The 72,089-nt window shown below is 37.7% G+C and overlaps 1 protein-coding gene across 1 annotated transcript; it reads right to left on the reverse strand.

The window, feature by feature from the left end:
• Positions 1 to 910: 910 nt before the first annotated feature.
• On the reverse strand, positions 911 to 43,960 carry slc9a1a (solute carrier family 9 member A1a). The gene is made up of 12 exons (XM_056233956.1): positions 42,967 to 43,960; positions 28,717 to 29,177; positions 18,217 to 18,467; positions 12,434 to 12,651; positions 11,096 to 11,298; positions 7,825 to 7,914; positions 6,478 to 6,548; positions 5,702 to 5,878; positions 3,201 to 3,315; positions 3,018 to 3,116; positions 2,664 to 2,742; positions 911 to 1,336 (listed from the first exon to the last, which is right to left on the reverse strand). Exons 1-12 carry the CDS (start codon positions 43,229 to 43,231, stop codon positions 1,032 to 1,034), a joined length of 2,334 nt encoding a protein of 777 aa, XP_056089931.1. The 5' UTR covers positions 43,232 to 43,960; the 3' UTR covers positions 911 to 1,031.
• Positions 43,961 to 72,089: the final 28,129 nt, after the last annotated feature.

Here is a 72,089-nt window from a genome sequence, read left to right on the forward strand (position 1 = left end):
AGCCCGAGCCAGACGAGCGTAAAACTCCACATTGAAGGGGTTTAACTCGCCTGTTGCCCAGTAACTTTATGAGTTTTGACAATGCATGGTTGTGAGGATGTTATATGGCTTAGTGCGATCATCAAATCGCTACAGTTGTGGATATATAAATATACAGTATAGTCTGATGCGCTGCATGTTTCAGAGCAAAACTCAGTTTCGACTCAGTGTAAATGCTACTCTGCATGAGCTCTTGTTGAGTTTGAGACGCTTATGATTTGCATTTGAGAACGCAACGTGCGCCAACCATAGTTTATAAATCTGTTGTTGTCAACAAAGAGTTTTCCACCTAAATTCGATTTAAAAGCAAAGAAATTAAGGCAACCATAAATGTTAGTACTTTACTGTTCTGTAAAATAAAATAATAATTAATATTGTTGTTAATAACAACAACAACAATTCTATATTTTATATAACATGTTCTATTATAATGCAATATATTATTATTATTATTAAATACTCTCTTTACATTTTACGTATTAATAGTATGTAATAATTCAATAAAATAGATTTTTTCTTTTTTATTATAATAACAATTGCGCGTGGGAGGTGGGGGTGTTCCTTCTTTTTTGTCTTTAGCTGATCACATGCCTGACTATATTATCATCCACACCAATGCACAATAACGTTCTGTCGTTTATAGTCTGCAACTATAATTATTTGAGCTCTTTAAAGTCTGGTGGATTCTGATTGGCTAATCGTTCATTAAAATCATTCTGAAAGTGATTCCAACTATAGCGTTCCTCTGTCGTTATTGTTATCTCTGTTTTTTAGAATGATTTTTAAAACGATATCTTTAATGTTTTCGTAATATCGTGCTTGGTGTGAAATAATAAAAAGAACAATGACAAGCGCAAAAAAAATAAATGGCTATTTTTGATCGCTCCCTTTCATTTTCTTTATTTTGGTTCATCAACAGTTTGGTTTTCCTGACGTTTCTCTCGTTTCGGCTTCCTATAGAATATAAATCTGTCCTCCATGTCTAAGAGCTCTCAGGGGAGGAAGGGTTCGTCCTCGTCTTCCTCATCGCCAGCGGGCCCCGGGTCGCTCAGACAGCGCATGAGGCGCTGAGGCTCCTTATCATCATCCTCGTACGCCATTTTGTCCTTTCTCTCCTTCGCAGGAGAGGGTGGCTTCATCATCAGGCCGCCCTCCTCCTGGCTCTCCTTCGGCTGGCTTGCTTGGCTGCCGAACTCGTCCCGCATGTTGACGGGCTCCGGGCTCTGAGGCGAGGCCAGGTCCACTTTAATGGTGGGGATGCTTTCTGTGACAGCCTTGATGCCCCACGCTTGAGGGTCTGTTTCAGAGAAGAGGGAAACTCCATCACACAAAACATTCTCCTTCATCAGTATTTTACTGACAAACTGAAATAAAAAAGCTAAATAAAACTATATTTAAAAATACACAAAAAAGAATGCAAATTACAAAACATAACAAGAGTACTCAAATTCAAACGAACATTTTAATATATTAACAACATTAAAATACAACCTAAATCAAAATATATTTATAAAATACAATATTATAGTATATAAATAGCACTGTTTTACTTAAAGATAAATGACAAAACTTAAAAAGCATAAGTATAATTAATTACAGAATTGGCTATGGATTATAATTTTTTTTTAGTTTTTTTTTTTTTGTGTGTGTTGGAAGCAAAAATCCAAAAAAAATTTATAAAGTTTGTTTAAAACAAGAAAAAACTTTTTTTTTCCAATATTTATCAATTAACTTTCTAAAAAAAAAAAGTGCTTATTTATTTGCATTAAAGTATTTTTACTGGAAAATAAAACAAAAATGTGTTACAGTGCAAACAGTTAATTTATGCAATTAACTAATACAAATAAACAATTTACTGTATTGAATCTGAATTTAATTGAATCAATTCAGTTAAAAAATCCTGATATATTTTGCAAATATGAAGGGGAGATTTTGTGCTGGATGTTTGAAAATTATGTTTTTGCTTTGGCAAAATTTATAGAAAAGGCCTGGTATCTGCGACAAAGAACTTTGTATCCCATATGAAAAGCCATCTCTATTTGTATGTGTACTTATTTTTAGTGGTTTAGTTATGTTATGTTGGGTTCTGTGCTATGTCACGTGGCTATTTGGAGATATTTGTGAAATTATTACTGTAGTGTCTAATAAGGGTGGGCACCATGGTGTTTGACACTTAAATAAACAAATCAATCAATCAATACTGTAATAAGGGATTCAAGATGGTTCTCTGATTATTGCAATATGATGCATTTCTTAATTCTATCCATTGCTACTATAGTTTATGCCAAAGTACTAGTTATTTTTTTTTACTACTGTAAACCATAGTAATTCACTATAGTGTCTGCTATATTAACTATATATATATCTCTAATATCCATTTAGCACAATTTTATTGTAATAATAACTTGGTAGATGTTTGTAAGGAATATGGCTTGATTGTAAAGAGTTCTGCATATGATTAAATCAGCTGAATCAATAGAGGGCGCTGTGCAACAACTGAAACCTGAATGATTAACCGCACATTCACTGAGAGGAAAGACTTGGGGCGGAAGAGAAAGATTTCAGTGACACGACAGGATCCTAAAGTCATATATCTGTGATCCAGCAGAGAAGACGTCGCTCACCTGAAGACAGTCGAGCTCGAGCAATGTTCGGGGAATCAGGAGGCGGAGCTGGAACGGTCAGGTGATTGTTCATCAGTATCTGAAAGAAGCGAGACAGAACCTTCAATGCTTACATCTATTATGATTAATAAAGCACATTCCAGCTATCAGTGGCTTTTATGTGTAACTGAGATGAGTTCTGGTGGCCAGTAACTTATATACTGCCAATATACATAGTATATAATAGAGTATAACAATTAATTGAGATGCAGAAAATTGCTGAAATTAAATGAATTAAAAAGGCAATCGATAGATTTTGGAAACGACACAATTTTTCATATCCAATGATGAATCAATCAATCGTTAACGTCAAACCTTCTTTTCCATATCTATCAGTTTCTTGCGTTTGATGAGGTCGTTCCAGCCGTCCTCAAACGGATCAGCCACCAGTGTGTGCCTGTTGTACGAGCGCAGCTGAAAAAACAGAAGACAATCCAGTTTGATCTGAATGAAACAGAAAGAAGCTTGGTTTGAGAGTGAAGTGAAGTGCTGACTCACTCTCTGGCGGGTCCTCTGCAGGTTTGTGCGCAGGATCTTCCGGATCTCTTCCTCACGGGACTTGGAGAGCTGTGGCAGAGCTCTGTCCTGAGGAGTCTTCTTGGGCTGGATGTTCCTGGAAAACAAAGTCAAAAACTCATTATAATAGAATAAAAATCAGTCCCATACATTCTAGAAACATTCCATGAACTCCTTATGTTCAACAGTATATATACAGTAGTGGACAAAAGTGAGGTCTGGCCTAGGAAAAATGACATCACCCTTTTTTTTTTTATATATATTATTAAAGGGGTCATATAATGGTACATGCACTTTTACAAGTTGATTGTACTGAAATGTGTGTTGGCAGTGCCTGTACACAACCATCATAAAATGATAAAAATCCATCCAGTGTTTTTGTTTTAATCTCCTTATATGTTTTCCCCTGCCTCAAATCTAGCCGTTCGATTTTGTGACGTCACACGCTCGGAAGCCCCTCCCACGATTGTTGATTGACAGCAGCGTTTCAACACAGACCCGCCCTCGCTCGTGAGAGCTGTCAATCATAGTCTGTGCGGACCGGCGCGGTCATTGTTGATATGCTGGAGCACTGTCTATGAGCAGAATGGCGTCTAAGGGATTGTGGTGTTCTGTTCTTGGGTGTAATAACGAACACAGTCATTTTAATGTTCCTAAATCCGAACCGCTGAAGACGCAGTGGCTGAGTTTGTTTTCGAAGGGAATATTCCACACGAGCAACGTCAATGCTTTCATGTTTGCACGAATCATTTCTCACCAGACTGCTTTATAAACGAGGGTCAGTATAAAGCTGGTTTTGCTAAGAAGCTGCTCATGAAAAAAGGATCGGTACCAGCTATTCGTGTTCCTGCTGAACCTCTAGAAGAACGGAAGTGAGTGTAACGTTTTATTAAACTTTATATTAATTTTTATATTAATCTTTGCAAATCGCTAGCTGCACGCTTCACAATGAATGCGTCTAAGGTTTACACTCAGGGTACATTACGGCATGTTTTCTATGTATGACGTTCTCAATATAATTCATAATCCCACGTTTATACTGAACAACGCGTTATGGTTATTGTGTTATTGTGTTACAAACAGTGTACACAGAACAGAGGGGCGGAGTCAGCAAAGCTCATTATCATTTAAAGTCATATGCACTGAAACGGCGTGCTGAAAACAGAGCTGTTTTTGACCAGGTAAAATAAGTGTTTTCTTACAATACTAATGAGGATTTTTAATTAAAGTATATTACAAACTTTTAATTTAGACCCTAAAGAATCATACTAGCTTGTACAAAAATGGCATTATATGACGCCTTTAAAGATTTTGTAAGCATATTGCAGAGTATTGCTTGGAGTCGATTGTTTTATTTGTGATCACGCAATTATAATTTATTTATCATTTTTGGCCAGGCTGTCATACAAAATAAAAAGATGAACACATGCAAAAAAAGTAGTAAATGATTATGTTGTAGTCAATATATGCTTTTTTCAGTGAGCTTTTAGTTTTTGCATAGTAGAATAAAACCTGTAGTTTGCCTTTTTTTGCCAAATAATTTTGTCAGCTAAAAACATCAACCAAGTTTAGTGTTTTGTTCTTCCCTCATATTTAAAATAATATAATTTTCCTCATATATTGATGGTTTAATTAAACTTGTAGGGACATTAAAAACAAATATCCACGTTTGCCCACTCCTGAATATTTTAGAAATTCCACACATTCTCCATTCATTATATCAATTCCTTTCAGATTCCATTACATTCTATGTTCTACATGCATTCTAAAAATTCCCGTGCAATGCTTTATATACATTTTCACAATCCATTAAACACATTCTCTTAATATTTATTATTATGTTCTACTACAATATTCCATGCATTCAATACACATTTCATTCTGAAATCTGAAACATGCTATAATCATTCTTTAAATTCAATGCAGATTCCACACTTTCTATAGCCTGGCTAACGTCAGACCACGTCTCATTGACATTGAGACGTGGTCTGAGAACCACGTTCATTTTCTCGTATTTGAGACGTGGTTTACGAATGCCCAGAGCCGTTTATTGGGTGCTACGAATGTCTATCAAATGCGCCTGTACGTAGCTCATAGCCAATCGTTTCAATTATACCAGATGACGCATGTAGAGCGACAGAAATTAGACGATGGGTCAGAGATTTATGTGTACACGATGGCGTATGTATCTAAGTCTGCATGGAAAGGTAACTTCGCGTCTGCTGCCATGTTGGATCCATAGGTATAAACAAACTGCTTCGGTGTGTCGCATAGACACCGTCATCGTCTTGCTGCTCCCTCCCCGTTCTGTGATTGGTTCCCAAGATGAGGTGAAAATTTGGTCCATGGTATCCAGACTACCAGCAGCGTGAAGAAAATCGCGCTGCGCAAAGGCAGTATGGGGAAACCCAGGCTACACTTTCTAAATGCATTCTACACAATTGCATAAATGGTGAGTCCTGATGAGGTGAGGAGTTACTCACTGCATGGAGATGGTGGAGGGCATGGCAGAAGGCAGCTTGGATCCTCCTCCGCTCTCCACCAGCTCGATGGCCTGCTTCATCTCCATCTTGTGGTAGAAGGCGATCAGCTGAGGTTCTTTGGAGCGCTCACCCGCTATCAGGCACTTCTTTATGTACTTCTTATTGAACCGGTTCAGTCTGGAAATGAGAAGGAAAAGGTGATGCTTGTGATATGATAGCTGAAGTCCAGATAACAAACCCCTGCCTCCAGCATCATTAGTGGCAGAGGAAACACTGAAACTGTGTCTGAAATCAACGTGGTACTGTTGAGACGGGCACACACACCTTCAAATACTTATAAAAAATAATATATATTTTTTGAGATATATTTTTCAGAGAAGGAGAAGCACAAATAGTTTGATCCATTTCATTCACACACACACACATATATATATATATATATGTGTGTGTGTGTGTGTGTGTGTGTGTGTGAATGAAATGGATCAAACTATTTGTGCTTCTTCTCTGATCCCAAATATGAACCGAAAACTCACTTTCTCTTCAACAGCAACAGCACAGTATATAAGTATGAAAAGACTGAACTCGGCCAAATATACTAAAAACACGTCTGATTTTAATGGCTAAACATCACTGACGTTAGTCATTCAAAAACATGTCATATCTAAATTCTTCATCAAACACCAGATGTAGGAGTCATTTTGATTTCCTTTAGAATTCAAATAATCACAAAATCACTTAAAAATCACCAAATTTGACTTTTTGAGTTTTATACGTACTTGTCTTTCCAGTGATGATGTCCATAATGTCCGCAGATATCCTCAATGCCAGTTAGCAGATGGTCCAAAAACTAAACACAAATGTACACGCTAATTAAGTAAACATAAACGACAATATCTAGCAATAACGCTCAGATTATCAGTTAAATATCAAACAGAAGCTACAGCTGAATATGATGTTGACAATGAGCAATAAAGTGGACAGCAGAGAGATTTCTGTCAATCACTAAAAGCATTAAAGATGATGAGACGCCCATGCAAATGGGTGTTTCCATAGCAACAATCAGTTTTATGAGTGGTGAATAAATGCCAATTTGTGGGCAAAATGTTCTGTACTGAGTTTTGTGGAGTGGATCCAAGCTCATGTCTGGCGTACAAACAGCAACTTGCTTTTTCTGCAGAACATTCACATTATACTCGTGAGGATGGAGACTTCGTAAACATAACATAACAGACCTTGTGTGTGTGTGTGTATATATGTGCATTTATTTGATCAAAAATATATAAAATATTATTACAATTTAAATTAACTGGTTTCTGTTGTAATATATTGTAAAATGTAATTTATTCCTGTGATCAAAGCTGAATTTTCAGCATCATTCCTGCAGTCTTCAGTGTCACATGACCCTTCAGAAATCATTCAAATATGCTCATTTGCTGCTAAAGAAAGATTTCTGATTATTATCAAGTTGAGAATATAATTATTAACTATGTATATAATTCTTAATGTCGTTTCTCTTTAGATTCTCATGAATACATTTACCATTACTGTTTTACAGTCGATTTTCACTTCATTTACTTTTTGAACCAGCATAAATAATAATGAGAATGCATTTGTTGCATTTGCATTAATATTTTTTTTTTTACTTCTGCATAATGGTAAAAATAATGTGCTTAATTCTCATTAACATAATGTCACAATGCAAAAAAAAAACATAAAGAAGGGCTTAATTTTCTTTATGCAAAATATAATGTGTGTATGTAAATATATGTATTTTTTATTTTTTAATATGACCCGGAAATATTCTGGACCGATTTCTTTAGATTCATTGGGTCCCTTGGTCTTAAAATCTTCTGATTCCTGTCATTCTAAAAATACCAAGCTGCATGTCTGTATGAAACTGTGACTTTATCAGCACACAACCAGCAGGTGGCGCTCAAACACCTTCAGTAGCAGAACTGGATGTTCCACAAACCCAAGTCAACAAAATAAGTCAATTATTATAATTAACTAAACAAGCTGAGCTTGTTTTATTAAGAACAGAATTGTGTGAGTACGTTTGGGACTGGCAGAATATTGAGACGGCATAAAATATTAGTGAATCCCAGATGGGAGTAAACTCGAACCTGTGTGTGAATCTCCTCATTGATAGATCGCTTTGTTTCCTGTTTCTTCTTCACGGCCAGGAGGTCCACCAGAGGTCGAATGGTCATACCCTGAAAACACAAAGAGAGAGGAGGGGAAATTGATGCATGCTTACAGACGGTCCTATTTAAATGCAATCGATACAGCTCCATTCATCAATCTTTGCAGTGTAACGCGTGTGTGTGTGTGTATATATATATATAAATATATAAAGGGATTTAAAAATTTGTGTTCCAATTCTGATGGGAAAAATGTGAACCCTCCTGACTACTGAAGGAACTGCAAGTCATGACTAGGAAACAGTTGCGTTTACACACAGTGGGCGGGATCTCCTGTCCTTCAGCACTGAGCTGAAACTCATAGCGTGTCCTCACTTGTCCATAGCATGATTTTTCAAACTATGCTGAGCAATAACGGAGGACAGAGGGCTGGGGCTGTGACTCTGCATTGCAGTTGAGGGGTTTTCCTCAAGGTCAGATGCTGCAGAGATCAGGCTACACCGCATGCAGTGATAGCAAACGCACCGTCACATCGGACACTGCAAACGCTCTCCACCTTCCCCTTCCTGTGAACAGCACAAACTCTGTGCAGACAGAGAGAGAAACAACAGATCGACAGCCATGTGCCATGGCACTAAATATTCCACCTACAATTGTATGAAAGTCACTGCATAAAATAAAATATTAAAATTAGCACAACCGTCAAGCAAAACAGAAACACAGATCTGTGCCCAACAGGCAGTGGCTGCAAATGCTGCACCTAAAGTTGCATGAAAGTTACTGCAATAGACATCTGCATTGCATTGCAAAAATAAAATATTTAATTAATAAAATAAATAAAGTAATGGATGGCAGTATTGTCAGGTCTACACCTAAAGGCAGTGGCCCCAAATAGGCAAACCTAAAAGTGTATTTAATTCACTGCATTGCATTAAAATAAAACATTTAATAAAACACTTAAAAAACTGTATAACAGTTAAAAAATTATACAAAATAAAAAATAATACTGCATTAACTTTCTTAAGTTATTTTACTAAGAAAGTTTGTCTTTAATTTTAAAAAAGGCCTCAATTTTATATTTGGATTATTTATATAAAATACTTGTTGGGGTCAATGTATATCTGACATCCGACTACAAAAAGAGCACACATCACAACACAGATTTTCACAAACATAAAACACAAACACAGCCAGGGCAACACAAACCTTGCAAATTGATACCGTCCCTTATGTCCTCGTTTAAATGTGTGAACAGAGACACACCTTCTAAACCTGATACCACTTGATTTCAACACCAGAACAAAGACTAGAAGAGAAACATTCTTCCAGAGAAACTTCCTGAAACCTTCCACTGTAATGAATTCTCCAAAGTAAATCACCATTGGTACAGAGAAACCGAACACCCGGCTGTGTCTCTTGGTGACGCATTAAAACGTAAGGGATTTACTGTATCACACAAACACTCAAGAGAACACTAGAGTTTGCATCTTTAACCTGAGGGGCGTGATGATGCATTGACACTAAAACACTCAAGATACACTCAAACAACTCATATATTATCAGCCCCCATCAGCAAATCTACCACACACACGTGTGTGCTGTACACAGAGTATACGCCGGTCCTGCTCTTTCACAGCACTGCTTCCACTCAAGCAAAGAGACTCGTGTTACGATATGAATCATTCAAAACATAAATGAAGAGGGTTACTTTCACCACTGCCATTTCCAGCAGCTCATGCATATCTCAGGCCACCAGGGCTCCTGCAGAGCCATAAGAGCCGTCAGCTGAGGACGAGAATGGTGAAACAGCAAAAGCAAATAAAGATACGGGACCGTTCGATAATCCACCACCCAATAAAACCCAATGGAGCGAAAGGCTGTTCAATAAACAAGTCTGAGGCAATTACGTCTGTGCATTACCCAACGGACAGGTCTGCATGAAGAAGATCTTAAATTATATAAAATTCCACATATTCAATTTATAATGTTTTTTTTTTTTACTAATTCCAATAGAATTTCAACATTCGTAATTTTGCTACCAAAAAACATAGTATAGTACACTCATTTACGTTAAATATTTACCATTAAGATAATCATTCTATCATATTTGAATCCATTTCACAGAATTTCATTGATTGACATTTTCAAATTCATTCCGCAGAATTCCAATTTTTTTGCCTAACTAGTCAAATTTAGGATTCTGTAGATGTAATTATTCATCTTCTCACAATATTACATTACATTTTTTCGCGATTAATCACATTAATGTCATAGTTAACTCACGATTAAATCGCAATTAATCGCACATTTTTATCTATTCTAAATGTCTCTTGATTTCTTTTTGTCCCATTATTTTTCTCATTTTAATGCTCTTATCAACATGGAAAAGTGGATCGGCTTGCTTTGTACAAATGTTTTTTATTGAAAACAACATTGGCATATACTGTGTTCAATTTCACACTAACATTCTCACTTGGAGCAAATAATCTCTCACACAATGTAACACTGTCCATCAATAAAAGGGTGAAAGAAATACTGACGAGGTCCTGATATTGACGAGGGGGCGGAGAATTCGCATCAGCTGTGTGTGTGTGTGTGTGTGCTTGGCCATCATCAAGTGGTATTTCAGACTGGACGTGCTGCGATGATGATCGCTCAGTTCACAACGACAAAACACACAGATCACTTTGGTCTTGTCAATGGAACCATTTGGCAACTTTTTAAAAGTAAACTTTTCATTCAGAATCTTATTGGCATCCATTTCGGCGTCTCGCGCTCGTCATCCACTCAAAACGTAACGTTAACCAACTATTTGGCCGGCTCGCAAGCCCAACAAGTGTGTGCGGCGTGCCTGTTGTTTTGTTTCCGGTCTAGCTAGATCCGCTTGCGCTTTGGTCGACGAAGCAACAAAACGTCCTCGCGCGGCGCAAGCCATTGAAATGAATGGGTTTCATAGCGCATGTCGCGTCCTGGTGCAAAAGCATGTGAAAAAAAACCTATAAAGTTTGCTAAGCCAAAAAGACCGTTATTCGCACGATAAAAAAATTGACGCCGTTAAAATGGGTTTGCGTTAACGCCGTTAATAACGCGTTTAACTGACAGCCCTAATATATATATACACACTTATAATGTGTCTCATATCGAAAATAGAAAAGTATGCTGATGCTATGTGAGCCGCATATCCCATATAAAAAAATACCAATATGCTTTATGTACTGGAAGAAGAGAAGAGTTCGTACTGCTGGACACTGACCTGCACAAATACAGTGAAGAAGATGACCGTGATGATGGCGGTGAGGAACATGTTCCTCATGGGGAAGTGCACAGGGTTGAGCAGATAGACCAGGGAGAAGGCGATCGCTCCTCTCAGTCCACCGTAAGCTACAATAAACTGGTCCTTAGTGGTGAGTTTCACAATACGGAACTTGTTGATCACGAAGGTCAAGCCAATTACACCTATGAAAGAAGCAAAACGTTTAATTAAACAAGCACTAAAAAGTGTGCCAACATTCACATTCTTAGGGCATAAATCAAATACAGACCTGTTTCTTTAATTAGGCAAACAGTAATAATTAGGAAAGTGGTAATAACATTAATTAAAATCAAAGTAGTTTATTAAAATTAGTTCAGAACTACTTAAAGACGATGGACCTTCACTGAACCCATGACGCAAACACACAATCACACCCTAGATACTGGTGTGAGATACACTACATATGAGCTGTGAGTTATACTTGTGGTGAAATCTAGTGAATAATTGCTGTTACGCTAACCAGGGCTTGACATTAACACACACCAACTGCACCCGATTTCAGCAGTGATGTGTAACGCAGACACTCCTACTAGCCACTTTAGCGGGTTGAATTTTATATAGAATATAGCTTATACATTTTTCAAATGTAGTCTTTTAAAAAGGCATCTGAAATTATAAACTAAGTGCTATGTATAGTTGTCAAAAATATAGATTTTTTGATACTGAAATATCTTAAACACTTCCAATACTGATTTTCCGCAGAATAGATACAGGATACCAGCTGTTCTTACTCTCTCTAACCTCTCCGACAGCGAGTGACACAAAAACCCGCCTCTCCTCACTCACTCGTTTCATTTGCTCCGCAAGAGTATTGTTGCTGTTAGAGGGCTTGAATTTCACGCAGGGATTGTGCGTATTGCGCATAATTTTACTCATTCCCGCAAATTTTATTGCTCACACCCAAAGTGTACGCACATAAAGCCGCCTCTCAGAACTAAATTGATTTCTTATTGCCCTTAAACAGTCAAATAGACACAAAATAATGTCAAAATGCCATTCTTGGCTAGTATTCACGTAAACAGTCAGTTATGTTTTAAGTAAACATAAACAGTTGAGAAAGAAAACGCATGTGTAACAGAATAATGGATCCGTGCGTCAGGTCTTAAAGTGACAGCAGCCTAATATTCCTGCTATATGGCAGTGTCCCCCTGTGGTATCAATGTCAAAATTGTGACTAGAGAAAATGCTGAGTGTCTAGTAACTTTGGAAAACCTCTAGACATAGTGGTTGGTGAGCAAAAAAGTCAATGTCAAGCCCTGACGCTAACCCTTTACTCACCCAGAACACGAGCCACCAGTGAGAGAATGACAGTCATGATGACGAAGGTCCAGTTCCAGCGGTGCGGCCCGGCCACTGTCGACACTCCCAAGAAGATAAAGATGAGCGTGTCGCTCACGCTGCTCCACATCTTCAGGAAGTACTTGATGGTGGTGTGGGATTTATGGGATATGTTGGCCTCCACGTAGGGACGCGTGACGGCACCACATGCGATTAGCCTGGAAACAGAAGATTCACCAAAGTTACTGATCGGATCGGTTAAACCAGCACAGCTTGAAAGGCATTTTGGACAGCCAGTTTGGGCTGGGCGATATGGCCGAAAAAGATATGCCACACCTGTGAGGTGGATGGATTATCTCGGCAAAGGAGAAGTGCTCACTAACACAGATTAAGACAGATTTGTGAACAATATTTGAGAGAAATAGGCCTTTTGTGTACATAGAAAAAGTCTTAGATCTTTGAGTTCAGCTCATGAAAAATTGAGGCAAAAACAAGTGTTAGGTTTATAAGTTTGTTCAGTGTAATTAACAATTTAACCAATCTTTTAAAACGTCATCAAATGGAAATAACAAGAATAAGAATTAATTTACAACAAAACATTGCATTTTACATTGTCAAATAAAGTGTTGCACAACTTACTGTATAAATTAAAACATGGAGAAAATATTTTGCTTGTATGATACTCCTTAAAATAATAATGATAATACAATATAATGTTTTAATATATTGTATTAATAATAATATAAATAATATTAACAATAAAATGTTTTAATAAATTGTATTAATATTATTATTACTACTACACAATTTATTTAATTTTATTATTATTATTATTATTACTTTGTGAAGTACATTTTACTGTATAATAGTCACATATTTCTGTCATAATTCCAGTTTATTGCCCAGTCCTACAGGTAGTTGAACTCTGAGGACCAAGGCTGGATGAATTTTGACAGGACCTTGAAATTCTCTTCCAACCAGCAATTTGCATAATTTTCAATAATTCATCAAAAATACATTAGCATACATCCTTGAAAGTGAACATCTCAAATACCCTCATTTAGCTTGACATGTGATAATCTAATTCCGGCAACCGACGGGTCATGACAACTAACAATTAGCTGAACTGACTCGGTTTTATATGAAAGTGTACATGGAAATTACATTATTATGGAGGTGTGATTCAATGGCTAACTAATCGCCACCTGTTAAATGTATGACCTGCTATGATACGCAGTTAAAGTGCACCGGGTCATGTGACCTGACCTCTGATTGGGATCACATTATCAGGGTTGATCATTTTAAGTCCTGTGCTGGTGAGACGGCTCCTCCTCCTCTGCCGTTTGTTCCTCTTTTAAAAAGGGAAACTCTGTGACAACACTTCCTGTGACCGCACTGAGGCGTGTATTTAGGAGTAATGTTTTGCATAATAGGATATTTCACAGCTCAAAAACAAAAGAAATGTGCTTTTTAAAGGCACACTGTGGAACTTTTCAACCTTTATAATATATTACCAAAACCCATTGAGATGGTACATCGACTTACAATAGGTTGAATGACACGTCTGCCGTAGCCTGAAGGTGTCTGTATCGCTTTTTCTTAGCACTATGTAACTTCGGGTTTCGGGTAGGAACTCGAGCACAAAAACAACTACAAAATTCAACCGCTTTACGGCATACGTCACTTCCCCCACCACCCCAACTTCCTCAGATTCTGACGTGAGTGCTCAACTCGCGTTTGATTGCCGTCATGGCCGAACCATCAGCTACAAGGAAGAAGGCAAAGGTTTTGTCAGAGGACACAAAAAAAAAAGAAAAAGCATAGTGACAAATGAAAAGCCAGGACGAGGATCACCATTGGTCCAGCGTTCGCTCGCTGGCGTGAGCTACAGGAGGAGGAGGGGTGCCCGACCGATGCTGACGCTTGCCTGCACGCAAATGCCGTTTCCAAGGTGACCCAGATAAATCATATACGTAGTGTAGTATTTTCTGGTATTCCGGCCACAGCCGATGGTGTTATGAGTGTAATAAAATGCCCACAGCCCATTGTTCATTTCTACACACAAACACAGCCCGCCACAGTGCAGGGCTCGCACAAATAAAGTCGACTCATGTCAAATGTACATTAAATGTAGTGAACGTGCCCACGACTCAGTGCCCACAAACACTACACACAACATGTCCCACGGTTTCTATAAAACGAAACCAACACACAAGTTACAGTCAGCTCAGGCCGACGGTGTTTTTAGTGCAGTAAATGTGCCCGCCGTCCCGCGCCCACATTCACTCACAGACATGTTAGCACTAACCCCCACGGGGCTCGCCCCGCTCGCTCTCTCTCAGCAGACTGCTATAAGGGAATCGAGCGCGTCAAGGCTGCCCGCCTCAAACACTGCAAGCACACACAATCTAAAGACACATGAGGCTGACCGATTGTCTATGGGCTGACCGGTTGACTGTTTGTTGACTTTTGCGACAGTGCTGCGGAGCTTGTGGCCTCTAGGGACGCTAGACGTGAAAGTTACAGGTCGAGCGCCACTAGTGGCCAAAAGTTCTGCGGTGTGCCTTTAATAAGAGCAATATGTCATTCAAGGCTGTGTGGTGTCCTCATGTCTAATGCCTCATTTTAATGACATTAATTTTTTATTTAGATTTTTAAACAAGGGGTGAAAAGTACCCTTTTTAGTCATGTCAAAGCAAACGCATAATAATAAACTTTATTTTACAAAGCGCCTTTAAAAACAGCTTCTCAAAGCGCTGTACACAAAATAAGAAATACATAGCTCAAGTAATAAAAGTAACAACAACAAACGAATGCTAGTTAAAAAAATGTGTTAAGTCTACCTTTAAAAATTTCATAGGTCTGGGCTTCCCGAAGTTCATAAGGCAGAGTCTGAAGAGAAAGCCCTGTCACCCATAGATCTTAAGCATGTATGAGGAACAACCAACAAGTTAGATTGTGAAGATCGCAATCTACAATTTGGGGTATAGGAATTTAACAATTCAGATAAATAATGTGGAGACAAGCCATGCAAGGCTTTATATGTCAGCATCATAATTTTAAAATCAACTGGGAATCTCAATGGGAGCCAGTTTAAGGACTCCAAAACTGGATAGATGATATGATTGCACACCCAGTCAATATCCTGGCGGCCATGTTCTTTACATATTGCAGTTTGTTTAGTGTGGATTTAGAAACTCCAGCTAAAAATAATCAAAAAAAAAAAAAACTCCAAGGTTCCTCGCTTTACTTTGACTATTGATGGCTCTGTCTTGGAGACTCAGAACCAGCTTTGGAAATTTGATGACGGGAACCATTGAGCATAACTTCTGTTCAAACACAAGAAATGATTACTCATTCATGTTTTTATCTTAGAAATAGAGCCGTAGAGAAAACCAACATCAGGGTGTTCACCAGATGTTGAGTGTAATCGGCGTATCATCATTAGCATAAAAGTGATAATGGAGGCCAAGCGATCGCAACAAATGACCAAGTAGTGACAAATAAATACTAAAGAGCAGAGGGCCCAAGACTGAGCCCTGGGGAACACCAGTGAAAACAGAGCTAATCTCAGACCTGATGGAAACAAACTGAGAACGGTCAGTATAATAGGATTTAAACAACTTCAAAGCTGTCCCCGAAACACCAAAATCTTGTTCAAGGCAGATGAGTATAGATAATCAAACACAAATGAGAGGCAACAGCACACAAGTATTTTTTGCCAAGAACGGAAAATTAGAGAAGTCGAAAATTATTAAAAATTATTAAAATTGTAGTTTAAAGAGTTGATAATGACACGAGCAATGCAAATGTCATTCTCAGATATATAAACTGATATGCAAGTCACTTTGGATAAAAGCATCTGCCATAGACCATTTGGGTGTTTGCAAACAGCGATGTGTTTTGTGGGCAGAGCCTATCTGGTGGCGGAAAATGAAAGAGTCCATGGAAGCAGAGGAATAAAATAAATTTAAAAAGGTAATTTTGAGTTTATATCTCACAATTCACCAAGCCTGCATTTATTTGATCAAAAATACAGTAAAAAGTGTAATATTGTGAAATATAATTACAATTTCAAACTGTTTTCTATGTAAATATATTGTAAAATGTCATTTATTCTATTCCTGTGTTCAAAGCTGAATTTTCAGCATCATTAATCCAGTCTTCAGTGTCACATGATCCTTCAGAAATCATTCCAATATGCTGATTTGCTGCTCAAGAAACAATTATTATCAATGTTGAAAAAAGATGTGCAGCTTAATATTTTTGTGGAAACTGCTAAAAAAAATATGAGGATTCTTTAATGAATAGAAAGTTAAAAAGATCAGCATTAATATGAAATAGAAATCTTTAGTAACATTATAAATGTCTTTATTGTAAATGTCTTTATTGTTAAAGCATCCTTGCTGAACAAAAGTATTCATTTCTTTCAAAAGGAAAAACAATCTTACTGACCCCCAAAATTTGAACAGTTAAATAATTATTAACTATACTGCCCAGCCCTAGTCAAAACTATCCATTTTAAATCGTTTTGTTGTAATAGGTGGAACGGTTTTGATAACTTTGAGACACATTGTGAATTACTGCTCTGTTTCCAGGCCTGTCAGAGCCTCAGACTCTTTTTATCATCCACCAGACCATAATAACCGAGAGCCGTCTTCAGCACCGGAGTATTGACCGAGCTCTGACAGCCTTTTACTTACGAGCCTTGAAGACACAGTGAATCCATTCGCCTTTAGACTATATATCAAGTGTCAGCGACAAGCTGTTAAATCACTGGATGCTTTCAAATTGGAGAAATACCAGTTTTGACCTGTTTCATCTGGCCCTGTTTATTGATTTTATCATTTAGTCAGAAACAGAAAAAGCTCTTGTGCAATTCAGTCTCCTGCAAATGGCACCCGACACTTATAATATAACTAAATTTAAATATTAAACAAATTAAACGCTTAAATCAACATGAAATATTACAATTTACGTTCTTAATGCATATCCCTGATGCATTATGCATGAATAATCTGTACGTTATTTCAAATAAAAATGTCTTTGTCATTTTCCCGCAAATAATAACTAAGGAAAATAATAATAAGGTAATAAAAAGGAAAATAAATGTATTAATTTTGCAAAATTTTTTAGTTATATCCTGAATTCAGCTGTATTTATAGGCTGATTTTTGATCAATTTAAACCATTGGCATTTCAGATATAGCATGAAAAGGCCGATATAACGAACCGATCGTTTATTAATTAACTGCGCTAAGTTGTATATATGTATAATTTATAGCTGTAGTTGTTTGTCTGTTGCCTGCAATGTTTTTTTCTGGTTAAGATAATTAAACACTTGCCAAAAAAAAAAAAGTTTGTCAGCATATATAGTTTGATAGCAAAAATAACCTCTGAAGGTTTTCATGTTTTGTTTTATTTTTCTTACTTTGTACCTCTCTTACAATGTTGGGCTGTTGAATGTTAAATGGATCCACATGTTTTGATGATACAGCAATAAACTAGCTTGTATACCTCAATGCATGCGTTTTTGAACTTCGCTAATCTATTAGTAATGTTTATCTAGTAATCAATTTTAATGATAAAAGTAAGCAAAATAGCGGTAACGGAATCAGCCAATAGTTGTTTGTTAAAATCGGTATCAGCCATAAAAAAAAAAAACTCCTATCAGTGCATCCCTAGTCATAATTCAGCTCAATTTAGTACAATGTTGATTAAATTTAGTTAATCAATTGTGGCAAACTCAATTCTCTCTACAGAAGCCCGTAAGTGGTCACTTACGCCATGATGCCGGACAGATGGAAGACCTCCGCGGACAGGTAAGCCATGTAGCTGTAGACGAAGACAAACAGGGGCTCGATGACACGGGTGTGTGAGGTGAAGCGTGACGTGAAGGCCGCCAGGATGCCGTAGATGGCGCCCACCACGATACCACCCAACGACACCACCAGGAAACACACGACACCCAGGAACACATCGGTGACAGTGATCGTACCCACACTGGAGTACTCCTCAAACAGATGATACAGCACCTACAGAGAAGAGCAACAACAGGAAGTGTGCATCAGAAATGAACACAATCCAGGGCATCAGAACCACAGGCAGCGAGTGGAGTAGAGCTGCCCTCGACTAAAGATGTTTATAGTCGACTAGTAGTTAAAAACATTTTAATAAGTTAATAACTAATGATCGTTGCGACGGAAACTTTAGCTGGAAAATAACTTTATTCTAGAGCTGTCATAAAGCCAAATTTAAACAATCTCTGTTACTTTAATTTCCTATTATCACTGTAAAGCAATCTACATTGTTAAAAGCGCTATATAAATGAAGATGACTTGACTAGTCGTTCATTTAAGCGATTAGTCGACTAATCGCGCGTTTATATTAATAAGCCATAAATCATAATAATAAGCTTTTAATTGCCTATATAATATATAGCCTAATCAGTGCTCAAACGCACACATAAAGCTTGCCACAGCGCACCGGCAAACGTAATGATTATGAATAAGAGACTGTCAAAACATTTTAATAATTTATTGACGATGTTTTCGGTGGCAGTGATTTCGTCGACAAGTCTGATTCTTCATCTCCGCAGTAGTGGACGCTCCTTTATGCATGTTTTATACAGATTACATCATCTGAGAATATTTATTTTCCATTTGAATTGGTTCATTTAAAAGTAGCCATTTCAAGCTTTCTATAGATATATTTCTAATGTCTGTGAGGCAAATATACACTGAGATTAGGTTCACTGAGACCGGGACGGGAGAAAGCATTTGAATTATTTTACAAAAGCACCACATTTTGTTGTTATAGTGAGTTTACAGAAATAAAGGTATTTTTCAATTGAAGTTTGCATTCCTCTTTAGCCTGGCTAACGCCAGACCCAATTCTCGTTGAGACTTGGGTCTGAGAACCACATGTTCATTTTCTCGTATTTGAGGCGTGGTTTACGAATGCCCAGAGCTGTTTATTGGGTGCTAAGAATGTCTATCAAATGCGCCTGTACGTAGCTCATAGCCAATCGTTTCGATTATACCAGATGACGTATGTAGAGCGACAGAAATTAGACGAGGGAGACGACGATGGCCGATGGGTCAGAGATTTATGTGTAGCCTACACGATGGCGTGTATCTAACGGCCGTTTCACACCGCATGCGTGAGCGGCGCGTATTTTTTTCGGCGTGCATGTTAAGCAATGAGTGTATTCACACCGGGAGCAGCAGTGAAGCGGGGGTTTCGAATCTGTTTTTTGCTGCATTGCTCACGCTAAATAAAGTGAAAGAACACTTTTGATGGACAAAAATAAATGTGATTTCACACAAAAATTGCCCAAAATGCACAGAATTAGCATGTCTAGTGAGTTTTAACAAGAACTTGAGTAGGCAAATAAAAGAAAATAAAGACTCTAAAATATTTATAGAAGATTTACCCGGTAAAAACTTGTTTTTAATTATTCAGTTTGGGTGAAAGTTGTGTATTATATAAATAAAAAAAAACTAAAGTAAACTAGCCAGAAAATATTATATATAAACGTTCTTTTAGTTCATGTAACATTAACACACAGACAGCTACAGGCTAGCACAACCCAAATCAAACCCGAGTGTGTGGTTTATTTGTGTGTTTTGTTTTTTATCTGCGGAGTTGCGGTCTTGTAAACATCGAAAGTATGACTGAAACTAATAGATTGGAGCCATTTTCTGGGTTGTTTTGTTGTATTACATTTAACTTATATGCGAATGTTGTACACCTCCCCATTACAAACTTTCAAGACTATCAATGTTATAAAATGACCAACTTCTAAAAACAAATGTATAGTTGTCTTTGTAAAGAATTGCTCGCTTATATATAATGCCGAAGTCATATTTCAATGTCTTTGGAAAACAAGAAAAAACACAAAATGACTTAAGCAATTATGCTATGAGGCTAACGATATGTAGCTTTGGAGGCGCTGCTGTTACACTGTCTACAAACGCTTCCAGTGTGAATACTCTCGCGCGTCTGCAGCTGCAGTGACGATGTAGTTACGCTGACGCGCTGCTCAAATGCCGCTCACGCTTGCGGTGTGAAACCTATGTGTGAAACGGCCGTAAGGCTGCATGGAAAGGTAACTTCGCGTCTGCTGCCATGTTGGATCCATAGGTATAAACAAACTGCTTCGGTGTGTCGCATAGACGCGTCATCGTCTTGCTGCTCCCTCCCCGTTCTGTGATTGGTTCCCTAAATGAGGCGAAAATTTGGTCCATGGTATCCATACTGCCTTTCAGCGTGAATAAAATCGCGCTGCGGGAAGGCAGTATGGGGAAACCCAGACTAATTCCTCTTATCTGTAGGATCAAAAATGACGGCGTATTTTAAGTTAAATGCAAGTGATCGTGCAGGGCGGCACCTGTACGCAATAAATGTATTGCTCAGTGTTAATGTTAGTTTAACTAAATTAACTATTTAACTATTCATATACCTATTTTTTGACCTTACTGTAAAGTGCTGCCATTTAGTTAGTTAGATAGCTGTTAGTTAGTAAGATTAGTTAGGTCAGTTAGTTTAGTACTTTTGCCGTGAGTGTACAGGCAACATAAGAATATCTGTAAACATCCACATTTAGTATTTCTTTTCTTATGCTGATCTACACAGCATCAGACTCACTCCTCATGAAATACATTCAGTAGTATCAGTAAACATTCTTTCAATAAACTCAATAAACATTCGTTAACCGCTTCCCATCTGAGATGTGAAGGACTGGACAACAAATACTCCTTAGTATTGACTACTATTGATCACCTTCTAAGTGTAATTTGTTCAATAGACCACTTGAGACAGAAGCTCATTCAAAGCATGAGGTCAAACCGTCGAGGAAAAACAGCTGAGGTAATGGAAACAAGATGCCTTCTGAAAAGGGCTCGATCACCTGATAAATTGAGCTGTGAGAGTGAACAAGTGTGCAGTGAATTCTCACAGACAGTGAAAGACTGGAACGATCCATTATATCATACTAGCGGCTGACCGATATGCCTTTACAACAGCTGATAGGGTGCCTAATAGATTGGTGTAGGAATGGCGTATTTTTGTAGGCCAACCCGGAGGTTAGCATCACCCTGGTTCCCTCGACAAAACCCCAAAATTGAATAAAATAAGGTCTCTGTATCGTTTTGTTAATCGTGATCATCTTCACAAATGAACACAACTTTTATGAATTTTGAAGCGTAAATATAATCAGCAGAAGTCGAAAGCTAACGTAGGCTGTAAACGTACTACACCATGGTCACATGACATCAACGTCACTGTCACTAAGCTTCAGTCAACTCTTTCAGTCTGTTTAAAAACATTTTCCCTGAAAGTTCAAGTAGTTTGCAAGAGTATGATCATAAACACAAGGCTGTGAAGGCAGACTAGTGAGTAGATGAGTTTACTTTAGCTTTAAAAAATATATATATATATATATATATATATATGAGGAGTTCTTTTCCAAAACGCTATAAATCCATTTCAATAGTTTTCAGGAAAATTACATTTTTTACCTAGACCCACACATTTTGTGAATATTCAATTTATCCTGTTAAAATGTTTTATTGGCTCAGTCTGAACATGTTGAACAATGATTATTAAATCAAACAACAATATTGTTTATGATAAATTAAAAGTTAAATTTTTTTTTTTCCCAAAACGCTATAAATCCATAATTTTTTTCCAAAACTGTATGGTTTGTCTTTAAAAAAAAAAAACGAGAGCATGTAACATATAATCAGGGGCTCATACTATAAATTACTATAAATTAAATTTAGTAACACATTTAGGCTAGAAGTCATTTGGTGCAGAACCTGAAAATAGTAATGATATCAATAGTTATTCAATAAGTTATTTAGTAATACATTCAGAGTAATTTTTAGTAAAGTGTCAAACCTGTAACAAGTAGGACCAATTTGTCCACTACATATGCGTAAAAAAAACGAATTATTAAAAATATTTAATAATGATAACGATATTCAAAAGTAGTGATGGGCACCCCTCCACCACACACACACATGCTTGTATAGGCTACACAGCATGTGAACAAAGCGGAGCGGCGTGACGCTTACATATAGGCTAAGTTTAAAAAAAAACTTAAACATACGTTTCATATTTATGTTTAATAATATAGGCTATTGTTATTTTTTTTTATTTCATATATGTTGATTATATGAAAAGGGAACCGCATGAGATGAGTATGATAGGATCATAAGATGACCAATATATCGGAAAACATTTGGAATGGGTCAGACATGATTTTGACCACTTATTAAGTTTTGTTTAGTAGAAAGCCTTTCTTTAAAGTGAATTTCGTTTTGTATAAATTGTATCTTCATTTTAATCAATGTTTCATCAACAAATTGACTGGATTAATAATAAATAAATAAGAAGCGAATATAGCAGACATATAATCAGGACACGGAAGCGCCCGCGCGTGATCTGGAGACCATCACATAAATTGACCGAAACACAGCGATACTTGCCTCACAATCCTGAGAAGTATATCTATAAAAAGCTTGAAATGTCTACATTTAAACAAAACAATAAAAACGAAAAGAAATTGGCTACTCTCTGCGTATGTAGGCTAATACAAAGTGTGCATTTCTCTCTATAGACGCGTTCACTACTGCGAAGATGGCGAGTCAGCATAGTCAACTTTATCCTTGCAGCTATATCTGACAGAAAACACTAATTAAAAAATAAACAATTCAAATGTTTCATGCATAGGCCTAATCATTACTTTTGTCGGTTCTTTGTGGCAAGCTTTATGCGTGAGATGCGGAATAGGCAATAAAAAAAAATGCTCATTATGGTTTCTCTCCCATATTTAAATAATTAAATCAATATCAATATGTGATTAAACTTAAATGAACTACTACTAGTCGACTAGAAAACTCACTCATTTTGAGGAATAAATGAACATAAACAAACCTCTGTTCAGAGCGCCACCCTGTTGGATTGCGTATACGTTCACCGAATTCTGATTAGTCGAGAGGATTTATCGCGTTTAGGCTAAAAATAGGTTTGGCGCTTATCGCGTTTTGGAAAGAAACTGCATCTTGTAGTACATTTTAAACAAGGAAATATAGCGATTTGGCATGAAATGTTGATGGAGCAGTGAATAGGTTCAGTGCACAGCAAAATGACATGACAAACTCATTTTTTTTAAAAATGGCGTTTATCGCGTTTTGGAAAAGACCTCTTCATATATATATATATATTCACAAGAGAGTATTACTGATGTATTTTATATTGTAGAAAAAAACGTGAACATATTTTGAGCTTGTGTGTTCACCACAGACCTTATTTCAAGCATTTAACTAAAAACCCGTTCAAATAACCCGTTTGACTTCAGGACGATGGAACTGGAAGTCCTAAAATGCGTTTGAAGCAAGTAGACATGGTCAAGATGATCTGAGCACCACAATGGGGGAAAACCGTGATTTGAGTGACTCGTATTGGTCATTATTTCCGAAACTGCTGATCTACTGGGATTTTCACGCACAACCATCTCTAGAGTTTACAGAGATTGATCCGCAAAAGAGAAAATATCAAGTGAGTGGCAGTTCTGTGGGTGAAAATGCCTTGATGCAAGAGGTCAGAGGAGAATGGCCAGACTGGTTCAGCTGATAGAAAGGCAACAGTAACTTGTTAAAACCGAGGTCTCTGAATGATCAACACATCCAACCTTGAAGCAGACAGACTACAGCAGCAGAAGACCACTACAATTCACACAGGCTCACCAAAATGGACAATAGAAGATTGTAAAAACACTGTCTGGTCTGATGAGTGTCGATTTGCGCAGTGACATTCAGATGGTCGGGTCAGAATTTGACAAACAACATGAAAGTATGGATGGATCCATCTTGCATTGCATCAACGGTTCAGGCTGCTGGTGGTGATGACACAGACACACACAGACACACACAGACACACACAGACACACACAGACACACACAGACACACACAGACAGACACAGACAGACACACACAGACACACACAGACAGACAGACACAGACAGACACAAACAGACAGATACACACAGACACACACAGACACACACACACAGACACACACACACAGACACACACACACAGACACACACACACAGACACACACACACAGACACACACACACACAGACACACACACACACAGACACAGACACACACAGACACACACAGACACAGACACACACACAGACACAGACACACACAGACACACACACAGACACACACACAGACACACACACAGACACAGACAGACACACACAGACACAGACACACAGACACAGACAGACACACACAGACAGACACAGACACACACAGACACACACAGACACACACACAGAGACAGACACAGACACAGACACACACACAGACACAGACAGAGACTGACACACACACAGACACACACACAGACACACACAGACACACACACAGACACAGACAGACACACACACACACACAGAGACAGACACACACACAGACAGACACACACAGACACACACACAGACACACACACAGACACACACACACACACACACACACACACACACACACACACACACACACACACACACACACACACACACACACACACACACACACAGACACAGACAGACACACACACACAGACACACACACAGACACACACACAGACACAGACAGACAGACACACACACAGACACACACACACAGACACAGACACAGACACAGACACACACAGACACACACACAGACACACACACAGACACACACACAGACACACACACAGACACACACACAGACAGACACACACACACACAGACACAGACACACACAGACACAGACACACACAGACACACACACACACACAGAGACAGACACAGACAGAGACAGACACAGACACAGACACACACAGACACACACACAGACAGAGACAGACACACACACACACACACACACACAGAGACTGACACACACACAGACACACACACAGACACAGACAGACACACACACACACACAGAGACAGACACACACACAGACAGAGACAGACACACACACACACACACAGACACACACAGACACACACACACAGACACACACAGACACACACAGACACACACAGACACAGACACAGACAGAGACAGACAGACACAGACAGACACAGACAGACACAGACAGACACAGACAGACACAGACAGACACAGACAGACACAGACAGACACACACACAGACACACACACACACACACAGAGACAGACACACACACAGACAGAGACAGACACACACACACACACACAGACACACACAGACACACACACACAGACACACACAGACACACACACAGACACACACAGACACACACAGACAGACACAGACAGACACAGACAGACACAGACAGACACAGACAGACACAGACAGACACAGACAGACACACAGACACACACAGACACACACAGACACACACAGACACACACAGACACACACAGACACACACAGACACAGACAGACAGACACAGACAGACACAGACAGACACAGACAGACACAGACAGACACACACACACAGAGACAGACACACACACAGACAGAGACAGACACACACACACACACACAGACACACACAGACACACACACACAGACACACACACAGACACACACAGACACACACAGACACACACAGACACACACAGACACACACAGACACAGACAGACACAGACAGAGACAGACAGACACAGACAGACACAGACAGACACAGACAGACACAGACAGACACAGACAGACACAGACACACACAGACACACACAGACACACACACACACACACAGACACACACAGACACACACACACAGACACACACAGACACACACACAGACACACACAGACACACACAGACACACACAGACACAGACACAGACACAGACAGAGACAGACAGACACAGACAGACACAGACAGACACAGACAGACACAGACAGACACACACAGACACACACAGACACACACAGACACACACAGACACACACAGACACAGACACACACAGACACAAACAGACAGATACACACAGACACACACAGACACAAACAGACAGATACACACAGACACACACAGACACACACACACAGACACACACACAGACACACACACACAGACACACACACACAGACACACACACACACAGACACACACACACACAGACACAGACACACACAGACACACACAGACACAGACACACACACAGACACAGACACACACAGACACACACACAGACACACACACAGACACACACACAGACACAGACAGACACACACAGACACAGACACACAGACACAGACAGACACACACAGACAGACACAGACACACACAGACACACACAGACACACACACAGAGACAGACACAGACACAGACACACACACAGACACAGACAGAGACTGACACACACACAGACACACACACAGACACACACAGACACACACACAGACACAGACAGACACACACACACACACAGAGACAGACACACACACAGACAGACACACACAGACACACACACAGACACACACACAGACACACACACACACACACACACACACACACACACACACACACACACACACACACACACACACACACACACACACACACACACACACACACACAGACACACACACACAGACACACACACAGACACACACACAGACACAGACAGACAGACACACACACAGACACACACACACAGACACAGACACAGACACAGACACACACAGACACACACACAGACACACACACAGACACACACACAGACACACACACAGACACACACACAGACAGACACACACACACACAGACACAGACACACACAGACACAGACACACACAGACACACACACACACAGAGACAGACACAGACAGAGACAGACACAGACACAGACACACACAGACACACACACAGACAGAGACAGACACACACACACACACACACACACAGAGACTGACACACACACAGACACACACACAGACACAGACAGACACACACACACACACAGAGACAGACACACACACAGACAGAGACAGACACACACACACACACACAGACACACACAGACACACACACACAGACACACACAGACACACACAGACACACACAGACACAGACACAGACAGAGACAGACAGACACAGACAGACACAGACAGACACAGACAGACACAGACAGACACAGACAGACACAGACAGACACACACACAGACACACACACACACACACAGAGACAGACACACACACAGACAGAGACAGACACACACACACACACACAGACACACACAGACACACACACACAGACACACACAGACACACACACAGACACACACAGACACACACAGACAGACACAGACAGACACAGACAGACACAGACAGACACAGACAGACACAGACAGACACAGACAGACACACAGACACACACAGACACACACAGACACACACAGACACACACAGACACACACAGACACACACAGACACAGACAGACAGACACAGACAGACACAGACAGACACAGACAGACACAGACAGACACAGACAGACACACACACACAGAGACAGACACACACACAGACAGAGACAGACACACACACACACACACAGACACACACAGACACACACACACAGACACACACACAGACACACACAGACACACACAGACACACACAGACACACACAGACACAGACAGACACAGACAGAGACAGACAGACACAGACAGACACAGACAGACACAGACAGACACAGACAGACACAGACAGACACAGACACACACAGACACACACAGACACACACACACACACACAGACACACACAGACACACACACACAGACACACACAGACACACACACAGACACACACAGACACACACAGACACACACAGACACACACAGACACAGACACAGACACACACAGACACAGACACAGACACAGACAGAGACAGACAGACACAGACAGACACAGACAGACACAGACAGACACAGACAGACACACACAGACACACACAGACACACACAGACACACACAGACACAGACACACACAGACACAAACAGACAGATACACACAGACACACACAGACACAAACAGACAGATACACACAGACACACACAGACACACAGACACAGACACACACAGACACAGACACAGACAGAGACAGACAGACACAGACAGACACACAGACACAGACACACACAGACAGACACAGACAGACAGACACACACACAATTTCTTGTTTTGTTTTTGTAAGTTCAATGTACTCACCACAGTGACGGCATCATTAAGTAAAGACTCTCCGAACACCAGGATGTGGAGCAGCTCATTAATGTGGATCTCCTCAAACACAGCCAGCACGGCTACAGGGTCTACGGCTGAGATGATGGTCCCGAACAGCAGACACGACAGGAGGTCCACACGCTCCAGCTCAGCGCCCTCCAGCTGGCACACGCCGTACAGCAGACCACCCACGAAAAACGCATTCCAGAGGGTCCCCACCACCGCAAACATGAGAATGGTGCCCAGGTTCTCAGTGAAGGGTCGTATGGGCAGGAAATATCCCGCATCGAGGATGATGGGAGGCAGCAGGTAGAGGAAGAATATATTGGATTCCAGCGCCGGAGGAACCTCGCCGACCACCTTCATAAGACCACCGACCAGCAGACCCACCACGATCAGCAGACAGCTCTCCGGGACGATAGAGGGCAAACTAGGGATCAGGTGGAACCCTAAAAGAGGAAGAAAAACAAGGATGGATGAAGACAGAAGCTAATTAAAACAATAATCAGTGATGCATCCAAAATACATTTTTACTGAAACCAAAAGGAATGTTTTCATTTAGCTGAAAACTGCAACAAATAAAGTTTATTTAATAATAAATTAATCTAATTTAATCAACACTAAAAGTCATTTAAATTGCACATAGGGCAGTTTTAAATGATACAAGTATGCTTTTCATTTCGCTGTTCAAATATAAACATTTAAATGGTTGCTGTAATTAAAACTGTTTTCATGAAAGATTTATTGAACATTCATTAATTAAAGACCAGTTAAGTAAAAATATATTGAATATGTAATTTAGTGCATTTATTTATTAAAATGCTCCTCTCTAAAGTTCGTTTTTGTCTAACTAACTAATGAGTAATGGACATTGAATGGCTGAAACAAAGTTGTTTTTTTTCCTATACATTTTCGGTAGCCGAAATTTCAGTGCGTCTGTAATGTAATGTAATGTAATGTATAATAATGTAGTATAATGTAATATAATACAATATATAGTTGATTCTAATTTTTATGCATGTTTAAGTATTTAAATGTATACAGTTTAGAAACACGATTTTGTGAACTGAACTGGTGGAAGTGAGACACACAAACACATTATGTTCAGTAAATCTGATGATTTTTGCAGGTTATAGTCTGACTTCACTGTCTGGCTTACGATCTATGAACATTAATTAGCATTCGGATACGAATTCCTCCTCTCCTCATCTAAATGAGATTTTATGACAGTCAAGTTTGTTATCATTTTTAATAGCTTATTCATGGCTATAAAGGAAATCCCTTTATGTTAAGTGTGAAGCCGCTCTGTTGCACTGCAGTGTGAAAACTGTGATCCTGCTGTTGCTTTGCTGACATGTGAACCTCAGAGTTGCAGAACAATGTCAAGAGCGTCAGAGCGTCATGAAAGGGTCACAAAGAACATAATGCCAGTCAAACTATTCTCTTGAGAGCCGAAAACACTCAAACAAATGATTGACTTGTAGTCTATCAGCTTTGGTTTGTCGTAAGCTTTAGTTTTAACAGTGAGGGTTTATTCACTAAAGTTTTTCTTAACTAAAGGGGTTTGTTGCAGCTGGCTTCAGATATTTCGAGCGCATTTGTGACGCACCGCTTTGACAGCTGAATGTTTTCAGGAGACAAGCACAGGGCTTAACTCATGGAAAGTAACACAGCATACCAGTGAGAACAAGATTGACGAGGAAATAGTTAAAGGACACATACACGTCCTCTCTGAAAAACCCACACAAATCTGCAATCATCTCGTGACTGATAAACACAGTTCAATCAATCTGACCGGTCCATTGGTGGTCAAACATGTTACAATGATAACCCCTGGTTTCACAGACAAGGTTTCAGTTTAGCCCAGACTAAAATGCAACCGAAAGCAACTTTCATCTTATGTATGTTATAAGTCAAATATGTTAAATATGTTACTGCCATTGTTTTGTCTCTAGATTCACACCAGAAATGTTTTTTTTTTTTTTTCACGTTTATATATGCTTCTTAAAGCTCCTAATTGAACTAAGGCCTAATCCTGGCTTAATCTAAGCCCTGTCTGTGAAACCGGGCCTAAATCGGCCTATGGAACAGTAATGAATTAGAGGTTTATTTAAAGACTGACATCATCTTCATTTCAACTGAAGTAAGTCATTAAAATTGTCTACGTAACCCCCTACGCAGCTCTGTGTGACACGACACAGTCAGCAGATAAAAGACCCCGGAGACAAGCTGAATTAAAACCTCCTCAAGCCTGAAAGGAGGAGTAATGGAAGAGAAAATTCATTATAGGAAGATCCATTTCTCCAGCTCAAACCTTGTTTAGCTGATTAACAAGATCCAGAAGCTAATGGAGGAAACGAGTCTGCTTCTCCACTGACAATCATTCAAAAGCAGCCTGATACTTTTACTACGCAATGAGACACGTATCATATTATCAAGTTAAAAGTAGTTCAAACCCAGTGTTTGTTACATTCTGTGTAATATAATTTTCTTTTATATTAATATAAAATAAAAATAATAAAATAAAATATTTTGATATATGGATTATCAACAAAAAAAGATAATAAATTAATTAATTTTAGTTTCATTGGATTATCAAAAAATAATAAATAAACAAACAAATAAAAACTAAACACAACCACACTAGATTATCACAATTTAAATCAATAATTAACATAAATAAATAAAAACTAAACTAAACAGTATAAAAAAAATTAAAAAAAATGAAATAACTTCCTTGGTTTTATCAAATTATCAAATTTAAAATATAATAATAATTTTTTAAAAAAATACTACAAATCACTACAGTTTCGTTTCACTGGATCATCAAATAAATAAATGCATAATTTTATTAATTCAGCTTGTTTTACTGAATCATCAAGACAAAAACATTCAAACAAACAAATAAACAAATAAAAAATCTATATTGTGATACTGTTACCGTGATAAAAAATTACTCGTACTGTGATACGGTTGTGCTCATCGGGCCTATCCCTAGATCAGTGCTACATAAAAAGACTCAAAATAGAGGAGCCAGAATCCCTCAGCTATTACGACTCGGTCATTTAACCTTCACGCTGGCACCGGGCCCGTTGTGCGGCCCCTCAAACACCCAACAATGAGCCCCCGGGAGACTGAATTATTCAGAGCCCATCGCCTGATGCCAGCGTGCCACGCGTCTTGAGGCTGATAGGCATGCTGGCACGTGTCGAGAGACGACAAAACAGTGTGAGGCCTGATAGTGTAAACATGTTACCACACACACTGAGCACATCCAATTAAAACAGGTCTTTCGCACATAACAAATGTCAACATCTCATCGCTCCACTCGCTGCATTCAAGCTGTGATCTAAATAACTCATTGACTTTACATGTTCTTGCTTTTTTGCACATCTTTCTAGTTAATTGCTTGCCTGGGTTTCCCCATACTGCCTTTGCGCAGCGCGATTTTATTCACGCTGCTGGTAGTCTGGATACCATGGACCAGATTTTCACCTCATCTTGGGAACCAATCACAGAACGGGGAGGGAGCAGCAAGACGATGGCGACGTCTATGCGACACACCGAAGCGGTTTGTTTATAACTATGGATCCAACATGGCAGCAGACGCGAAGTTACCTTTCCATGCAGACTTAGATACATACGCCATCGTGTACACATAAATCTCTGACCCATCGTCTAATTTCTGTCGCTCTGCATGCGTCATCTGGTATAATTGAAACGATTGGCTATGAGCTACGTACAGGCGCATTTGATAGACATTCGTAGCACCCAATAAACGGCTCTGGGCATTCGTAAACCACGCCTCAAATACGAGAAAATGTGGTTTTTACCTCTTGTACACGCGCGAGAGATCACTTCCGGTGCTTTCCGGAAAAGACCGAAGCGCCCGCGCCCTCAGATCACTTGGACGTGGCTGTGGTTACAAGAGGTAAAAACGATATAAATACTGTTCGTTTTCTCACACAAACCGCTCGTTTCGTGTCTTAGGCCATCAATGTGTACTTACATTTACGAGTCATTAAATCATGTTTAATTTGGACTTCTCTGTGCGTGCTCTTTGAGGTGGTGACCATAGACCTGCATTATATGACTGACAGACAAGAATGGTTTGACCTAAAAATATCAAAATTGAAACTACTGCGGAAACAAAGACACCTACATCTTGGATGCCCTTGAGGTAAGCTAAAACATACCAACAATTAATTTCAAAGTGAACTATCCCTTTAACCCTTTGATGCACAACATGGGTCTAAATAGACCCGACTGAGTTTTAATTTTCTATATCTTTGCAAGAAATTAATTTCATCATTCAGTATTCCAGGTATTCCTCAATTAACTTGTTTTTGATCATCACAAATCCTTATTTTTATTTTTACTTTCTTACTTTTTGAATAAAAATAGTTTTTGTATCACAACCCTTCTAATGCGCAACATGGGTCTAAAATGACCCGTATTCATTTCCTATGTTATTTCAGTCATGGCTGAGTGTTTCTTTGCTGAATCTTTAAAATATATGCATTTTATCATTTGTTATTCCAGATATTCATTAAATATTGATATTTATGTTTTCTTTCTTACTTTATATACAAACAGAGTTTTTGTATTTCTACATACATTTTACAAACATGGGTCAAAAATTACCCATATAGAAACCTTTGATATTTGCACATATTTGCAAGTAGGCACATATTTACTGCATAAATACTATTACTATAGTATTATTACATAATACTATTCACCTGCCACACATTTCACAACTCAACACTGCTGCTTTTGTATATTTGATGCAAGTCTTATTTTATTTTAACCACAGAAAATATTTGATATTTTGTAAAAGATAACTGGACATAATATTTGAATATTAGGCTATGGTTACTTGACCATGAAATCCTAGTGAGAAATTACTTGTGAGAAAGAGAAACATATCCAATACTATTAGCTAGCTAGCTGTCGACATATTCTATTCTAGCTAGCTAATGTTAGCTACACTAAAAAAAGATGGGTTTTTAAAGGGGAACTCAGCAACTCTAGCTATTTCTTCGCTGATTTTCACTTTTGTTGTCGCATGTTTTCTCAACGAGCTCCCCCTACAGCTGTGGGACGTATATTTCACAACAATGTTGTAAAAAAAAACTCACTTGCGGCCCCTCCTCCCCCTTTCTACCGCTGCTCACGTGCATTTGTTATTATCGGAGCCGGCCAACTTTATCGTGTGGAGCTATACCGAGGTGGGTAATACATCATACACATTGAGGGCGGCGTGCGTGTTTATGTCGAATTGCCATAAAGCATTTTGTGTTTCTCACTCGTTCTCGCTTCTCACAAGACTTCCTGTTTCCAACTTACTGGGACGTTAGTCCCCATGTTGCAAGGTTGGTTTTCCGCCTAGGAACGTTAGGGGGAGCAGAGAAAGTCACCATTTTCACCAGAACAGGTTATTAAACCATCCAAATGATTTCTAAACGGTTTTATTAAGTTGAAATAGTTGCCAAATGCCCCTTTAAAGCTTATTTACATGTAATAGGCCTAAAAGTTCTATTAAGAACCGTATAGTCTTGAATAAGCCATTATGCTGAAATGGTTCGATGTGTTAAGAGTTTAGGGTCCTTTTTTCCCCGCCTTTTGATTTTAAAATCTGTAACTGTCAAAGCCACCTGAAATAACATAGGAAATGAATACGGTCATTTTAAACCCGTGTATGTAAAATTGATGTAGAAATACAAAAACTGTGTTTGTTTATAAAGTAAGAAAGAAAACATAAACATAATGATTTGTGGAAATCAAAAACAAAGATATTTAATGAATACCTAGAATAACAAATGATAAAATACATATATTTTAAAGATTCAGCAAAGAAACACTCAGCCATGATTGAAATAACATAGGAAATGAATACGGGTCTTTTTAGACCCGTGTATGTAAAATTGATGTAGAAATACAAAAACTGTGTTTGTTTATAAAGTAAGAAAGGAAACATAAACATAATGATTTGTGGAAATCAAAAACAAGATATTTAATCAATACCTGGAATAACAAATGATACAATACATATATTTTAAAGATTCAGCAAAGAAACATTCAGCCATCACTGAAATAACATAGGAAATGAATACGGGTCTTTTTAGACCCATGTTGCGCATTAGAAGGGGTATCCATAGCTTGCGCATCAAAGGGTTAAGGAGCCAAATCTTTCATACCCAAAATACAGTGAGTGACGAGAACCGTATTTTCCGGAAAATAAGTCGCACGGGTCAAAAAATGGATTGTTGAGAAAAAAAAAGAAAAAAAATCACATAAGTTGCATCAGTATAGAATTCAGAACGGCCAATCTGTTTCGCGTTGTGGCTGCATTACCACCTCGGGTGTACATTATTTTCTAATAATTCAATGGACCGGCATCAATTATTCCTTACGTAAAGTATGTGAAAGTGTTAAAAAATAAGCAGCATTTGCATTCTTGTGCTTGTGTATTTGCATGATAATCTACTGTACAAGATGTTATAATGTTACAGTGCACTGCACATTTAAATGTGTGATTTTATAAGCATTTTCATGCCACTTACAAAGCCCTTTAGGGAACATTAGACTGCAATAAATTGCCGGCATTAGAGAGAATGGTCCTGACAGCCCTTAATTACAAGCAGCAAAGTCATCATGACTGCCTCTGCAAGCCACTGGAGATGGACATGTGCAGAATGTTAAAGTTCCCGTCAGGCGAGAGCCAAGCATGATGATCTATACCCTGTGGCGGTAGAAAAGTGTCAGCTGGGAAGATTTGCCGTATCATGTTTCATGTATGACCGCATATGTTTGCAGCTATAAGTGGGCAGGATTACTTTACATACTAAAAAGCATGGCTTTCAGATGCGTGTCATCTGGGGTGTTGTTTGTTCAGACCTGTAGAACAGCATCAACAGGCTATTCTTCCCCACCAATCTGATCAGGTGGGTCGGCCAGTCTTGCTTTAGCCTGACAGAGGCATTAGAGGTTGTGTGTGTGTGTGTGTGTGTGTGTGGTCTCTGCTGGAATCCCATATTTCTTTACTGTGGTTAATTGTTTGCATGACACTAAACCCCCTAACCAAGGTAAAAACACTCAAGGTTTTGTGTTTAAGCAATTAAAACACCAGCACTCAATACATAAATGAATGCATTGATGAGTGTTTCTCATGAAAACCAAAAGAAAAGGAAAAAAAAAGAGAAATGAATTGATGTATAAACTAAGTAAAGCCTATTTTACAGACCACTTAGATTTTTTTTTTTTTTTCATTGTGACATTTCCATGTGAATTAACTACTGGATTGCTTCAGAATATTTTACTTTATAAATATTTTACTATCTATCTATGCATGTGTGTATTTTGCATTATTCTTAATGATGATTTTTTTTTTTACTTCAAGTCAATATTTTTTATTTAAATATGCCTAAATAAAAAAGAATGTACAACAAATCTTGAAAAATACTTTAATTTGAAAATATTTTACAATTGTAATTTTTTTCTTTATCACATCGGTGAATAATGAGATTTTTTGCATTACGGTAAATTAATATTTTCAATTGTGTGCATTTTTTAAAAAACTTTTTTCCCCATTAAAAGTTGGCGTTAAGTCAAAATTCCCCCCCTTTACTTTGTTAGCACATTACTAGTCTTGTAAACAATTCAACCACGCATGTTTATCCACAGAAGAAGAAAAAAATTGTCATAATCTTTCATCAAAATCTGAAAATGGCCTTCCTTCTCTCTGATGACGTAAGTTTGAAATCACCTCCAACCGTCATTCTGCAGCGAGCTTTGACAACGCATGCCTACTTTTATAGATCCAATCAATTTCCAGCGGGAATTCAAATGTGGCACAGCAAATAAAAATCCCTTGATTTCAGTGAAACTCAACTCTGGCCCTCGAGGTCCACTGTCCTGAAGAGTTTCACTCCTGCCTGTAACTTCCAGATCCTGAAGACCTTGATTAACTTGTTCAGGTGTGTTTGATTTCGGTTGGAGTACAACTTTTATGGTGCCATTTTCACCAACCAAAACTTTTTGATTACTTTTTCAATTGAAGAGTTCAAGACTCTATCTACATGACTGTCCTATTAAAGCCAATCTCTGTCTTCGGCCTGGTTAGTGTGTATCGCTGCAGGAGATTTACCCAGAATGCTCTCAAGGGCACAGTGAAGTCTGCAGGCCGTTCTCGTCGCCAGGCAAACACATGGCTGCCTGTGGGGAATGTTATAATGGGAGCAGGCTGGCAGAAGACTAGGGACATCAAACCCCCAGGGATATACTGAGCATGTCAGAGCTCTTCTACCTGCGCAAGGACTCCTCTAGAGTCTCGGGCTGGGACGATATCTACGCATTGTGCAATGGTAGAAATGTGCCAACATGTAGACATTTTGTTTTATCATTTACATGCACATGAGAGTAGCAAAGAACTGCATGCATCTGGATTCCAAACATCAAAACGAACTATATATCGGTTTACCTTGAAATGCAATGCAAGTCGCTTTGGATAAAAGCGTCTGCCAAATGTAAATGTAATTTGGAACCAAACAAGCATACGTTTTGTTCATCGCATTAAGCCTTAGATGTTGGAGCAGTCAGTCAAATTTCTGGCTTGGCAGATGGAACATGCTAAACAAACATCTGACATGTAAATCGAAGGGGTAAACGGACAAGAAATGCAAATGAGAAGACTCTGTTGTGCGTTACGCTCCTCTGATTACAGGGTCAGTAAAGGTGCTTGTAACTGCTGCGCCAATGAGTCATATTGATCCTGGTCACAAGTGAACAGCCTGTCTAGGGAAAAACCAGCATCATCTCAGTGAGGGACTGGGATTGGCTGCCAGGTGACTATCTGCATGTTATTAATCGCTGACAAAAACCATTACCGAGAGAGAAACAAGCAGTGGAAAAATACCTACCGGTAATCATTCAACCAAATCAAAATAAAAAAGGAGCATAAAAATAGCATACACACAAAAGTTAGGTGTCTGTAATATTTGTAATGTTTTTGATTATGCTCACCAAGGCTTAATTTTTCTGATCAAAAAAAAAAAAGTCAAAAACAGTAACATTGATATTAAAAGAACTGATTTCTATGTGAATATTCATGTGATCAACGCTGTATTTTCAGCATCATTACTCTTCATGAACCTTTACAAATCATTCTAATATGATGATTTGCTGCTCAAGAAACATTTATTATTATTATTAATGTTTGAAAACTTTTTTTTTCAGGATTCACTGATGAACAAAGTTCAAAAGAACCGCATAAGAAATCTCTAATAGAAATCTTTTGTCCATTATAAATGTCTTTACTGTCACTTTTGATCAATGAGTCATTGCTGAACCCAAACTTTTATATATAAAATTTTACTTTAATGTAAAAAAAAAAAGAATTGCTGTATTTGTAAACGCCCTAGGTATGCTGTGAAAAGAGCAAAATGTGGAATGGACAAAATACTTTTGAAAAAGCATGGATCAAATAATGCTAAGGCATTTTGATACAACATGGAGCCGAACGATCAAGATTCGGCTTGCTGCGATAGTGTTACACAGTATTCCTGGTGATGACGAATTCGAAAGTGAAGCGAGCATGCATTCAAAAGCGATTACCGTTATCGTTAATAACTGGTGTTGTTGCAAGTCTATATACCGGTGGAAAAATTTCCTCACCTTGACATCTATAGTACTTACAATGTAGGTTACATAAAAAAATTACCATGGTATAAGAGCAGTGTCAAAGGCAAAAGTCAAACAAGGTTCACATAATTGGTTGCCTTTAATGCTGATAAGATCAAACACAGAATACCAATTAATGATTAATAAGTCCCTGCCAAAACCAAACAGTCAGAGGGAACATTCAATCAACAGATGCTTTAGTTGTTGAGGTCTGAGATTTCCTAGAGCGTGTTCACACTCTTGGTTCTTTTGGTCCGAAAAAAGAAAAAGCATTTAGTCCTGGTTCACCTAGCACTCACACTGTCATTTTTACGACGAAACTTGGAAGCGGACCAAGACCCATCTTTTCAGCGGTCTCGGACTCTCGGTCCACTTGTTTGATCCACACACCAGAGTTTGGGTGGCAGAGTTCAACTTCACACTTATTCAAATGAGCTCAGGGTTCGTTTTAATCTAAACAGCGGCTCTATTGTAATCCCACTGGTCAGACCGGATCTCTATCCTCTGAGCCCTAATCAGTGGATCAAACTAACGAGAGTTAACAGTGGGTGAAAATGGTCTGGTGAAAAGACTAATCTAAGCAGACACTACACCACAGCCCAAACCAGTTTCACAGCCTGAGGTCACAGTTCAGATCACTTTAGAGGTAGCATGTAAGAATCGATGAAAGAATGCAAATGGGGAAACAGAACTAACAATGGACCAACTATCAGATAACCACGAGTGGCTGTAAACAATTTAACTAAATTTCAACAAAATGACAAACAAATTCTGCAGAAATGGCTGCTTTTCCAGTCATTGTAGATAAAGAATAGGGCTTGGGCGCCGCGTTGCATTCTGGGACGTGGCCGCCGTGTTGACAGCTTCGCGAATGTAAACATACCGGTCCCTGGTTTCCCTATTTAACGTATCCCCCGGTAAATTCCACATCCTTTTAGGGATTTTAACATCTTTTTTCTTTTCTTTCTCCCAACTCTGCTGCTTCTCCTCGTTCGACTTGCTGTATGTTTACATTCGCAAAGCTGTCAACATGGCCGCCACGTCCCACAATGCAACGCGGCGCCCAAGCCCTATTTAACATGGTCTCCTGAAAGACTGCAACTTGAATTCCTTCTTTGCTAAACATCAACACAACCAACACCAGAGCAATTAACGCATTCAAACCCTGCGGAATAGAAGCTCACTTAAATTGTTCTGATTAATTAATCTAAACTCCACCTTTATATCGGTTTGCTTTCAGTTTCAGCCGTGCCAATTAGCCCTGAGCGTGAGCTATAAATCAGTCCAATCTGTATTCACTACTACTCGCCGTCTTCAAGCCGTGAGACCTGGCACTCACTCCCCATGATGAGCATTTATTAATAATGAAGTAACAGACTCTGAAACATTAATGTTAACCCTTGCAGAGGCGCAAGTGCATTCGGACAGATGGACTGTGATGTAAACACTAGAAATGACAAAAGCCACAGCCGACAAGCAGAGGAGAGGAGCCAGACCAAATACAGCCCGACTGACCGAGAAAGTCAAGAGAAAAACCAAAGGGTTAAGGCCAATCAAGTCTAAAAAAAAAATACATAAATAAATTTGCTCTAACACCCAATAAAAATGTAGCCATGTAGCCAGGACACAAGTAAAAATCTTAAATTACAAATATTTCTCTTCTTCACATATGTATTTGACTTTATTAGACTAACATTATACTATTTAATGTAGTGCATGAGTCTTCTGGACTAATTTATGATTGACAGATGTGCTCACTATGAACTGTTGAACTGAACATATCTGGGGAAGGATTAAATAAATAAAGTTTAATTGGCTCTAACAGTCGGTGAAAATTTCACCTTAAATTGCTTAACCATATCAGTGAATAATGACTTAAATTTCTCTTCCTCACATAAACCTATAGCATGACTTCTGAAGAATATACAATATAATATGCTTGAATCTTCTGACTAATTTATTATTGACAGATGTGTTCACTATGAACTGTTACACAGAAAAGATCTGAGATTCTTAAAGGGATACTCCACCCAAAATTGAAATTCTGTCATCATTTACTCACCCTCAAGTTGTTCCAAACCTGTATGAGTTTCTTTCTTCTACTGAACACAAAGTAAGATATTTTGAAGAATGATTGGACTTTGGCACCATTGACTTCCATAGTATTTTTTTTTTCTACTATGGAAGTCAATGGTGTCAAACAACTGTGTGGTTCCGATCGTTCTTCAAAATATCTTCCTTTGTGTTCAGCAGAAGAAAGAAACTCATAAAGGTTTGGAACAACTTGAGGGTAAGTAAATGATGACAGAATTTTCATTTTTGGGTGGAGTATCCCTTCAAAACAAATAAATAAATAAAAGTTAAATTTGCTCTAACATCCGGTGAAAATGTAGCCACTAAAAATATTATGAGCGAAAAAATTTATAAGTGTGTCTCTTCCTCACATAAACCTATATGACTTCAGAACTCATGCTATAGTTGAGTCTTCTGGATTAATTTATGATTGACATGTGCTTGGTTGACTCGTCCAGCAATGAAACAAGTATATGAGTGAGTCATTGATTCATACATCCAAACCGATTTATTTTTAAAAATATTATTCATTTAAATTAATGAAACATTTTTAAATTGACTGAAGCATTTAAAATTTTGTCAGAACCTCTAGTAAATCACTTGTAATTTTGTTTGTCTGTTCGGAATCATGGGAAAATCGTGATCTCTATAAAAAATTTTTTTAAAAAAAAGGTGATTCTAAATGTATCGTGCAGCTCAAGACGCCTCACAAAGATGTCACTAAAACAACACTGAACAGTGAAGAGCAGACCGCTTCGACTCCTGCTAGGAGAGTGGCATTCAGGATCAGGAAGCTGAAACTGTCATGGCAAACAACCTCTCGCCCACACACACGCTCTTCTGAAACAGGAAGAAGCCTGAAACTCAGCGTTTGCACATACCTGACCTCATCTTCCCTCTTCGCGCATCATACGCCTGCTGCATTTCCCCAAAACATCATCATTCTCCATTTACACTCAAACCTTGGACAACAATCGGCACCTTATGCACAACTCGTTTCCCCACCCATAATAACTCACTCAGGAAGTAAAACATTATTTAATAAACCACATATTTAACCCACAGCTAATCAAGCAGCACCAGTGCAGTGCGTACACTTGGGTCAGAGACAAAAATAAAAAAAAGTAATAGTAACTAACTTTATCTCGCAATTCTGACTTTATATTGCAATAGTTTATATCACACAATTGTGAGATTATATCACACAATTCTGATGAAAAAAGTCAATTATGAGATAAAAAGTCACAATTATTTTTTCTTTTTTTATTCTGTGGTGGAAACAAGCTTCCATTGGTATCATCTAATGGCAGGCATGTAAGAATCTCAGGTCACCACCGGTGTTCTAGTCTCAGACGGCACGCCAACAGACAGTCTGATGCATACATACATAAATCATACAGACAAAAGCTGATGCTGCAAAACTGCCCAGGAACACACAGAGTACCACTGGTCACTTTACATGCCAATCTTCCTGTCCAAGTGGACAGTTGTTTTCAGGATAAACTGCAATCTGGACCAGACTTTATGCTGGCAGCATGAGAGAAACACTGTTCTGATTACTGTGCACACAAAGTGGGGTGTGTGTAGAGATTTCTTGAGTGTGCAACTTGGTCACAGTGTGGAAAAGGTATATTTACACTGGTAAACAGAGTAGCGTGAGAACAGAGAAGAAACTCCCTCTGGGCAGAGGGTCATTTAAAACACTAATTCAAAGCCAGTGGACATACACCGCAAGACATTTAAAAGCGAGGTGGAAAAATTGGAAAAAAACTCCAACATCCCCAACCGACGGTGACACAGGTATTACAGGCGTTGTCACACGTCGATTAACAGGTAAAACATTTCATCACCATCATATCCCTAGACTCCAGTGGTTTAATCCTATGAAATGTTTTACGCAAAAAAAAAACCCACATAATTTACCACTTTATTTACAAAACATTAATCTCACACTGTTCAAGTAACAACATCTGCTCTCGCGTCAACACATAAGTCGTGAAAGTCTGGTGAATGCTTGTTGGGAGATTAATATTTAGTAAATAAGAGATAAAAAAAAAGTGTGCAAAAAACATCGCTTCATAAAATCAAGGTTAAACCACTGGAGTCGCATGGATTACTTTAATACCTTTCTGGGGCTTGAAAGTGGTAGTTGCGTAGACTGTCAATGGAGGGACAGAAAGCTCTCAGATTACATCAAAAAGATCTTTATTTGTCTTACGAAGATGAACGAAAGTGTTACAGGTTTGGAACGGCATGAGTGTGAGTAATTAATGACAGCATTTTAATTTCTGGGTGAACTATCCCTTTAAGGGGTATCTCCAGGCTGATGAGGTCACCACATATAAGGCTATAGGTCACCACACAGGTCACAGGTCATAGGTCATATATATATATATATATATATATATATATATATATATATATATATATATATATATATAACAGACATATGCACAAATATTAAAAAAATATAAACATACTCACCCAATTTCATCAAGGAAGCCAGTAGCACCCATAATGAGATCTCAAAGGGCAGCCGGACGTGTTCATAATCAAAAGCCAGAACCGGGAAGGGCTTCTTGATGTAACTGGAGTGATTTCCCTCGCCTCCGTGATTCGGGGGCCCGTGATCTCCCGTGTGGGATATCCCGTGACCGGTGCCCGTGTCTGGAGAGCTGGCGGCCCCTCCGATGGGCATCAAACTGCCCACCAGGAGCCCCAAGACAACGATGAACATCTTCATCTCCATGATAGTTGTGCGTTTCAGAAGATGAGAGGAATCACGCTCCTCCAGATACACGAATAACACGATATTATCTGACCAGGTCTGTCGATGCTTTAACTAGCTCTATGGCGAAGTTCCTTTTTAACCTACTAGATAGTTCCTGGATCATTTTCTGACTTCGGATTGACTTAAATCTTAAAGGCTTTGGTTTCCTACTTCCTGGACTCTTGGAAAAAAGCACTTAAAACACCCTTTCCAGGTGAAGAGAAAACCAGGAAATACAGACGTGTGTGTGTGTGTGTGTGTAGGCTATATACCAGCATATAAACTAGGAAACAAGCGGGTATATATCCTCAGATAAATAGAGAAGATTCCCTCAAAGCATTACTCTAAAAGGTAGAAATGATGTTCGTCCTCCAACATCATCATCACCATCATCACCCCCTCACAAACACTGTGTGAAAAAGGACACTCAATGACAACTCCACAACACTCCTCATCGATACAGTCCAAAGGCTCCAGTCACGTTTTCTTCATGTTGCTCGTTTGCTCTTCTGATAACATCTCAACCTGCTGTCCTGTCCCGATCACGGACGACAAGAAAAGTCTTTTAACTACGAATGACGTCTCTGTGTTCGTGCTATAGCGTCACGCGGGCATTTCAGCGCGCCTTAAAGAACTTATTCAATGTCCTTTAGCGATTCAACTGATCATTTCTCACACACATCGAGTCCTTTTCCCATGTCTGCAGTGCGTGATGCAGAACAAATATACGTACAGCCCTAAAAACACACCCTTTAGGCAGGTTTCGAAAAGTCAATGGGAGGGGTCTCTTTCTTGGCCTGCAGCGGCATCCAGTGGAGAGGAGGGTCGTCGGGTTGCCAAGACACGTCGAATTGGGGAATCCTTAAAGGGACAGTTCACCCCCAAAAAAACATGAAAATTACGTCATTAATTACTCACCCTCATGTAGTTCAAAACCCATAAGTATTTCGTTCATCTTCAAAACACAAATTAAGACATTTTTTATGAAATCTGAGAGCTTTCTGTTCCTCCATTGACAGCTACTCAACTACCACTTTGACGCTTTTAAAAAAATCATAAAGAGATTGTAAAACTAATCCATATGAATTGAATAGTTAAGTCCACATTTTCTAAAGAGACACGATCGCTTCATATGATGATCAGATTGAATTTTGGTGTTTATTCACGTCAACACACATTAGTTGCTGTCAATGGCCCCCGAAGACGAAATGTAATTAATGACAGATTTTTTATTTTTGAGTGAGATATCCCTTTAAAGGATATAGTTTGTCTAAAATAAAATAAAAGAAAAAATAAAGAAAAAATTCTGTATGCATTTTCTCACAACTTTTCAGACCTGTAGGACTTTTTTTTTCTTCGATGGAACACAAAAATACCATTCACTCTTTATAGATATAGCCTAATGAAAGTGAATGGAGACTGAACCCGTCAAGCTTTGAAATGACAAAAAAAGCACCATAACGTATGACTTCTGAAGTCATGTGATATCTTTATATGATTAATAAACAGAAATTTTGTCTGTATTACAGGAAACCTTTCCTTCTGCCGTTGTTTTAAAATGAATGGCATTGTTAAACAGTAGTGAGTTGTGATTCATTGCATGTATGTTATTTGAATGGATGTGGACAGAGGGAAAAACTTTTAAGAAATAACAATTTTGCTCATACACAGCGTTCAGATGGTTGGTTTTAAGGTGCTATTTTGTCATTTCATTTCCCATTCACTTTCATTAGTGAGTAAAGTTACAACTTATGTTTAATGCAAGAATTTTTCAAGCATGTAATGTATACTTTTCTCAAGCAACCCCTGTTTCAGTTTAAACGAATTTAGGTACCATGCTTTGTAGATATATTATCCTGGCTATAATGATGATCAGACTCGTTTTTTTGTTTATTTTATTATGCTAATACATTAGTAAGGGCAAGACAAATCTATAGGTCTATATGTATAATGTGAAAAATCTTCTTTTTTTTTTTTTTTTGGAATTGGGTTATTATTGTCAAGCAGACCTGGCAACCCTGCTTGCTGTGACAGGATGATTCAGTTAATTCAACAAACTCATGGCTTATTGTTCACTCCTAATCTATTGTTAGTCATACAACATTATTTGTGCTGCTTTCCAAGCATCTGTGTGGTTCCCTCCCTCGAATCTCCTGTTTGTACATCATGCATATAGGCTACTGCAGTTTCACTGCATATAAACCGGTTGTCCTTCATTCTCAGCTGAAGGAGACTAGATCCAAAAATCTGCAATGCAGCTCGGCACACAGCCAGGAAAGTGCATTTTGTCTCTAAATTACTGTTATTGAATAAGACATATGACACAAGACGTAAGTGTTTTTAAACGAAACCACATGAACTAACAGTCATCAAAATAGCCAAATGAGGCCAACAGGTAGTTTCATAATCCTCGTATGACTTATGACCAAACTGTCTACAAGTGGAACTAAGTAAACAACTCAGATAACTATAATCATGAGGAAGGAGAAGTTTGAATGACTCACTGCATGGTGTACAAAAGATCTAATGTTTGTATCATACATTTACCTAAATCGTTTGGCCATGTTTTTATTATAATTAGATATAATTGGCTACCCATTTGTTTATTCACCCAAATAGCATGTTAAAGAAAATCTGTTATTATAAGCTGACTGTATATTATCCCTTATATAATATCTTTGTGAATTTAAAATAAACATGGTCTGTGCTTTACTTACTGTATATTCCGAAACATGATATCCTCGTGTCCAGACAAAACCGGTCACATCTTCCCTAATGTGATTTGTGTGCTGCCTGAAGATATATGTAAAACACAACTGAATGAATAAACAATAGAATTAATATCTGCACATACTGATTGGGGAACAGAAACCTGAAGAGGAAAGATGCAAAAGGTCACAAACAAAAAGTAATTCTTACTAAAACAAGTACAGGTCATATTTCACAGCAGGAAAAAAAAAACAGGCTTAATTTTCTTTTATTCACACACACACACACACACATTACATGAAGAAACAGAAAAACTGATACAGACTAAATTGAGAAGAACTGCAACTTTTCCGAGAAACTTGAAGAAAGCGCCCTGCAAAGCTACAGAGAAAAGTTTCAGGAAAAGTTTCAAAATGCTGTAAAGTGATGCTTTCAAAAATAATGTCATAAATAGATTTTATTAATCAATTAAGTTAGATATATACACAAATTCATTTTTTTTTCATGAACATTAAACAAATTTTCTACCACACGATTGTAATGTGTTCGGATGTTTTATTTTAATCCTTAATATTAACGTTTTTACTTTTTGTCTATTGGAATGAAATGACCATGATTCACTCAATGTGCAATTTTATTCTGAAACATTTATTTTCAATCAATGTGTTTTCAAATGTCATACTTGCATGTAAATTTGATCTTGTGTATAATGCAGGCAAAAATAGCCGACCTCAATGCAGCCAGCAGCAGATCTGTGGACCTTGACTTTAACATCAGAGGTTGCTCTGTATCCTGCAATTGTCTGTTTTCTGTTGTGGCTGCTTGAGCTTTTCATGTGCTAGAATAGTTTCACTGTGATTTCAAGCTGCATCAAACACAGAAAATGAATAGACACAAGCTGGAGTGGTCAGAGGAAAAACATGGCAGATTTTATTGAGCACAAGTCTTAAATGCATGCCGGGTTTATTCTTGTGACTTGTTTGTTGCATTGAACTCAAAGACTAAAAGGTCTTGCATTGCAATCCATGTCAAAGGAATTACAAAACAATCCTAGCCTTACATTACAGGAGAACTGGAACAAAGTTAATGACTTTGAGGCAGGGTTATTTTTGCTAAAACTAAAACCATAAAAATAAAAATAAAAATAATAATAAACAAAAATAAAAACCATGCAGACATTAAAAAGTTCTCAACTGTTTACACACAAAATCCTTACTTGTCACACAATTCCTGAAACCTGACAATCAAACACCATACCCACACACCAAAACCATACAGCATTTATTTGCCTTCGACTCAGTTTTCAATTTCATAAAACACTGTTTGCAAACCACAACACACAATACTCTATAACACACAGTCTAACAGGAAGTATCTCGATTGCCTTTTTCAAACACAACCTATCAAATTGCCACAGTAATTCCTCAGAGCCTACACACACTACATCACATGTGCAAACACTCATTTCATTGCTTGTAAGGGATCCACTGGAGGCAAGCTGTAGAGAGAACCCAAGTGCAGTTTATTGCCAACATAAAACAAAAGCTTGGCGTGAACTTAAAGCAAAACATAAACGTGGACGTGGAGCTTACCAAACTGTACAGTGGAACAAAACTTGACAAAGACATATGGCAAACATGAGGGCTTAAATACACAGACTAATGACAATACAAGGGACACCTGTGAACAATGAACCAAAGAACCAATGACAAGACACGTTACATTGCTTTACTTACTGTAACACCAACCAATCATGGCTTTAGAATAGGCCAAAGGTCAAGTTATAGGTTTTTCAGACTGTGTAATACTGTATTCACAACCACAAACGCTTACAGTAAAAAAAAAAAAAAAAATAGTTTGGTTTCAATCTTGTTTTTCGTGTTTAACGTGAATCTCTCTGCCAATTACATTCAATCTTGTACAGGACTGTTCATAGAACTATGATATATCCAAAATATAATATTATGGCAAAGGTGTTTGCAACGTAAGACAAATGTTTGTTTTTAAAATGTGTTTGTGATATTTAAAAAAAAAAAACAGAACAAAATGACAAAATCTTCAAAAGTTAAAATGGCAGTTTAAAATGAAAGTTAAAATAAAAAACAGAAAATATCATTTAAAATATTAACACAAACTACACTGTAAAAAATAAACATGCAAAATGTACTGGTAATTTTCTGCCAGGACATTATCCTGTAATTGTAAGGCGATTTATGTTAACCTTAAACACAACACAATGCAATGCATGATTCAAAATACAGGTAAAACACCTGTTTTCAAAAAAGAAGAAAAAAATGCATAATTCCTTCATATTCAAACAGCACATCGAGCCCTATTTTTGCAGACTTTTTAAAGTGTATAAATGAGTGTTAGTAAAATAACACTGTTTGTAGAGCAGAGTATTATAAAGGAAAGGTTAAAATCAAACAAACATGCAAAGAAATAAGTGAGATTCATCATCTAGTCCTTCCTCAGAGACCTGTAATTAATACATTGGCTATGTATTTCAATTATTATTATTATAAAACAAAATGTTTTTAGAACGACTCTGATTATAAAAATGAAATATACAATTTCCTTTGCATTTGTTGGAAACGTGTATTTTGAAAACCATGAAATAGTTGAGCACTAAAGCCACAGTGGCATTTTCGTAATATTCTTCTTTACAGGATCAGGACCCTCGGGCGAGAGAATGCAGGAGAGATGTTTGTGTCTTTAAAATGTGAGCGAAAGGAAATGAAGAAACGTCCATGTGACATTAGCTTTGAGAAACCTCTAAAGGCAGTTCCTGAGGATATGAGATTTGTGAAATGTGTTGCATGTATCATATATATAGGGGATTGTAATGTGATGCCAACTCATTTCAGAATATATAGTGCGATATTTCTTTGCTTTTGATCTTTTCTGCTTTTGCACTTGTGGTTAAAAAGAGTGGTTCAACAATTTTGTCTTACTGGGAACAAATACTGACTGACTTGCAAAAAGTATTTAGATTCTGAAAACAGACAAGGGACAATTTAAACTAAAACACTCACCTGTAAGATTAAAACAGCAGTGTGTGTAAAACCTTTTCCTTTGGACCCATATTGAGGTCTAATGGTTGTTTTTGAAGTGACTTGAAGTTTTCACCACAGTGATCTTGCAGTAAACGGCGAATGCTTTGATTTTCTTCACCACTGTGCAGAAACAAGAAGAACTTCTTAAAACGTGCAAAAATGAAAGGCATCAAGTGTGTTCAACTCTGTAAGCCTCCATCAGCATCTTAAAATAGTTACTTATTTCATCCTGGATCAAAGTGTTTTGATGACATCATGGACAATTATGACAAATATCTCTTTAGAAAAATGTCTCTGATAATAACAGACAACATGATTACACCCATGCTGTAATGTCTGAATAAACATAACTCATAACTGCTGTAGCTTTTTTAATTTTTGCAGAAACAGCATCCAACATGCTATGTTTCAAATACTTGTCACATGACCTCATCATATTGCATGTTTAAATTAGCGAGTAAAGTCTGAATGTCATCTAAATATTATTTAACCTTATTTTGTAGGTAGATAGATAGATAGATAAGATAGATAGATAGATAGATAGATAGATAGATAGATAGATAGATAGATAGATAGATAGATAGATAGATAGATAGATAGATAGATAGATAGATAGATAGATAGATAGATAGATAGATAGATAGATAGATAGATAGATAGATAGATAGATAGATAGATACTCATTATCTATCTAGGCTAAATGTTGTTTGTATGTTGTTCCAGCAGAGGGCGCTGTCTATCTTCAGGAGTTCGTCAAATGATGGGAAGCTCAAGCTAATTCAACTTGATAACTCGAATCAGCCAAACTGAAACACGTGACTTTCTCTGACTGCTCTACAACCACATTTGCTCCAAATCCCCTTATATTCTACATTAAAGGAGTTTTACACTCCTGAATCAGCAATAACGTTCATGTTCTGAGTAGCCCAAAAGAAAGACAGCAAACTTCCATCAGAATATGTGAGATTCAAAGGAGTCTGGACGGTGATGCTTTGCCAGACTATAATGCTTAACCGTCTTTTGCTGGGTAATAATAGTTCACAGAAAGTGTTTCTTTGTTCCAGGCAGTCGGACCTCAGGGTGACCCATAATCCTCACCCTATGATGATGAAAGCCGGTGCCTGAAACACATCTGGTTCTTCAGGAAAGAGGCAGACACTCCTTTGAAGTCTGAAGAACATGCTGAAGCGCTACAGTACCTGCTCTACTCTAGTGTGTGTGTCACGGTGTTCAAGAAACGGTCGTGAGGGGCTTATACTTGTATGATATTGGGAGGACAAAAATGAATAATAGTAGGCTACAGTACAGATAATAACACAAAATATTTCGTAGGCCTACACACCAAATAAGCATTAGAAATATTGATAAATGCTTCAGAAACATTTCGTATTGTTATCAGTTGTGCTGCTGCTTAACATTTTTGTGGTAAAATTATTTCCGTGATTTTTTTTCAGGATTCTTTGATGAATAGAAAGTTCAAAAGAACAGCATTTATTTGAAATAGAAATCTTTTGGAGCATTGTAAATGTTTTTACTGTCACTTTTGATCAATTTAATTCATTCATGCTGAATAAGTATATACATATAATAGCCTATATAAAAATGTATAAATATGTAAAAAAAAAAAAAAAAAAAAAAGTTAATAGTTTATATAATTTAACGTTCTAATAATTTAATAATTAATTATTAATAATAGTTGGAGTAAACAATTCATCCATAGCAATTATTTACACCTGACAAGCAATGTAGCAATTTGGTGTAGCCCTATATATAATTTGTCAGTCACAGCTGTGTGTTCATGAACATTTTACAACAGCTTTGAATCAGCAGGAACTTTTTGTTTTCTAATTTTGAAAATGAACTAATTGCAAACATATTTGTTTGCTTGTTTGTTTTTAATAAAAATACATTTTCACTTGCAGTTTTGAAGATGTCCACTAGTGGCCCTTCCTGTTAAAGTCTGCAGATGATCTTTAAAATCATCTTTGGGTAATTTTTAAAGGAAAAGTTCACCCAAAAATGAAAAATATTTCAATTTACTCGTCATTCATGTCATACCAAACCTGTATGCTTTTATTTTTTCTGTGGAACACAAAATAAGAAAAACAAAGAAGTTCGATCGAAACACCAGCAACAACAATTTAGTGACCATGTCACATTATAGTATTTTAAAACTAGCATATATGAGTCCAGCACTATATTCCAAGCCTTTGATGTACATATGATCTTGATAGCGGTTTATATATTGCTATCAGCACACTGAACACTACACGCTTCTTTCATGTCTGGTCTACTATGGCAAGCCGTTTTAACTTTTATTCATTTCCAGGATATGAATACTTGATATCAACAATTACATTTTTGATATCAACAATTAAATTTTTTGATATCAACAATTACATTTTTGATATCAACAATTACATTTTTGATATCAACAATTGAATTATTGATATCAACAATTGAATTATTGATATCAAAAATGTAAGTCTTGATATCAACAATTGTATTTTCACTAGTGAAATGTCACCATAGACTGCCATTCAAAATCAATTGTTGATATCAAGAATTGATTTCTTACTAGTAGAAATATAATTTTTGATATCAATAATTACATTGTTACTAGTAAAAATGCGAATTCCTGATATCAATAATTAAATTATCACTAGTCTAAATGTCTATTCTTGATATCAACAACTGAATTGCTACTAGTAAAAGTTTTCATTTTTGATATCTGAAAATGTATTTCTGATATCAATATTATTTCAGATATCTAAAATGGCTTTCTTACTAGTAACAATCACATTCATGATATCAGAAATCAACATTGTCACTAGTGAAAATTGAATTATTGATATCAAAAATGAACATTGTTACTAGTAGCAATTCAATTGTTGATATCAAGAATAGACATTTCAACTAGTGACAATTTAATTCTTGATATCAAAAATAAAGGTTTTTACTAGTAAGAATTGTATTTCTGATATGTGAAATTGGAATTTCAACTAGTAAGAAATCAATTCTTGATATCAAGAATTGATTTTGAATGGCAGCCTATGGTGACATTTCACTAGTGAAAATACAATTACAGATATCAAGAATGATAGTTTTTACTAGTTGCAATTCAATTGTTGATATCAAGAATTATCATTTTAACTAGTGAAAATGTAAATGTTGATGTCAAGAATTAGCATTGTTACTAGTGAAAATGTAATTCCTGATATCAAAAATTGCCATTGTTACTAGTAGAAATATTATTCCTGATATCAATAATTAGAATTTTAACTAGTGAAAATTGAATTGTTGATATCAAGTATTCATATCCTGGAAATGAATAAAAGTTAAAACGGCTTGCCATAGTATGGTCTACACGGTGTGAACCGATGCACTAACACACACCTCCACATGCTGGAGCTCTGAGTCACTGCCGAGGTGCACATCTATAATTCACAGTCACAAAAGTGGCTCCTCCATATATTATTAAAAGAAATAACCTCTCATTTAGAGCAGCAGAAAGGAAAGCGTGTAAAACAGAAGGACGCTGCTGCCGCACTGTCAGCGATCTAAAAATGAAAGTGCGGGAGCAGCATGAGAACAGCTCATATGGGAACTTATTGGTGCTCTTTCATTGTCCGGAACAACGATAACAATTAACTTGCCAGCATATAAGCGGATAGTAAGACTTTTGCCGCCACAAAATATAGTATACTGCGTTCTTTTTAAAACATCTAAATTAGACACTATAGCTAGGGCTGTTCCAAAACCGAGTGAGCTGCCTTGCTTTGTGATACCCTAATAAGCATTTACGTATAAACATTATATTTTAGAAAAGGATGGGGATATATAGAGTCACAGTTTGTTCAGATGAAGATGAAAAAAGCTCAAACCTACACACAAAACGTTCTTTAATAAAACAAACTCAGGTAATCCAAATGCGAGAAGACAACGGTGTCTATACACACACAATACCAGACAACAACTGAATGAATGGAGGAACTTAAACACACAGTGGTGATGAGACAAACTGCTGTAATGATTAATGAGTGTCCATGACAACTAACGATTGACAGGAAACTGGGAACAATGGAAACATAGGAAACAGGCGACTGACGAATGCAAACTAAAAACTAAACTAAATTAAACACACAGACTGTGACATTTGTATATATATATATATATATATACACTCACCGGCCACTTTATTAGGTACACCTGTCCAACTGCTCGTTAACACTTAATTTCTAAGCAGCCAATCACATGGCGGCAACTCTGTGCATTTAGGCATGTAGACATGGTCAAGACAATCTCCTGCAGTTCAAACCAAGCATCAGTATGGGGAAGAAAGGTGATTTGAGTGACTTTGAACGTGGCATGATTGTTGGTGCCAGAAGGGCTGGTCTGAGTATTTCAGAAACTGCTAATCTACTGGGATTTTCACGCACAACCATCTCTAGGGTTTACAGAGAATGGTCCGAAAAAGAAAAAACATCCAGTGAGCGGCAGTTCTGTGGGCGGAAATGCCTTGTTGATGCCAGAGGTCAGAGGAGAATGGCCAGACTGGTTCGAGCTGATAGAAGGGCAACAGTGACTGAAATAACCACTCGTTACAACCGAGTGGTTATGCAGCAAAGCATTTGTGAAGCCACAACACGCACAACCTTGAGGCGGATGGGCTACAACAGCAGAAGACTCCACCGGGTACCACTCATCTCCACTACAAATAGGAAAAAGAGGCTACAATTTGCAAGAGCTCACCAAAATTGAACAGTTGAAGACTGGAAAAATGTTGCCTGGTCTGATGAGTCTCGATTTCTGTTGAGACATTCAGATGTTAGAGTCAGAATTTGGCGTAAACAGAATGAGAACATGGAACCATCATGCCTTGTTACCACTGTGCAGGCTGGTGGTGGTGGTGTAATGGTGTGGGGGATGTTTTCTTGGCACACTTTAGGCCCCTTAGTGCCAATTGGGCATCGTTTAAATGCCACGGCCTACCTGAGCATTGTTTCTGACCATGTCCATCCCTTTATGGCCACCATGTACCCATCCTCTGATGGCTACTTCCACCATGTCACAAAGCTCTAATCATTTCAAATTGGTTTCTTGAACATGACAATGAGTTCACTGTACTAAAATGGCCTCCACAGTCACCAGATCTCAACCCAATAGAGCATCTTTGGGATGTGGTGGAACGGGAGATTCGCATCATGGATGTGCAGCCGACAAATCTGCGGCAACTGTGTGATGCCATCATGTCAATATGGACCAAACTCCCTGAGGAATGCTTCCAGCACCTTGTTGAATCTATGCCACGAAGAATTGAGGCAGTTCTGAAGGCAAAAGGGGGTCCAACCCGTTACTAGCATGGGGTACCTAATAAAGTGGCCGGTGAGTGTATATATATATTAGGGCTGGCAACGATTAATCGCGATCCAAAATAAAAGTTTGTGTTTACATCATGTGTGTGTGTGTGTGTGTGTGTGTGTGTGTGTGTATAATTATTTTGTATATACACTCTAAAAAAATGATGGGTTGTTTTAACCCAACTTTGGGTCAAATATGGACAAACCCAAACGTTGGGTTAAAAATGTAATTAAAAATGTAACCTGATGGCTGGGTTTGTCCATATTTGACCCAAAGTTGGGTTAAAACAACCCAGCATTTAAATACACACACATGCATGGATATTTTTAAGAAATATTTGCATGTATATACTTTATATATATTTATACATAATTAATATTATATATAAATATACATATTTGATATATTAATAACACATTTTCTTAAATATATTCATGCATGTGTGTGTATTTATATATACAAAATAATTATACACACTACACACACATATTTTAAGTAAACACAAACTTTTATTTTGGATGCGATTAATCGCAATTAATCGTAGCCCAGCCAGCCCTAATATATATATAGGCATCCTACAGTATATGTCTCTACTTGTTTACATTAATTACATTTGTATATAATGAATAATATATATATATATATATATATATATATATATATATATATATATATATATATTTTATATATATATAAGCTTGTCCCGATGCATTATGTGACTGTCATACAGCAGACTTTAGTATTTGGTCAACAGAAAGGCAGCATAATTAAGATGCCTACCACTTGGAACTGCCATATGATGTCTTGAAATGTTGCCTATATAGGCAGCTCACTGTGTTTTTGGAGCCGAGACTGGAAGCCGTTAAGTCCTGCTGAACACCACAAGAGTTTTTGTCTTTGCAGCCAGTCAGTCGCGAGCTCGGATGCTTTCCATCAAACCACTGCTGAGTTCCACCCGTGAGAGTGGCACCATGAAGGCCAGAGATCCCAAACGCCTGCCGTCACCGACTCACCCACATAAGAGACGAGCTATAAACTCTTCATCAGAACATCACCACAATCTAAACTGAGACATCCTCTAAACTTAGAAAAATAAAGAGGCGGGTTTCTATTTCTGGAGGACAGTTTCAGAATGTGTGCTGAAGGGTGAGGCTGAGATTTATAGACGTGTTTTATATAGTTGAACATGTACAAGGATTACTGAGAGCTTTTTAAGAGATACGAGACCGTGACGGGCCGACCGTTTCTCACCAAGGCCAAAAGGTTTGCAGACACGTTACCTGCGAGTTCAGCGAACAGTCTGAGGTTTATGGGTAACTTAAATACTAATAAAACACAGTAAAGTCCTGTCTCTGCGCTTTACACACTCACATGAGCCAAGAGATAATGCTGTGCAGAGTAACTTTACCAATGCATTCATTAAATGTGGTTAACTAATGTGCAATGATGTGAACAGAGAATGAACATCTGGTAAATGGCAGCACAATTTAAAGGATGATGGTTTGTCTTAAGCATTTATTACATATTTTTAATTCTTTTATTGTTTATGGTGATTATTAGGGTGATTTTAAGAGATTTTAAAGTATTTGTATCAATTGAGTCTCACGAAACCTGTCAAGAACCTGCGAAAGTCACATTTCACCCCCAAAATCAACTGAGAGGAATCATCATGATGCAATGCAAAGAATATCGCAAAAAAGCTTAAATGCTTCTTCAAATTTCCTATAAGCAAAATATAATACATTTTTATTTCCATTTGATTTATGTTTAAAATGTGATTTTGATGTGCCTTCATGAGCTCTGCTTGAAGATGACTTTAGTTTGCAGAATGCTAGTTATATATATAAAGGAGAGTATTTTTAATGACCTACATGTTCGATTACACCATCAAAATATGAGTAAAATATATATATATATAAAAAATTAAATATGAAGGAAGAAGAAAGGACTAAACTTGTTTAATGTATTTATCTGACAAAATTATTTGGCAAAAAAAAGGCCAACTACAGGTTTTATTTTACTATATGCAAAAAATAAATAAATAAATAATTCATAGAAAAACAAAAAGCTCACAGGAAAAAGCATTGACTACAACTTTAATCAGTTATTAACATTTTGTTGGTTCTCTCTTATTTTTGCATGTGTTCATCATTTCTTTGTATGACAGCCTGGACAAAAATGATGTCGGCACAATTTGTCATGTTTCATTGCGTTATTATCACAAATAAAACCATTGACTCGAAGCACAACTACGCAATATCCTCACAAAAATAAAGTTTAAAGATGTCGATTTTCCGAGGCCGGACATCACTTGTCTTTTCAACATATTCCCAGAACACTTCCTCCATCTGCCATTGGTTGAACGAACAGCAAGTCCAGCCCCAAACTCACACCACTGGTCAAACAAACAAAGCAATGACTGAAAATATCCAGATGAACCAACCAATGACTTATCGTTGTCTCTTTGAAAAACAATGGCACACTTCAACTTTAAGCAAACTTCTGTTTACTGAAAAACAATGATGCTGACTCGGACTGATGTGTTTCAGTGTGCACGGCTTCACATCAGCAGGGAAGAGTGCACGTATGTGGCACGTGCAGCAGGATGAATGGATATGGGAAAAGACATGGCTCGCGGGAGCGGGCAACACTGCGTCAGACAAACATGCCATTTAAATATTGCCTTAGAAGCACAAAGCCTTCCCAAGCCCTGTAGTCGTCTATCTCTTCAGCACACTCATGTGTCCGGCGTGGACAAATCACTGCAGGGTTAATGTCCATCTGCATTTAGTACACCTCTGATGCATTAAACACACTTCTGATGCTGTTGCTCTGGGTCACGTGAGATTACTGACTGCCTCCAGGTCAGAATCACAATAACAATACAGTACAACACTGATAAAATCCTAAAAAGAATTGGAAAAAATCCAAGTCCTGGCACTCAGTAGGATGCAAAAGTTAAAAAGCCTTTATTATTTTAAGGGCTAAAACGTTAAAATGATAAAGGCTTTTTAACTTTTGCATCCTACTGAATGCCTGGACTTGGATTTTTTCCAATTCTTTTTTTATGGGACAATTAACCCTTAATCCAAGAGCACCAGAGGATAAGGGATACCAGCAGCGCTCCAGCTCCCCTTTGTCTAGACTGATCAAATCCTGTTCCCTTTCTTTGTCTTGTTTTCAACCTTCATTTTTATATATATTGTTTCAAAGCAGCTTTACAGTGATTATAGGAAATGAATGCAACAGAGATAGTTTTGGCTGTACAGCAGCTCTAGTAGAAAGTCATTGTCCAGCTAAAGTAAGTTTTTAATTGATTCATTTTTCAGTAGAAAATATTGGTAACACTTTAGAAAACTGTTCCGTCATTAATGAATTACTACACATGAACAAATGTGTAACGCACTATTAACATTCTAGTAATCACTATTAGCTAAAAAAAACCTCTACGAATTATAAGTAATAGCACTCAGTTGAATGTAGTTCATATTTGCTAATCAATAACTATTTTTTCACACCTCCCAGAGGACAACTAAGAGCTATTCATAATTAACATGAATAATGCATAATGTGTGTATGTATCTATCTATCTATCTATCTATCTATCTATCTATCTATCTATCTATCTATCTATCTATCTATCTATCTATCTATCTATCTATCTATCTATCTATCTATCTATCTATCTATCTATCCAATCCATCTATCTATCTATCTATATCTATCTATCTATCTATCTATCTATCTATCTATCTATCTATCTATCTATCTATCTATCTATCTATCTATCTATCTATCTATCTATCTATCCATCTATCATCTATCTATCTATCTATCTATCTATCTATCTATCTATCTATCTATCTATCCAATCCATCTATCTATCTATCTATCTATCTATCTATCTATCTATCTATCTATCTATCTATCTATCTATCTATCTATCTATCTATCTATCTATCTATCTATCTATCTTTGTGTCTGTCTGTTTGTCTGTCTGTCTGTCTGTCTGTCTGTCGGTCTGTCTGTCTGTCTGTCTATCTATCTATCTATCTATCTATCTATCTATCTATCTATCTATCTATCTATCTATCTATCTATCTATCTATCTATCAATCTATAATTGATCTATCTATCTATCTATCTATCTATCTATCTATCTATCTATCTATCTATCTATCTATCTATCTATCTATCTATCTATCTATCTATCTATCTATCTATCTATAATTGATCTATCTATCTATCTATCTATCTATCTATCTATCTATCTATCTATCTATCTATCTATCTATCTATCTATCTATCTATCTATCTATCTATCTATCTATATATCTATCTATCTATCTATCTATAATTGTTAGTGATTATATAGTGTCTATATTCCCAGCATTCAGCAATATCATTAATCTAATGAAAGTTTTCTAAATGCTGGTACAAATGATCTCTCACCTTGGTTATACAGGGGAAAAGACTCATCACTAGCTGAACGTCAGATGTTTCTCCTGTGGTTTACCACAAGCTCTTCTTCAGGCCAACATCTCTGTCCTGACACGATAAGGAGCCGCTGGAGAGAAGACATCAGTGAGACCTGGACGCTCTCCAAACCACAGGCCAGAGAATCTGTGCTCCTGCCAGCTGGACTCTGAAGACCCGAGGGATAACAAGTTATTACAGCAAAGATGAGCATTAGAGCAAAACTATTCATTAAAACATCGAACTCTAAAAACAAACATATATTTTCTAATAATATTAGATCTAAAATCGTATATATATATATATATATATATATATATATACATATGGTTAAAATTATAATAATTATATTATAAATACAAATAAATAAATAGTATAATATAAAAATAATTGTACAATTGTAATTTACACACGCATATTATAATATACACACACACACACACACACACACATCTTCGTAACAATCAAAACCATCTCTCTTTAAAAAAAACATATATATATATATATTAAATATTGGAAAAAATATCACAAAATTATGAAATATTCTAATACAAAATAATAAAATAATAAATAAATAAATGTTATAATTAATAATTTCTTGAAGATCTTAGCAGTGTAACATCACAACATTTCTTTGTTATTTTAATTTAAAAAAATATATATATTTTTTTTTATTTGTTTAAAAAAAACATAAAACATATTGTCATATTGTCATATCTTTGCTACTTATTTTGTAGTTTATTATCTTCTCTAGCAAAGGATAATGCCATTCTGGATCACAGAAGAATAGGATGCAGGAGAAGAAAGTTACTTCACCAATAAAAACAAAAAAATTAAAGTCATTTTTGCTTATGGTTTAACTGAATTATCTGAATTGTTGAAGGTCAACAGCAAGAAGATTGCTCAATAAAGTGAATCATGTTTACACACACACTTACTCATGATTTTTTCTCAACATGGGGACGAGAGGTGTCAGTCAATAAATGGGAAAACAAAGTAACTTGAAAAAGTAATTCGTTAGTTTACTGGTTACTTGAAAAAAGTAATCTGATAACGTAACTCGAGTTCCCCAACACTGCTAATGGGTTAAAGCCTGCATGTCATTTCTATCAAGGGAAATCCCAACATCCAGTGATGACCAATGGTGGCATAAACCAGAGATGGCCGGGGTTTGTGTAAATGAAAACGCTGAGGGCACATTTGGCAGAAATGAGACACATGGCACAGGACGTTTCAGATTTGAGTCAAGCTGCTCTGCTTTTAGAGCCACGGTCAGACCGAACACACATGAGTAAGAACCAGTGTACTGAGACAGAAACAGAGACAACAGCTGTGTGTCTGAGAGGAACACACATTCTTCCGTCTGTCTGTCATCACAAAAGAGGAGTGGATCCACCTCAAATCTCCCCCTCGTATTCAGATTCCAGCCCGAAAACATCATATTCTCAGGTCCAATTCAACCGCTCACAATACACACATTGTCCCAGCCGGTTCTCCTAGACGTGTTTCACCGCGCCAAATTACACGACCTCAAAGAAGAAGATTAAAGGAACGTCTCTCTAGCTGACTGCCATCAAATGATGTGAGAAGCCAAACCGGCGAAATCATTTATATGTGGCTGAGAGCACAGCAACGACAAGTACAACTGCCCAGCGTCATGCTTTTGTGTGGTTATAAAACCAGGAGGAGGAAAAAACTGAACAGATCTGTATTGTTCAGTAGGAAAATGTGAAGTATTGTGCGGTGACGTCAAGGCCTGAAGAGTGGGAGACAGAGCCTTTTGTCACCGCGTTTGTTTGCGTCTGGGTTTTGTGTGCTAGAAGACAGACAAACAAGTTCTTGTGAAATCACTGACTGACAGCATGTGAGGAAATCAGTCCCCAACAACAGCTTGAAGACAATCTATATTTATAGCTGCTACCTGAATGAAATCCGGATTATTGGCACAGACATTTGAAGGAAACTCTATCGCCCCCTAGAGGTGTGATGAGTGTTCAAATGATTCTGAAAAACAATTATGTTGCATATTTGCAGTCCTCATGCTACAAAATGAGGAGCAAAAGATGAGCATTAGGTGTGGAGATGTGTCCTTCCGTGAGCAATGAAGTCCAAGAGCATGATGGCAAATGTGTTTAGTTTGTCACAAAAGTTCTTATTGATCAAGTAAAAAAGTGTTTTCTGCTATTCTTCATCATTAGTACACAAAATGCATGTAAATACATTTTAGGGTCAACATTCACAATTGCAACTTATTTCCACCATGATTTTTAACACGAGGAACATTTTGGTGTCATGCATTTATCTTACAAATACTATTGTTGCAAGGTGACATGAAGCCTGCAATAGATCAAGGACTAAACACGCTAAGTAATGTCATTAAATTAGACTAATATACCGTAAAAATCACTAAGGCCAATTTGTCAATGATTTATCATGGGTTTGGCTTCTAGCAATTATGATTTTTTTTTTGAGAATTGATATATATATAGAGTATATAGGCTATATATATATATATAGCCTATATAGCCTATATATATATATATAGGCTTGATGAGCATAAGGGACTTCTTTCAAAAACATTAAAAATAGTCATATACACACAAATATATATACACAAGGGTCAAAAGTTTAGAAACATTACTATTTTTAATGTTTTTGAAAGAAGTCCCTTATGCTCATCAAGCCTGCATTTATTTGATCAAAAATACAGAAAAAACTGTAATATTGTAAAATATTATTACAATTTAAAATAATGGTTTTCTCTTTTAATATCCTTAAAAAAATAATTTATTTTTGTGATGCAAAGCTGAATTTTCATCAACCATTACTCCAGTGTCACATGATCCTTCACAAATTATTCTAATATGCTGATTTATTATCAATGTTGTACAGTTGTGCTGCTTAATAATTCTTTATAACCTGTGATACTTTTTTCAGGATTCTTTGATGATTTTTTTTTTTGATGATTTAAAATAAAAATCTTTTTTTAACAATATACACTATACACTACCAAAAGTAAAGACTATATATATATATATTGTTTATTAAAATATATACATTTTATTCATGATATTTGTACACTTATTTTATTATACATTTTCATTTAAATTAAAGTTCAAGGAAGTCCACCATTTAAAAAAGCATATTTTTTAAGTTCAATAAATGAATGATTTTTTCAAAGTCAATATAATCAAGTTAAATAATCATGACCTCAATATGGTCTGATTATGATTTCTGAGGCTAATAATAATTAAGTCAGTTAGTTTGAACTCGTCAACCGATGGCAACTGCAACATGAATGACTCCAAACGATCATGCTTTACGTCTCTCTTGTCACCGTGTCTCAATGTGTCAGTTTACAGGGGTTTGCATGACTAACAGTCAGCAGAATGCAGGCATGTTCATGGGTCGTCACTGCTGGGATAAAAATACTTACCAAAATAATTTATTCAAGGATTCCTTTTCTAGGTCAGATTTCCACGAGAGCCACAGCACTATATTTACAGAGACTGTTTCAGTGCACAACCTTCAGACATCACGAGAGCCGCGCTGGAGGAACGACCCTTCATTCAGTGACACGTGTGAGCAGCTGGAGTGTGTGTCGCATCTCAGATCACACGTTTAATAACACCGGCTCACAAAATAAGAGTGCAGCTCGCTCCTTAAAACATTAACAGTCAAAATGAAAGATTGTTTCTAGACAGCAATCAGATGAAATGAAGAGAAATAAAGGTCTCAAACTGATCTCCGATTTGCCCAAAAGTCAAGAATCTGCAATCAAAAGTCAAGAGGTCTCAATATGAACTCAAACATTTCTCATCATCAAAAGATCTGAGCTGCCATACACTTTCATTTTATAACTTTTTACACTCACTGCATGTCAATTGAGTCCTGAACGTCTGCTGTTAATTCATCCTGAAACACTTAATGTACAGAGACCATTCAAACTTTGTTTTGTAAATAATTTCAGCCTTGTGTGTGTTGTTGTTAGTTCTTGAATCTATTTTTTGAAGTCATACAATATTTGTGAGTGAAACAGAATGGTACAGAATGGTGATAGCAACAACAAGGTCAAGGGTTTGATTCCCAGAAAATGCATGAACAAATTAAAATATAAAGTTATATATATATACACTCACCTAAAGGATTATTAGGAACACCTGTTCAATTTCTCATTAATGCAATTATCTAATCAACCAATCACATGGCAGTTGCTTTAATGCATTTAGGGGTGTGTTCCTGGTCAAGACAATCTCCCGAACTCCAAACTGAATGTCAGAATGGGAAAGAAAGGTGATTTAAGCAATTTTGAGCGTGGCATGGTTGTTGGTGCCAGACGGGCCGGTCTAAGTATTTTTCACAATCTGCTCAGTTACTGGGATTTTCACGCACAACCATTTCTAGGGTTTACAAAGAATGGTGTGAAAAGGGAAAAACATCCAGTATGCGGCAGTCCTGTGGGCGAAAATGCCTTGTTGATGCTAGAGGTCAGAGGAGAATGGGCCGACTGATTCAAGCTGATAGAAGAGCAACTTTGACTGAAATAACCACTCGTTACAACCGAGGTATGCAGCAAAGCATTTGTGAAGCCACAACACGCACAACCTTGAGGCGGATGGGCTACAACAGCAGAAGACCCCACCGGGTACCACTCATCTCCACTGCAAATAGGAAAAAGAGGCTACAATTTGCAAGAGCTCACCAAAATTGGACAGTTGAAGACTGGAAAAATGTTGCCTGGTCTGATGAGTCTCGATTTCTGTTGAGACATTCAGATGGTTGAGTCAGAATTTGGCGTAAACAGAATGAGAACATGGATCCATCATGCCTTGTTACCACTGTGCAGGCTGGTGGTGGTGGTGTAATGGTGTGGGGGATGTTTTCTTGGCACACTTTAGGCCCCTTAGTGCCAATTGGGCATCGTTTAAATGCCACGGCCTACCTGAGCATTGTTTCTGACCATGTCCATCCCTTTATGGCCGCCATGTACCCATCCTCTGATGGCTACTTCCAGCAGGATAATGCACCATGTCACAAAGCTCGAATCATTTCAAATTGGTTTTTTGAACATGACAATGAGTTCACTGTACTAAAATGGCCCCCACATAGCCTAGAAAACTAGACGCACCCTAGCGGCAGCAAAAATTATTTTGCAGCCGGTGTGGTCTAGCAACTCTCCGTTGGCATTCGAGCTGGAAAAACCAAACTCTGGTCAGGCCAATCACATCGTGTATAGAGTTGGTGGGCGGGCTTAACATAATGACGGCAGAGTTGTGACGGTTCCCCCGCGTGATTTCCATAGGTGATTTCCCTGCTACTTGAAAACAAAGAAGATGCTGCTGGCGAACAGCGGTCTTTCGAAACGGCTTTGGCCGCGACTCTGGATGATTTGGAGTTAAGAAAACGTCACTTAAGTCATTCTTAAAAAAGGAAGATGTGTTCAGAGTTTTGATGACCGGATACGGCAAAAGTTTAATATATCAACCAGCTCCGCTGGTGGAAAAACGCACAGGACTCACTCAGCCACAGCCGTTCGTTGCTCTGGTTGGTTGTAGCGCTGTCCTATTGCATGCAGAGGGAATTTGAAAGACAACCGTTTATCCCGCCCCTCGGATTGAGGTATCCCAATTGGGAGTTGCCAGGCTAGCACCCACAGTCACCAGATCTCAACCCAATAGAGCATCTTTGGGATGTGGTGGAACGGGAGCTTCGTGCCCTGGATGTGCATCCCACAAATCTCCATCAACTGCAAGATGCTATCCTATCAATATGGGCCAACATTTCTAAAGAATGCTTTCAGCACCTTGTTGAATCAATGCCACGCAGAATTAAGGCAGTTCTGAAGGCGAAAGGGGGTCAAACACAGTATTAGTATGGTGTTCCTAATCCTTTAGGTAGGCTATATATATACACACACACGTTTATTATTCTTTTATTTCTTTATTTTAATGATTAACTAATCCATTTCTTGTAAGGTAAAAAGTAATTAACAAATAATATCATTGGATTTTGCAAATAAATAAACATATTATATACTAAATAAATGAACATTGGTCACGAGACAACCAATCTGGCATCCATTATTTCAAATCTAAGAAGGAGTTATATTGAGTCTGAATGAGATTGTACTCCTTCAGAACACTTATGCTAAAAGTGCATGAGACTATTTTATGGAGGCTCTTGTCCTTTCTGGAGCGAGGAGCTGCAAATGCGAGATCAGAGGCAGCGTGGAGTCCAGGGGCGGACTGGCCATCTGTGTGATCTGGAGTATCACAGAACGGCCGGTACTCCAGGACGGCCGGCGGGCCGGCCCACCACCCGCCACACACGCAGTCATCACCTGTTTTTTCCCCCCACTAATCTGTTTCACACTCCAGTACTGTAGGTGGCAGCAATGCACCTTTAAGTTGGATGCCAGCGCCGAGCATTATCAGCTCGGCCCAAAAAAACTGCGATCGCGGCATAGACAGTATAAGAAAGGATCGCGGCCGAAGCAGCTGTGCGGACTGATCTCGATCATGCGAACATTATTACACAGAGTTGCGCGATCCACTGAGAAGCATTTCAATTCAGCGCAGAATTCTCTATCTCTATTATAAACCCACAGATGGCTGTGATTTAAGCTAGTTAAAAGCCAGATTAAACAGCGCTGATATTCTCCACATCTTGACGCAAAAAAACAGGTGAAACATTGTTCCAAGAACAAACCAGTTAGAAGACATTTCACTCCACAACTTATGAATTAACTGTAACTTAGTAAAACAAATTTTTTGGCAGAAATGTGCCTGTATTCATATTAAAAATGCTGTTATATTAATAGTCATGTAGGCCTATAAGTGTAGGCTATTAAATGTAATGCAGTAATGTTTTGGTTTAGAAGTTATGGCAGTTTATTTATTTATTTTGCATTAATTATTTATACTAAATGTTTATGCTACAATAGGTTTTTAGAGAATAATATATATATATATATTACAATTTTTTCAGGAATTGTTGAACCAGAATATCAAGATATTTTATGATTTCGCATATGATGGTGAAAAGTAAAAAAGTAAAAGTTAAAAGTAAAGGTAAAGGTAAGGTAAAAAAACACCACCATGATATATGTATAATAAATATTTTTGAGTATAGCCCTTCTAGATTATTTTATCCCTTTAGCCCTCGCACACAAAAAGGTTGGAGATGCCTGGTATATAGTAACTATATGTTTTATAATTACAAGTTTGTGTAATTAGGGTTTTGTAGCCAGTGACATTTCATTATTTGTATTTTATTTTCAATGCAGATGTAATGGCATTGTACATTTTGTTGTTTTTTATTTGAAGACTGAGGCTTCATTAATAAACAAAACCCCAATTGTCATCATTGTTTTTGAGATATTACTTGCTGTGAATACCTTGTCTGAAATAGGTTACAGTATTGTGGCATAGTATCAGGACATCCTAGTGGCTAGGGGCGAATGGCTGGATGATGGGCCTATTTGGGAGAAAGTCCAGGGCTGTTTTTTAGCCCCAGTCCGTCCCTGGTGGAGTCTGAGTCTCAGTGGGAGTCGCAGCTCCAGACACATTAAAGATAATAGGAGGTAAAGTCCTCAGTCAGCGAACGCAGCTCCGTGTCTGAGACTTCTCACCGGAGACCCTCACGCCATCAGAGCCAAGCCCTCGGGACAGTCCAACACAAACAAACCCTTGCATTTCCTTTTCCCTCCACCTTATCTTCCCTTCATCCCTGGTTTATTGTTCCTCCCCTATTCCTCTGCTTGTGCTGATGCAGCTGTGGATCAGGCCTGACTCTTAACACACTCCATGTGTGTGAGCGAGAGGCTGGTTCTGCTCAGACAAGCACTTTTATCCAGCTATTCTGGAAGTTTTGTGTTACGAGAACATGAAAACTCACAGCCGGGGTTTATCATGTCATTCTTCTTAAAGGAAAAGTTCATCCTAAATAAAACAAACCATTTGTCTTTATTTACTCACCCTCATATCATTCCAAATATTCTTGTTTTTCAAAAAAACAATGTGTAGTAGTGTGTGAGAGAATATATAGACACAAAACATATTTTTTAAATAGATATCGGAGAGATAGATGACAAATGCTTTTTGAAAAAAACATTGGATTTCTTTTGTAATTATTATCCATGCAGTTTTCATGAATATCATTAAATGACCACATTCTTTTTTATAGAATTGTAATAATTGTAATTATTTTGAAATTTCTATAAATCAATTATATTTTAAAAGTCATTTAAATAATAATTATATTTATTAATATCCATATATTTATAATTACCATATTTTCTGGAAAATAATTCCCATCTGACTGTTACACTGGGGTCGAAATTGCATTGTTAAGAGAAAATAAATCACAGAAAAGTTGCATTGGTGCATAAGTCACATTTACTATTACATTCAAAAATAATGTATCAGTAAATTAAACAATACAAAAATTATAAACACTATAAACAGTTTTAGTTTTAGTTGCCATCACTCAACAACAAATCCTTTAAATTTAACGGTATTTAAAAATATAAGTATAAAATGGCAATCGTTATAAACAGCATTTATTATAAACCAGCTAAACAAATTGATTTTGAATTTGAATTCATATGATATCTTTGTGCAAGGAAAAAATAACTGCAAATGGGTTTGAAATAACACGAGTGTGAGTAAATAATGAAAAATATTGTTGTTCCTTTAAGGAATTAGTCAGATCTTTTGTCCGGTTCTGCTTTCGATAAATGAATCAGTTATTGTTCTGTGTGATGACAGATTCAGGGAACTGAATAAAAGTGTGATACCAGTAAATTCTAATCTTGCTCAGGCCAAACAGGAAGTGAGCTCATAAAGGACAGGATGTGTGCCGTTATTTCCCCTCATGGGTTGGTTCCAGAACCGGATGCGTTCTATTTATTCAACCCTATGCTGTCCTGGTCTTTCAGGGTCAGATTCAAATGCAGAACAGCAGATGGTGATTGGACGAGAGGATTCCACCAATCACCAATCACAAAGCGACTGAAAGTTTCAAATATGAGATGTTTGAGTGTTCCTGTTTTTGACTAGTATGTTGGTAGCATGCATGCTCACACCTCCGATGTGTCATTCTGCTCTCCTTCCCACAATTATCCTGTCTTCCTGACATTTAGGCTGTCTTCCTTGTCGTTTCTACAATAAGTATTGTGTTTAGATATATAATGTGTTGTATGTTTAGTAAAAAAAAAAAAAAAAAAAACTGTTCCAAAGTGTATTTAAAATACATTCGTTTCATAGGTATACTACAAATCCAATAACATATTGACTGACATATATCGCTTGAGACTTACTGATATAAATATTATAATTCAACTTTATTTGGAGTACTTCTTTATTGCACAATGCACATTTCTTAATATTAAACCTAAAATGTGTTTTAATATCACTATTAGTAAGGATAGTATGATTTCTGTATAATGCAAGATATTTAAAGTGTAGCTACCTAAAGTGTACTTGCAATAGTTCAATTTTAGCACAATCAAATATACTTTAGCACTATTTCTGGACAACTAAAGTGCATTAAGTACAAAATTAGTTGTTCCAATTTAGCAGACTTTAAGTATACCAGTTTAGTATAGCAAAAGTACAATTGCAGGGTATTTGTATTGCAGTTTTTCTCAGTCGCTCTGGTACATTTCTCAGATAAGAATTGAAATTCTCAAAACGACCTGTTCAATCTTCACATCATTGTGTCACTTTTGCATCAAAAAAGCAGTTTCTCATTTCTTTGAACAAGTTGCAAATGCTTTGGTACATCCATGCAAATGATTATGTACAATTCTCTGCGGTGTCCTACATTATCAGTTGCTTATGTCATGTTGATCAAAATGTATTATAATGGGTCTCTGTTGAATAGTCTCACCCCACACAACATGTAGGCATTAGTTCATAGTATAAGTCTTTACATGCAAAATGGTTGAACAAGTTGTCATAATATGCATGTAGTTTTCCCTAAGGAGATTGTCCTATGTTCACATTTCTACTTTTTTTTTTCTTTGTGCTATGCAGTGCTGTCTTTTCCTTTCTGTATCGTAATGACACGGCCTGTCAACAAATTCAGTAAAAGCGTATATGTGAATCTTGTCCAGTCTCTTGCAATCAAACTCCCACACACACTAAGGTGTGTAACCTACAATTTACAATAATTGTCATCAAAACTTTAGCCATAGTTTACATCAGAACATCTCCAGAGTACACTGTTATATTGACAACATGACTAAGCAATTTGTCTGCCTTATCCGTACACAACGACAAGGACTTGTCATTCTGATGACACTGACATGTTCATTGACAGATATTTACTTTTGAGAGATGAACTAAGGATGTTGAGCAAGAGACTGGCTTTTGCCGGAAATCCATGGTGTTTTGCTATTTGTACGAATTTTTGTTTTGAGAAATGCACTTACTGTTTAAAAATCAAGAAATGTACCAAAGCGACTGAGAAAAACTGCAAGTACATAAATATGTAATTGTATTTTTAGTATATTTAGCATAAAATAAATACATTAGAAAATACATTTTGGTACATTTAGGGATATAGACAAACGAAAAGGCAAAAAAGTAAGCAATAGATCATCTTCTTCAAAAGATTAGAACTTCTTTGACAGACAAACGGAAAGAAAGACAGACAGAAAGAATGAAAGACAGACAGAAAGAATGAAAGACAGACAGACAGACAAAATGAAAGACAGACAGACAGAATGAAAGAAGGACAGACAGAATGAAAGACAGACAGACAGACCGAATGAAAGAAAGACAGACAGACCGGCAGATGGAATGAAAGACAGACAGACAGAATGAAAGAAGGACAGACAGACAGAGATGAAATGAAAAACAGACAGACAGACAGACAGAATGAAAGAAGGACAGACAGAATGAAAGAAAGACAGACAGACCGACAGATGGAATGAAAGACAGACAGACAGACAGAATGAAAGAAGGACAGACAGACAGACATATAGATGAAATGAAAGACAGACAGACAGACATAATGAAAGACAGACAGACAGACATATAGATGAAATGAAAGACAGACAGACATAATGAAAGACAGACAGACAGACAGACAGACAGACAGATGGAATGAAAGACAGACAGACAGAATGAAAGAAAGACAGACCGACAGATGAAATGAAAGACAGACAGACAGAATGAAAGACAGACAGACAGACAGAATGAAAGAAGGACAGACAGACAGACAGGCATATAGATGAAATGAAAGACAGACAGACAGACAGAATGAAAGACAGAGAGACAGATAGACAGAATGAAAGACAGACAGACAGACAGACAGAATGAAAGACAGACAGACAGACAGACAGACGGAATGAATGAAAGAAAGAAAGAAAGAAAGAGGTCAGTGTGTTATTCCTTCAGCGTGTTGCAGGCCAGAGTTAATCCGCTGTCACGCACCATGACCCCGCGGGCTGCTCCATCACTGTGACCTGTTGGCTTAATACGGCCCTAAAGGTCCATCAAAGAAGCCCATTATGTCAACTGTCCAACACAGACATTGACCAACAGGCCTTGTAATGAACACATAAAGGGCAGCAGTGTGGTGGGCCGCGGTGTCAGAATCGACCCCTCCTGCAGGGTAATGGTGGTCGCAAAGCCTAACCAGCGTGTCACAGCGAGCCCTGAGGTTACACAAGAGCGGTGCCAGAGTGACGGCCCGCTTCAGACGACCACTTCACCCCCGAAACCCAGACCACACTCACATGACTGAGACCATTAAAACCTCTGACGGGAGCAAATCCCTTCAAAGTCAGCAGCGGCTTCCTGACCCTGTAACACGGCGTGGTTTCAATCAGAGACCCTACAGGGCAAATAAAAGAGATGCTTCATATGATTATGATTTAGACTTGAAAAGGTCTTGGAATGGAATAAATGTGTCCGTGAAAAGCAAAACAAAAGAATTACGAGTGTTGCGACACTTTGACGTGGGCATGATGAACAGGTCATGAGGTCCACACAACTTGAACACACACACAGACAGATAGACAGACGGAATGACAGACAGACAGACAGATAGACTAGATAGACAGATAGATAGATAGATAGATAGATAGATAGATAGATAGATAGATAGATAGATAGATAGATAGATAGATAGATAGATAGATAGATAGATAGATAGATAGATAGATAGATAGATAGATAGATAGATAGATAGATAGATCGTTTTAATTCATGCACACAAAAGCAAACAACAATCCAATCAATCCTCAATGGAAAAAAATCAAGTTCCGCCGTACATTTTTTATCATTCGTTCGAGAAATAGAGGTGAATCCAGGACACATTGGGACACATTTTTCCGTTGAAATGACTGGGAAAAAGTTTCCCAATCAATCTGAATTCACCCCTATGTCAGAATAGGGAAGAAAAGATGATCACAATTTACATGTCATGCTGAATTTAAATTCATCTTCAACAATTTACTGTATTAAAGACATCATAATAAACCTCACAAACCATGAGCATCTGAGACATAGACAGCCATGCAACACTAAAATAACACTCAGCATTCCTGTGTTTTGTGGACAGGGCCTTGTCACTCAGACCCAAACGGTGATGAAGACGGGAGCTTGTCATGCACCAGGGAAAGAAAAGGAGAAACTGGATACAAATTCATAAGAACAAGTGGCAATCTCCTGATCTCTTGTCCTTACAAGCCCGGTCCACTTAGCAACATGTTTTGTAAATGCAACAGGTGGTGAAGTTTCTCAGAGGGGTTTCACCTGACCACAGCCACATCTAAACATCAGGATGAATGGAAGAAAGGAAGCCGAGGACATGTTTCCTGACCGGCACAAAGACCACCAGAGGCCACCGGAGAAAGACGAGACAATGGGACATGTCAGACAGACCACCAAAGTCTAAACGCATTGGGGGAATTCACTAAAAACTATTCATGTTACGCTGCAAACCGATGACAATTGCATAATGTAAATAAACTACAGTGTACTTAACACTTGATTCAACTTTGTTTTGCTTTTAAACACTGCATGCTAAAGCGTCAGCTGACATTTACTGCTTGTTTCTCTGGACTCTGGGAAAACAGAGACGGCTCTGTGGCCTTCAAACTCACAAGTGCACATTGATGCTACCTAATGGGAAAAAGAGTTCTCTTCATGGCCATTATTGAGACTATGCTTCACACACTGAAACCTCATTCATGCATATCAATGCACATAATGTCTAACTTT

This window comes from Rhinichthys klamathensis, unplaced genomic scaffold (assembly GCF_029890125.1).
Source record: "Rhinichthys klamathensis goyatoka isolate OS25496 unplaced genomic scaffold, OSU_Roscu_1.1 h1tg000385l_1, whole genome shotgun sequence".
Classification (NCBI taxonomy): domain Eukaryota; kingdom Metazoa; phylum Chordata; class Actinopteri; order Cypriniformes; family Leuciscidae; genus Rhinichthys; species Rhinichthys klamathensis.

Coding starts and splice junctions, on each gene's coding strand:
- slc9a1a (XM_056233956.1), bottom strand. CDS start 43,231: ATGGAGATGAAGATGTTCATCGTTGTCTTGGGGCTCCTGGTGGGCAGT. Junction 12,652..18,216: donor CATCTGTCCGGCATCATGGC/GTAAGTGACCAC, acceptor TTCTGTTTCCAG/GCTAATCGCATGTGGTGCCG. Junction 6,549..7,824: donor ATGAGGAGATTCACACACAG/GTTCGAGTTTAC, acceptor ATTTGTGTTTAG/TTTTTGGACCATCTGCTAAC.